A 72,089-nucleotide genomic window follows, 5' to 3' on the forward strand; every position below is an offset into this window, starting at 1 on the left:
TAAAATAATTTATGAATTTCAAATGAAGGGATCCATAAAAGAAAGGGAAAAAAATTCTTAGCCTAAAAATAATATTTAAATGAATTCAACAATAATTTTTTAATTAAGTTTGATGTTTATAATTAATTCAAAACTTAATGTGTAAAATTGATGGAAGCTTTAATTAATAGAAACCAAAAAGAGGGTTAAACACCAAAATTCAATCCGGTAATAATTGGAAATTAATTCCTTAAGCAGGGACAGAGATAGAGGGAGATCCGTCTGAACTATCCCTATTATGGATGGTTTCTGTCCTCTATTTCGATAAATTAAGGTTTGAGGTGGTTAATTAACTCGTTGAGTTTGTATTTAATTATAAAATCCAACTTGATTAATGTGTGATACACGATAAAATTCTTTATATTTATTCAAAACGATTCAGTTGTACTTTTGTAATCCAAATCTAGCGTAATGTTGGAAAAAATTGAAATGACATGTAAAAATTGGTTCTGTATCACTCATGTGATAATATGTATATATACGCAAAAAAAAAAAAAAAATTGAACGAGTTCAATTTAACAAATTTTTATTTTTTTTACGTACATACATGTAAAATTGACCTTCCAATGGACCAATCTTATATTTACCATTATTTTGAAGAGACTGTTTTTAACGTTGTTGGTTAAAACAACCATGTCATGGCATCTTAGGTGCCATAATTGAACAATTACGCTAGTGACACCGCCATAATGGGTATTGTGGATCCTAGAATTGCCGTTTTAGCACCTTAGGCACCGCAATGTAATGTTTTAACCAATGCTCCGTTTGTTTGGGAGAAAATATTGTGTTCTGGAAAATTTTATACAGAGAAAATATTATGTAAGAAAATAAAATATTTTTCTGTGTTTGACAATAACACTGGAAAATATTTTTCGGTGTTTGGCTACAATACTGGAAAATATTTTCCAACCACTAAAAACGTGAAAAAAAAACGTGAAAATTTGTTAAAATCACGAAAAGTAAAAAATATTAAAAACATGAAAAAAAGTGGAAAACACGAAAATGTGAAAAAAATTAATATTAAAAACACGAAAAACGTTTTTTCATATTTTTGTACGTTTTCTCATGTTATTAACGTTATTGTGTTTTTCTTCATTTTTTCGTGTTTTCACGTTTAGTTTTTCGGTTTTTCCCTTTTTCACGCTTTCTTTTTTTTCGCGTTTTTACTTTTTCGTGTTATTCACGTTTTCATATTTTTCGTATTTTTCATGTTTTTGTGTTTTTACGTTTTCGTGTTTTGTTTACATTTTTCGTTTTTTCATGTTTATCGCGTTTTCACTCATTGTCACGTTTTTGTGTTTTTCGTATTTTTTCACGTTTTTGTATAATTCGCGTTTTTTTACTTTTTCGTGTTGTTCATGTTTTGTGCTTTTTTAAGTGTTTTTTTTTTGCGTTTTTGTATTTTTCATGTTTGTTCACATTTTCATGTTTTTGCGGGTTTTTTTTTTCATATTCTCGTGTTTTGTAACGTTTTCATGTTATTCATGTTTTTTCGTGTTTCATATTTTTGTATTTTTACATTTTTTAACGTTTTCCCCATTTTTCTCCAAACACATATGTTTTGGGGAAAATGTTTTACCCTTTTGAAAATGGTAAAACATTTTCCCTTATTTCTTCCTTCATTTCCCATTGACTTGCCACTTATTTTCCTTTGACTTATTTTACTGCCCAAACAAACACTGGAAAATTGGGAAAATATTTTCCTGCAGAATATTTTCTCCCAAACAAACAGGATCCAAGTAATTAAAAAATAATCCATTTCAAGAAATTATTTCACAACTACTACCATGTCATGAATAATTAACTCTAAAGAGCCTTATTTTGGGATTTAACTCCTAAAAAGATAGGAGATCTTTTTTTTTTTTGAAACAAGATAGGAGATCTAATAGGAGAACAATTTTAGTTTCACGTTAAAATTTGTATTATTTTATAGGCATATTTTATATGATGTAAATGCTAGAAAAACAAGAGATGATTGTATTCATGTCTTGAAAAGAGAGAGAGCTAAATTTGTAAAATTAAAAATTAAATCTTTTTTTAACAGAAAAAAATAAGCGTTTTTTTAACTGAAAAAAAAATCTACCAACAACAATTAAAAATAAAGTAACCTCTGCTTGACAGTTTTGAGGTTCGATTCGCCACTCCATCAAAATTTAGCTCTCATTGGTAGGTGATCTGTAAATTCCACTGTAAACCCTCATCGAGGTCTGTGATTTGCTCTGATCTTGGGAGTAGGTAGACCTATCCTTACCTAAACTTTTCCTACAAAAAAAAAAAGTAACAGAAAATATAAGGGAGCTCCAAATATGGTTTTTTTTTTTTTGCTAAATTATACGTATAGCCACTGAATTTTATTTATTTTAATATTATGGCCACTGAACTTCAATTCTTAATGAAATAGCTACTGAATTTTACACTTTTTAATAACAGTGACCACTTAACTTTAACTAACTCCTCAAAATGACCGTTAACGACCTCAAAATGAAAATATTCAAGAATTAAAGTTGTTCAGAACGACATTTATTATGAAACCATATTTTTTATTTTTCAAAATCACATTTTTTGAACTTTCTCTCTCTAAAAATCCACTTTCCTAATCAAACAACAGCTAAATGACCTTAAAACAAAAAAACTCAAAATTAAAGTTTCTTAGAATATCATTAACTCTTCGATTTTTTATTTTGAGGCTGTCAACAGTCGTTTTGAGGTGTTGAGTAGCCACCGGTGTTAAAAACGGATAAAGTTGAGTGATCCAAGTTTTTTTTGGTTTGAAGAGATAATAGGAAAGTGAAGATGGTAAAAAATTAAGGCAAAGGAGAGGGGTGAAATTGAACAAGAAAAAAAGAAAGGCCTTTTGAAAAGCTGAAATATAAAACCCATTGGGCAATGTAACCCTTTTTCCACGGAAGGTAAATATCGCTATCCATTCTTTGAAAATGACTTTCACCACTCCTTCATTTTATCTTTTATTTTTTAACCTTTCGGTCACTTTCTCTTTACCATTTCTTCCTCTCTTCTGGTGTGAAAAGGGCTAAAATTGGTCTTTTTAATATTATTTATTTAGAGCAATAGGAATAGGGTAGTTGGTTGGTCGGGTCAGGCTTTTTGTTTTGGTTTTGGTTTGGGCCACTGGTTTAGTGAGTCAAAGTCAAAATAAGAGGTTAGTGTGTTAGCAGCTGTTTTACTGAGCTCACCTCTGATTACTTCATAACCTCTCCTTGTCAGCTTCTCCCATGGAATCCAATACTCCTACAGTTGTCTTTACTCGCCATCTATATGTTGACACGTGTCCTTTTGGTATTTATTCATATTCCTCGTTTTTAACCTTTGGGTATCTTCCTTCCGGTTCTTTAATCACTATATAGAGGTAAAAAAAAGGTTACTAAACCCAACCACAAATTTATACTTCTAGCACCGTGAATAGACCGAACTACCCTTTGCACTAAATTTGAAAAAATCCAAAACCTCTCAAGAACCCTATACGATTTTTGCTCAAATCCGGACAAATTAGTGAACCGAAAGGACATTTTCGTCCTTTCACGAGGCTATGGGTGAGAATTTGGGGCTGGGTTTAACAACACCCTTCATTTCATTTGCATTTATAAAACAATTTTTTAAAATATAAAATATATAATTTAAAATGTAGATAAAATGTATAACCCTCTTTTAACATCTAATTAATTTTGCAAATAATGATTGAATGTGATAAAAAAAATTAGAGTTTTGATATGTTGAAATAAAAGATTATGGGCTAAATCCATCAAAATTAGAATAATAAAGGACCTCAAAATGCTTTTAGCCTTAATAAATCCAACAAAAAGAAATTACAAATTTAGGACTTTTCTTTCAAAAAAAAAAAACACTTTTATTATTTAAATTTTAAGAGACAGTGTATGAAATACCCCTATCATTGTTAATTAAGAGCAATTTGATCATTAACATCACAATGGTATAATTGAGGGCATAACATTTGCCAAGATGAAACTCGCATGATATCACATGTATACATATTTTAATGAGGTGTTATTGATTAGTGATAACATAATGAACATGTGGAGTGAAAACAACAAGATTCATTATTGAAGAGAGACAGGGTCAGCTCTATGGGGAGTCGGTCTAGGCGTCTGCCTAGGTTAAGTAATAGAAAAGGCAAATGCTCAAGTTTTGCCAATCACATTCCATAGGTATTATATATGACATATAGTAAAGAAAATTTCCAAGAAAAATTAATGTTTCTTTTATGAAAACTATTATGCATTCTTTAAGACTTGCATATGGGATCCAAAATGTGAAGAATAATTTGATAGGAGACGGTTTGAAGAATTGAAAATAAATGAACAAATAGATAATGATGGTTTAGAAAAATGTACGAGGTGCGTAAAAAGTTGTTTCATGTATATGTCTAGAAGTATTTTTCACCAGGGACGTCAAGCAATCACAAATTCTTCAAGCATTCTTTTACAATTCTACACATCTCTATGGATTATCCGTCTTTCAAATTCTTCATGTAGGTAAGAATTGAAATTGCACTAGAAAATATAAAGATTGAAACTACACATGAACTACAATTTAACAAATCTTAGCAAATAAATCCCAACAAATATTGAAATAACTATTGCCATGTATCAATTTATTTATGCACCAAAAATATCAATTTACTAGTCAACCTTCACAACACTTGGACAAATCCAAACTATTGAGGGAAGTTAATTTTCTAACTCTACTAAGCTTTGTAATTTTTTTTTTTTTTTTTTTTATCGAACCAAGCTTTGTAATTTCAAATAATACATATCTTCACAAATACCTTAAACCCTCAACACTTCATTAATTAACTATAATCATCCTTATCGAAGAACACCAATATCATCCAAACCTAAATCTACAATTCTAAGTACATATCATCATCATAAACTCAATAAACACAACAGTAAATATCAAAGCGAATAAATCGAGATGATAAAAATAATATGGTATATTCTATAACAGGATCTGGAAACATAAAACAAAACAAAAAAATCATATAAGTACTTATCTTTATTCTCATCATCAACATAACACAATATCTACTATTAGGAGCTTGAATGAAATAAAAAAATCAAGTTCCCGGTCTAAATCAACTTTATAAACTCGATTATGAATCAGAAAAAAATAGAGTGAAAATCATATCGATTTCATTCTAATGGAATCAGAAATATTAACTTTCATGAATCATATTAATATTATTATGAGTGACACTCTAAAAATGTATACACCAGTTGTGAGCATCACTGGTACTTTTTTATGGAAATTAAAAATTTCTCAATAACTAGTACTTTTTTATGGAAGTAAATTTTTTATCAATTGTTATTTACAAATAAGATGACTACTTAGAGAATTATGAGCATAGTATAAAATGTCCCTTATGAAGGGTGTGGTTAATTATTAGAGAATTTGTTTGAAATGTAATTTTATTTCTAATAACTTCATTATGTTGGTTAATTCTGCTGTTTTTTTTTTGTTTTTTTACTGCTATTTTAGTTATTAAGTATTCATAAAAACTCCATTTGAGTATTTATTTACTGTTTAAGTTATTATTTGCCCTTCTTAAAAATATATTATATATTATTTTCCCTAATCTATAAAAGAATATTACATCTGCTTTCCATATATCATTTTGTAACATGCAACCTTTAACATATACAATCAATTACATTTATTTTTTCATCTATATCAATCAATCACATTTGGTGTACTTTAGATAAATATTAAAGTGCATTTAAAAAGACTCGTTAAATCTCGTGTGAGATAATTGTTAATAGGATAGAAACAATGTTCTCCAAAGTTGTAGAAGTCGAGAAACTAATTTTCGAATATAAAATATTATACGAAAATTGAAGCAACTAAACAAATTGACAAAATATTATAACAGTTACATTGCAATTAACAATAATCAAACATAAATATTTAACGGATCTTCTTATCTAGTCGTCTGAATTGGACTAAATATATTGGCTTAATACATATGCAGCCCCTTGAACTTGTCATTTTTTTCATTTTACCCCTTAAACTTAAAGGACAACCTATTGACCCCCTAAACTTCCAAAAAGCCACTCAATTTACCCCTCCTTTCCGACGTGGCGTTTGGATTATTGCAGCTTTGTATTTTGCCAAGTCAGCGCCACATCGGAGAAAAGGGGTAAATTGGGTGGTTTTTTGGAAGTTTAGCAGGTCAATAGGTTGTCCCTTAAGTTTAGGGGGTAATATGAAAAAAGGGACAAGTTCAGGGGGCTGCGTATGTATTAAGCCAAATATATTTAATTGATATACTTCAGAGAAGAGCAGTCATTTTCACTAATCAGTTACTGACCAAGTGAATTTCCTCAATCACTATTAGATTTAGGCTTATTAAAATCTTATGGTTGAAATTAAAATAATCGTAAGGCTAAGATTTACACCGTCTAAATCTAATTGTGATTAAGCAAATTCACTTGGTCAGTGATTGACCACGTAAAAAACTACTGTAGAGAATCAATGTAACAAAATAATAAGCAAGAGGAAAACAAACATTTTTTAAAACGTTGCAAATATTTTTTTACACTTTTTTTTTATATACACATTTAAATTATTTTTGACTGGTGGTAACCATTAGTTTTTTTAGGGTGTTGTTAAACCCAGCCCCAAATTCCCACCCCTAGCCCCGTGAAAGGACGAAAATGCCCTTTCATAGGTTTTGGGGAGGGAAATTCTAGTTTTTTTGCCAATCCGACACGTGGGCGTGTGGATATCACGCCTCACCGCGTGGTCGGACGTGATATACACACGCCTCATCGCGTGGTCGAACGTGATAGCCCCACGCCTCACCGCAAGGTCGGGCAGTTGGCTATCACGTCCGACCACGCGGTGAGGCGTGTGTATATCACGTCCGACCACACGGTGAGGAGTGATATCCACACGCCCGCGTGTCGGATTGGCAAAAAAACAGCTTTTTAACCCCCGTAAATAGTTCGTTAAACCCGTAAATAGGCCGTTAAACCCGTAAATAGACTGTGAAACCCGTAAATAGGCCGTTAAGCCCGTAACTACAGAATTGTACGTAACAAATAAACTTTAAAAACATAAAAATTAAAATAAACATAAATAAACATAAACATTTATAAACGTAAAAGAGTAAATATAATATATACAACAAAAAGTGTTAAAATGTATGAATTTCTACAACAAAAATTCAGCTCGCCCGACGCCACGCATCCATAAACTCATCCATCTCCCTCTTAATACGTGGAACATCCTCGTCAGATCGGTGGGTAGCCGATAGTTGGGTGACACGCCACAACCAACTAACCCACTGCAAAAAAAAAATTAATAAATAAATATTAACAATTAAACACATATAAACTAATACTAAATAATAATATTAAATAATAATAAACTTACAAATTCGCTGTTGGCGCGAGCATGCTGTACCGGTCCAGCCTGTGGTACATGAAGGAGATGGGGATGCGAATGTCGCTTATACCAGTCCATATAAGCAGGCTCACATGCAGTGAGATCGTATCCAACGGGTCGGCATCTCCTCCGATCAATGCCCCGAGCCAATGGAAATCTACGCCATGTATCCTCAACTGTGACTAAGAAATGCGTGAGCTTATACGCTATAGATCTCCATGGTCGTACTGCTTTATCAGGTCTAATACGCTCAGCTGGGATAGGCTGAGTATATCCGACCTGTCGCAGCGCTCGATCGGGCATATACGGCTCGACGATGTCTCTACACCGTATCCAACCGGCGTAGGATACTCGAAGCCGATCATCATCGGGGACAGGACCATAAGGCAACCACGTCACCTGGAAAAAAGTAATACTCAATAAAAAATAATAATATAATATAAATAATACTTAAATTAATTCTAAAATTTTATAAAATACCTCTGCCGCCGTCATACGGTCCAGCTGCCCGCGAAAGGTATCTAGTCGGGCGGTGGTCTTGCCTGGTACCCCGACCTCCCATCTCAGTGCACGGGCATGATCAGCTGGGATCAAGTGAGCTCCTCTATGCGGTCGGAACACCGGAAAATACTCGTATATCCATGCCTGCAGTAGGGTCAAACATCCGCATATACCTGAACAGTCTCCTCTGCTCGCTATCCCCAGCTGCCGGTACAACATGGCTAGTGTAGCAGACCCCATGATAGTCCATCTGCTACGCTGACACCGCTGTAAACCTCAGCAAGATGGGCCGGCCTAATCCTATCTCCACTCTTGTCAACAAACAGAGTGGATCCAAGCATAAGCCACATCCACGCTGTGGCCCGAGTAGCGTCATCCCTACCCTCGGTCAGAAGCCCCTGTACAGCCCCAACAAATACACCTCCACCACCCCATAAATGTCGGGTCGGCAACAGAAGCTCAGCCTGACTCACCCCAAACATCATCATGCACATGGCATGAAGCCCGTCAGTAGGGGGAGACTCGGACACCATCAGACCGTCGATCGGGATCCGAAGAATCTGCCATACATCATGCAGCTGGATAGTCATCTCCCCGAACGGCATGTGGAAGGAGTTCGTATCGGGCTGCCACCGCTCCATGAACGCAGTCAATAACGGAGTGTCGAGGTTCTTAAACATGGCCTGTGGAAGGTGAGACAAACTAGTCCTCTCGATCATCTCCCTCAGCTGTAAAATGACACATATACAATTTATACAATTACTAAATGTTTTTTATGTTTATAGTTAAAAATACACATTTCAATAAATGAAATTACACTATATTATGCTTACCTCGGGTGACGCACCAGAAAACCACTGACACAAATCTCGGCATGCTGTTGATCTGTTGTAGCATGTCAGAAACGACCGAATCTCTCCTCCCAACATCCGTGAGGCAACATGTCCTAGAAAACTAGGAATCACGGAACCATCAACGGGACCACCATCAACCGGTGCAGTAACTACCCAGCTCTCGTCCTCACTAGCTTTGGGACGTTTGCTTGTCCCTGAAAATTATAAAATTATATTAAAATATCCTAAAAAATACTAAATTATACTAAAAAATACTAAAATTATACTAAAATATACCTAAATTATACTAAAATTATACTAAAATTATACTAAAATATACCTAAATTATACTAAAATTATACTAAAATATACTAAATTATACTAAAATATACTAAAATTATACTAAAATATACTAAATTATACTAAAAAATACTAAAATTATACTAAAATATACCTAAAATATACCTAAAATATACTAAAATTATAATAAAATATATCTAAATTATACTAAAATATACTAAAATTATACTAAATTATACTAAAATATACTAAAATTATACTAAATTATACTAAAAAATACTAAAATTATACTAAAATTATACTAAATTATAAATATACTAAAATATACTAATATACTAAAATATACTAAAATTATACTAAAATGATAAAAAAATACCTGTACTCGCAAAACGACTTCCTACGCGTTGGGTCGGCTGTCTCCCCGAGGTCGGTTGCTCATCGCTCTCCTCAACCTCGCGATCATGTGCAACTGCAGACTGTCGCACTGCCCGGGCTGCCACATCCAGGTAGTCCTGAAAAAAATCGCTATCAGGCTGTCTGTCATCAAAATCAGTCGCCCCCTCTGATCCATGAATATCGGGCTGATCCACAATCGGCCCCCTACTCACCTGCTCTGTCGCAGCCCCTCTCAGCCTACGAGTAGATCCATCAATACCACGCAATCTCGTATGCCGTGGTGTATCATCCTCGTCGTCCATATCTAGACGACGAGCAGATGACGGGATGGATTTCCCACCCCTAGTAGGCCGCTCTGTCTACAAAAAAAATTACACTAAATTAATAAAATTGTAAATAATGTAAATTATACTAAATTTATACTAAATTATGCTAAAATACTACTAAATTAATACAATTGATAATAATAAATTACACTAAATTTATAAAATTATAATAAATTATACTAAAGTTATACTCAATTTATACTAAATTATACTAAATTTATACTAAATTATGCTAAAATACTACTAAATTAATACAATTGATAATAATAAATTACACTAAATTAATAAAATTATAATAAATTATACTAAAGTTATACTCAATTTATACTAAATTATACTAAATTTATAAAATTACCCTAAATTAATAAAATTGTAAAAATCATGCTAATACTATACTCAATTTATACTAAAATTAAACTAAAATTATAAAATTACACTAAATAACTAAAATTTTAAATAATATAAATTTTTATAAAAAAACAACGTGGGGCGTAAGGGAATCACGTCCGAACCACTGGGCGGGCGTATGAACATCACGCCATATCAGTGGTTCGGGCGTATGAGTATCACGCCCTACCACTGGTACGGGCAAGTGGCTATCACGCCCGCACCACTGGTCGGGTGTGATACTCATACGCCCGAACCGCAGATCGGGCGTGATTCTCATACGCCCGACTGCGATTCCGGCGATTTTTTTCAAACCACCAACAGATTCAATTCGAGCTACAAATCAACGAAATAAAGCGGTAAATCTTACCATTTTAGCTTTTCCTTTACGGTTTCTGTCACCATCCATAATTCGGTTCACTAATTTGTCTGGATTTGAGCAAAAATCGTATAGGGTTCTTGAGAGGTTTTGGGTTTTTTCAAATTTAGTGCAAAGGGTAGTTCCGTCTATTCACGGGACTAGAAATATAAATTTGTGGCTGGGTTTAGTAACCCACTAAAGTTATGTTAAAAGTTTATTTTCTCTTTTCCAAAAAAAAAAAAAAAAAAGTTTATTTTCTGATCATCAAAAGAAGACTTAAAAGATTAAAGTTTCAATCCAAATGATGAAGGCCCAAGACGTTCTTGATATTTTATTTTGTCATTTTTGACAATGCCAAAGAACACTAGTCATTTTTCATTTCATAAATTGATTTCAAAGCCTCGTCTTTGCTTTCATTTGGTTTCTTTGTAATTTTATGGCATAATGTCTATATCATGGGCTTAGCCATGGGTTATGGGTACAACCATAAATTTGAAAGGGTCAAATACATAAATATCATAATTAAGTATAAAATTTACAATTAAGTCATATTACCAAATTTAATTTTTAATATGTTATTATTCTTTATGTATTATGATTTTACACCATAATTTAAAAATTCTAAACTCCAATTCATAAATCATAAGCCCTAAAAAATATATTCTAGACTTCTAATTTATAAATTTTAATCCTTAAAATATATTAAAAGTACTGATTTTACTAGTTTAACATAATCCAAAATTATGACTTGACATAGTTGTAAATAATTTTTAAAAGATGAATTTCTGTGTAATTTTCCCAATTTGGGGAAAATCATATAGACCGAGTTAGCACTATATCTGTCCACGAGCCCGATATCCAATTAGTCCGCATTTAATGCCCTGAGTTTAGATAAGGAAAATTGATATCAAGTCCAATCTGGTTCACACCCACTAACATCTATCTATTTTTAGACTTATGTTTTTTTTGGTTAGAATCAATTTAGGCTCCATATATAAAATCGCATTAATATGAGTTTAATGTTTAAAAAATGTATCAATTTAAACCTCGATTGTGGAAAGTGACATGTCATTTATATTACTCTGTTAAGTTCTGTCATCAGAACTTAACGGAGTAATATGAATAACGATGGAGCTGAGGTGTCACTTCCTCATTTTTTACTGATAAAAAATATAATATAATATATTAATTTTAATTATATTATTATATTTATCTATAAAAAGATTATTTTATCCGTACTATATCTAAGAGTTCTACAGAATTTAAATTAATCCCTAAAATTTCTTTAATTCTCTGCATATCTATATATAATATAAAACAGTAACGATGGAGCTGAAGTGTCAGCTCCTTCTTTTTTACTGATAAAAAATATAGTATAATATATAATATATTAATTTTAATTATATTATTATATTTATCTATAAAAAGATTATTTAAAGTAAATGTGAAAATAAACTAACAAAATTTAATTGATATAGCACCTTTATATTATTAATTTTAATTATTAGATTATATTTTTGTTAATATTTATATATTAGGATGAATCCGTGTGTCAAAAGTAGGAGTCGTATAAATCTAACCAAATACTATACTTTTAAAAGTTTGGAGTGAAATGCTAAATATTGTTGGAAAAAGCTCAACAATCACCCATTCTTTACAACATCTAATTGCAGAACTTACCAAATTTCTATGGCATGGAATTCAGATATTGTATTGTCCTACATATGTGTTAGGGACATTACTGATATTAATTTCAGTTTATGCGGATTTTAAGTGAATTTAGATTACAAGTGTAAAAATGGATTTTCTCTATAAATTGTGTTATCAGGTTAGAAATTCACAGCTCTTTTAAATAAAATTTAATTCATGTAAAATAAAATTAAATAAATCAATGAAAAATTGAATTTCAAGTTTCCGAACAAGGAATTCCTGTGAAGATCTCATTAGCGTTGTAGGAATTTCAACCTGAGATCTAACAGGACTTAATAATCTACCACTGGAAACAGATAAAACATGGAGGTTTTGAAAGGTGCAATGCTTGTATTGATGTGTGCAGGGGCCATTATGCTACTGTCGCTACATTTCAATAAGCCCTATTATATTTGGATTAACAAGGTAATCTTACTCTTAATTACCACAATTTCTCAACAATTTTCTTCAGTTTCATTCTAATTTCATATATTACATTGCATATACAGAAATTTGTACCGGGTTATGCATATTCACCACCAAGGTATAATTATAATTTTCATCTTTGTTTTCTATTTCCTTTTACTCTTTCTAGTTATGCTTTGATGGCTTGCAATTCAAGGGAGAATGCCGATCAAGCAATCTAAATGGTATAAAATTTATCTCCTTCGATTTCCATATCTAGAAACTTTTTGGAATGATCCCACAAACTCAATTTCTACCTTTTCAATTGCATTCAGTATCGTATTATTTGTTAATTAATTATAGGTTGGTTATAATTTATGAAGGCCCGCCAATTTGACCGAATCCTTCAACCCAATTCTTCAACTGGTAGATTCTCTCTCTTCTTCTTCTTCTTTGCTGTTTCTACTAGAATTGCAATGTATGGAAAATGTTGTTGCTGTTGCTGTTGCGTTTGGTGAGAAGTAGTTGTTGCAGCTATGAATTTTGGTTTACAAAAATAGTGCTTGGAAAGTGTTCGAGCTAATGTCTTGCATTTCACTCATCTGCATTAACAAGTCCCCGTCATCTACTTGTAAACCTTCACTTTAAAATTTTGCTCCAATGTTCTTATCACTCAGCTTTCTTATTTTAGTGCCACCAAACCTGATGTTTCCAATTTCATCTAATGGGTTGGTAGGTCGGTTCAGGAGAGAGAGAGACAGACAGAAACATAGAGCTGCTTGGATAAAAATAAACTTAAGGCAGCCTTGTAAAGTTTCTTGTAGTTGCCGCTTGAATTCTTTTGTTTTTTTTTATTGTAGTTGTTGCTTTGGAAGTGACATTCTCTAATCTGGTGAATTCTTGGCAAGAATTCATTCTGGTATTAGTATATCTTTTGGTTTAATTTAAGCTTTCATTGAATGGAATAATGGGGAAGCAAGGATCCCAAAGAAGTCCTCGTCCCAAAGGGGCAAAAGATTACCATGTTAGAAGTTTGGAAAGTTTGTCAAGTAGTGATCCTTCCTTTGGGAGGAGATTTTCAGGGGGAGATAATAATTGGAAAACCAAAGTTGTATTGCTTGATGACTTGAAAAATGAGAATGGGAAACTTGGTTTTAAGGGGGTTTATGTGGGGAAAAGGAATACATGGTTTCGTAAGCATATTAAATCAATTGCTTTTATGTTTGCATTGTTGGGTTTCCTTTTTCTGCTTGATTCTGTCATGGTAACCATTTTTGATTCAATAAATGTTCAAAATGGTTCAACCTCAAGGAAATCGAGCAACGTTAAGGTATCGTTTTTCTTCTTTTGTAACTTGGGGTTTGAACCGTTCTAGTGTTGGATATCACAGGTCATTTAGCAGATTCAGATGCATATGTTTTTAGCTTTTGGAAGATAAATAGTTTCTGATTCTCTATATCAACAATATTTGTTTATGTCAACTAACTGCTATAATTGTCATTTCATGTGTAAGAATGGCGGAAGTGAGTACGGAAATATAGAAAAACCACCTGTCCAGATGTACAGTCGACTCCTCAACTTAGCATCCAATTCTCTGGCAGAGGTTTGCTTTAAAGTGCTACATTGATTTATATGTTTAGATAATTAAGCTCCTTGTGTTAAATGGCACACGTCTGAAACTTTATTCTGCTTTAGAAAGAGTTCAAGCAACAAAAATCAAGTTTCTGGGAGGAGCCATACCAGAAGACAGCAGTATGGAAACCTTGCGCAGATGAAAAGAAATCAGTCAGAATAGGTAGTCAAACTATTTTGGACTTCTAACTCATGAATATGTTCTCCGAGTTCTAGACACCATTATGTCTATTAACTGACTAATCATTAAATCATTTTGCTGAGACAGGAAAACATGGCAAAAGCAATGGCTATTTATTGGTTAGTGCGAATGGCGGTCTCAATCAACAAAGAGTCGCTGTAAGTATCGAAGCTCATCTCTTGTGTACTTCTTCAGAAGAGATGAATAAATGAAATAGACAAGGATCAGTTTGATTAGTGAAAGCAGTAAGCTAATTGATCAACGATCAGTTTGAAGTAGACAAGGATCGTTTTTTTCTGCAGATATGTAATGCTGTTGCCCTGGCATTTTTACTTAATGCAACTCTAGTTGTTCCGAAATTTCTGTACAGCAATGTATGGAAGGATCCAAGGTCTGAATCATCATTTTTATATTAGTGACTACTTGTATTGGACAAATATAGGCAGAGCAGAACATTGATCTTGATAATTTGTTGAATGCAGCCAGCTTGGGGATATTTACCAAGAGGAGTACTTTATGAAGATAATGAAGGATGAAGTAGATATAGTAAAGGAACTTCCTTCTCATCTGAAATCCTTAGATGTAGAAGCAATTGGCAGTCAAGTATGTTATCTTTTTGGTCTCTATGTCATTTTTCATATGAATATTTTAAGTTCCATTTACCTAGCTCGCCTTTATCAGATTACAGATGCTGATATTCCTAAGGAAGCAACGCCCAATGATTACCTTGAAAAAGTACTTCCTATCTTGTTGAAAAATGAAGTTGTTCACTTTCTTGGATTTGGAAATCGACTCGGCTTTGATCCAGTGCCTTCTGAACTTCAGGTAAAAAGCATCCTTGTATCAGAGTCATAGCTTATACAAGCCCCTCACTCTCTGACATCATGTTTTTTTTTGGGTGCAGAGATTAAGGTGCAAATGTAACTTCCATGCGTTGAAGTTTGTGCCGAAAATTCAACAAGCTGGTTCATTGTTAATCAGAAGAATAAGGAGATATGATTCTGCACATAGTATGCTAGACAAAGAGCTGCTTGGAGAGTTCATGCCTGGCAGTCCGTTAACGAATGATCCCTCAAGAGGACCATTTAAATATCTTGCCCTGCACTTGAGGTTTGAAGTGGACATGATTGCATATTCATTGTGTGAATTTGGAGGTGGAGAAGATGAGAAAAGGGAACTCAAATCCTATAGAGAAAGCCATTTCCCTCTGCTTATTGAGCGGGTGCAAAACTCCAAGTATGGGTTCACTTTTTGACGAGTTTCTCTGTTGCATAAGTTTACCTTGTAATCTATCAATGTATCTATCACAGGCCTATTTCTACATCAGAACTAAGAAAGCTAGGAAGATGTCCATTGACACCTGAAGAAGCCGCACTTGTTCTTGCTGGTCTCGGCTTTAAGCGCGGAACTTACATATATCTTGCAAGTTCTCACATTTATGGTGAAAAATCTAGAATGCATCCCTTCACTAGCCTCTATCCCAATTTGGTGACAAAGGAAACATTCCTCACACCGAAAGAACTTGCACCTTTTAGGAATTTCTCTTCACAGGTAAATTAGTATCCATTAACTCTTTGCAGGATGAAGCATCTTAGTGATAACTTTGTGGAGTTCTTTGTTTCAATTAATACAGATGGCTGCATTGGACTTTATTGCTTGTGCAACTTCTGATGTGTTTGCCATGACTGATTCTGGGAGCCAATTGTCTTCCCTGGTGTCTGGTTTTCGGACTTACTATGGAGGTGGACATGCTCCTACCTTGCGGCCTAACAAAAAGAGGCTAGCAGCAATTTTGTCCCAAAATAACACAATAGAATGGAACACTTTTGGAGATAGGGTGAGAAAGATGATCGACGAAGGTCAAAAGGTGAAGCTACGGAGTTTTGGTCGAAGCATTTATCGACAACCAAGGTGCCCAGAATGCATGTGCAAGTCCCAATAGCTTGTTCCTTTTTACATTCATTTGATTTGCCTGGTTTTGGTTGATCATTTGTACATATATATATATACACACACACAGCATCATTACTTATACGAGTTGTACAAAGTCAAAATCTTCCATTCAATAAAATTGTACCATTCTTTCTATTCTCTTTTCTTCTCAAACTGCTCCCTTTTTCTTTTTCAAGTTATCAATTTGTTTGATTCGATTCTAAAGGGTTTTCTCAAATTGATTGAAAAGAACAATGCTTTGATTGTAGATGTTGAATACCCAAGAGACATTGGTAAGTGACTTATCTCTCTTAGCTCCCAAAACATTTGTACTAGGAATATTATTGTACCAAATTCCGACATACCAATTTTTCTGAATATTCAGGTCAGGGGTGAAGAATCCCACAGCTCGAAGAACTTGCCAGCAGAGAAAGAGTTTGGGCATGTGAGAGAGATTAGGAAGCTGTCAAGATGTCTGCGGAGAAGGCAAATCTTGACTTGAGGTACGAGCAGAAAGGTAAGTGAAGAATGGTTCCTCTTTGTTATACAATTCATTGTTGGTGTTTTTGCCTGCTCTGTGTAATCTCATTTCTGGGTATTTGGGTTTTCTGTTCATTCGAAATACAATCGGGGATGAAGAGGGCAGAAGAAAGAATAACCATAATATATCAAATGATCCCAGATCGTAACTTTTTCCAAAGATCAATTTTAGCCATACTTTATTGAAAAAAGTAAGGCTAAAATTGATATTTCTTAAAAAAAAAAAAAGTTAGCATTAAATTTGCAACATTTTATATATTAGGACTAAATATATATTTCTTCAAAAATATTAGGGTTAAGTTTGATCGTTATATTTATTCAAAAAAAAAATTTGATCGCTATACCCTTATTTTATTTTGCCGATGCTATTGAGGAAATGTAAATTTATTTCTAACATGTAAAATTATAATATTTTATTCTAACTTTTTCAAAAAAGGATAAATTTTACCACAAAGTGATAGAAAATCAAAACAAACTAATTTGACCGTTGTTTGCTTGTAGCATACGTTCCAAATAAGTTTGTTAACGGTGTCGTACATTTTGTCAAGTCATTTATATCTCTGTTAATAACTTAATAAATATTTTATACAGTTTTTTTCTTTGTGATTATGACTTAATTTTTTCACGTTTTGTCAAGTTTTTTGTAATCGTAATTTAGACAAAATTAACGTTTAGAAGATCTGATTTGACAGCTAAATATCGAGTTAAATAACGATAAACCAATATATTCAAATTTTTTTTATAAGGTATAAATAAAATTAATCTTGCTTTTTAAACGTCCATTTTATAACAAATTTGCAATTTCTCAAAACTATGGACCAATTTTGGAATTTATTCTATTTTATTTTATTAGTATTTTTCTGGAAAAAAATAATACCTCCAAGGTTTTGAGGGTAAATTACACCCATGGCTACTGAACTTTACCTATTTTCACATTGTGGCCATTGAATTTCATTTCTTTCCCGTATGACAATTGAACTTTACACTTTATAACATCGGTGGACACGGTGACCAATGACCACCATTTGTAACCTATGACTCACTATTTTAACCGGTTACCTCTCCCCTCCCTTCTTTCTCAAATATTTTATACCAATTTTACCCTTCTCCCCTTTCTCTATCTTCATGGATCATTTCTCTCTCTAAAAAAGTACATCTCTCTAACTAGAGTGGTTGAGTTGGTAAAAATACATGTTTTTAACTAAGAAGTTATATTTTCAAACTCCACTAATATTATTTTATTTTGTAGAGTTTTTATTTATCTGAACTTTATTTTTCAAATAATGCGAGTTCACCACCAACGGTAGCGGCACCATCTGCTAAAACTTGTCCCTTTTTAATGCATTTACCCTGCTGAACTTGGGTTTTTTTAGTGCATACAAGTATTTTTGTTAGAACGTTCATACATAATTAATGGAATGCGTAAAATATTAATTACTTTTTTTCAAAAAAAAGTATTAATTACTTTTTATGGATTATTTATTTTAATAACACTTTTGAAATCACTTTTATTGTATCTTTTTTCATAAAAAAAATGAATTTCTTACTTTTAATACTCAAATAACTTATAACTAAAATTAAAAAAATGTTATTAGTTTTGAGAAATTAGCATTGAACTTCTAAAAAATTAAAGGCAAAAAGCATCCTGAGTCCTCTGATCTTTCATTGTTTGGTGTATTAAGCCCTCGATCTTTAATTTAGACACATTGAGTCCATGATCTTTCATTATTTGGTGCATTAAACCCTCGATCTTTCATTTAAACACATTGAGCCCTTGATCTTTCATATATGGATGTATTAGGCCCTTCCATAAATCAATTCACATATAAGTGTATTAAGGACCTGTTTGGTTCAACTAGGAGTGTTCAACGATAGGTTCGGTCTGAAAATCGAACCGAACCGAAATAACCAAATAACACCTAAAATAAAAACAAACCTAACCAAAATAAAATAGCTCCATATCTGGTACTAAAACTACTCCATCTTTCTTTATCACCAACACTGAAAAACTTCATCAGAATTCTATTTTGATATAGTTCCGATTGGAGGAGTCTTTGCAAATTTAGATTTCTATAATCCCCAATTAGAAAGAATCTCCAATCTAGAAGCCAACAGAACTGCAAAATCTAAACTAGTTTACATTCTGAAAGGGTAAAACATACAAGAGCCGAGTCATCACACCATTTGAACAGGTTGACATATATTACAAGAGCCGAATGTTCGTTTTTATTTTAGGTGTTATTCGGTATTCAGTTATTTCGGTTCGGTTCGGTCGAACTGAACCGATCATTGAACACTCCTAGTTGAACCAAACAGTCCCTTAATACATCCATATGTGAATTGATTTATGGAAGTGCCTAATATACCCATATATGAAAGATCAAGGGCTCAATGTATTTAAATGAAAGATCGAGGGCTTAATACACCAAACATTGAAAGATCAGGGACTTAATGTGTCTAAATGAAATATCAAGGGCTTAATACACCAAACAATGAAAGATCAGGGGTCTCAGGATGCTTTTTACCAAAATTAAATATGTCTATTATTTTCACGTTGAACATTTTTAATTTTTTAACCGACACACCAAAACGATAAAGTTTTAGGGTGTTGGAGGCTAAAAATTTTTCTAAACCTCTAACCTATTGCTTCTGATCTCTTATAACTGCAAGATTGCCTCTGTGGTATCTCTATTACAGAAATTGTCACGTCTGTGTCTAAATTTCTAGAATTTATATCTAGATATTAATATATATGATAATTATGGGGTATGTGATTTTTATTTGGTGTTATAGGAAAAATTTGGAGTTAATTCGATGGGTTTAGGTGTAAATTAAAAGTTTAGGGTAAGTATTAAAAGATTATATAAAGATGGAGGACCAAAAGGGATATTTGACAAATTTGGGATATAAATCCCAAATGTTCCAGACTCTCGACATCATCGTCTTTTCCTTCCTTTTCTTCTCTGTTTCTTTTTCTTTTAATCGTTCTTCGACCGTTTCTCCACCGTTTCTTTGATTTGCGGAGATTCGACCGTCCAAATCACTTGAAACTTAAACTATAGCATCCTTAGGCATAGATCTAAATCCTAACCGAAGAGTTTCTGAATTTCGGAAGTGTTTGGAGGGGAAACGTCTTAGACTGATTTAGCGGAGAATTGAACGGGTGTATTTTCTTCAATTCATAGCTAAGGTAAGTCACTATCAACTATATAGATATATATATATATATATAATCAAAGAATTCCCAGAACTTGATATTTTAGGGTTATGCTGGAATTTTGTAAAATTGAGGTTTTTCACAATCTTGCGAAATTATAGTTCAAATGAACTATTGACTATGTTTAAATATGAATTACAACTTTTACTAGGTTATATTGATTTGAGGTTTCGTTGGTTGATTAATTTTGGAATTTTATTTGATTAACGATTGATATTTTGGAGAATTGAACACTTGTGAACTTGATTATGATCAAGTGAAGTATATACATATATACATATATGTTTTTGGTTTCAATCTATATATATATGGAATTCAATGTTTGGTATCCATTGAGAGTAGTCCAGTATGGTGGATTTAATTTTAAAGACCATATTTAGTGAGAAATATGGCCTGTGTACACAGTCTGAAGACCTATTGGGTATGACAGTGAAGTGTTGGGTAAGACCATATGGGACAGGCAATGTTAAGAGACGTCTCGTACATGTTTTGAATTGTGATTTGAATTATCAGGGGATGAACTCAAGAATGGATACAAGATTATATACAACAACAACAAAGCCTTAGTCCCGAAATGATTCGGGGTCGGCTAACATGAACCATCATATAAAACCGTGAAAATCAAGTCGTGTCAGCGACACAGATTCGCTCCCTCCACTCCGTCCTATCCACTACCATATTTTCCTCAATTCCCAATAAACTCATATCACTCTCGATCACCCTCCTCCAAGTTTGCTTAGGTCTTCCCCTACCCCTCACCACTACATCCCTTTGCCACTCTTCGGTTCTCCTAACCGGCGCATCAAGCGCTCTACGTCTCACATGGCCAAACCACCTTAGTCGGTTTTCTCTCATTTTATTCTCAATAGATGTAACCCCTACTTTTGTCCTAATTATTTCATTACGCACCCGGTCCTTTCTCGTGTGACCACACATCCATCTCAACATACGCATCTCCGCCACCGACATCTTATGGATGTGGCAGTGTTTCACTGCCCAACACTCCGTACCATATAACAATGCTGGTCTAATTGCCGTCCGGTAGAATTTTCCCTTCAATCTATTAGGCATGCCGGGATCACAAAGGAAACCCGTAGCACTCTTCCACTTCGACCAACCAGCTTTAATCCTATGGGCAACATCTCCATCTACTTCTCCATCCGTTTGGATAATAGATCCTAAATACCGGAAGCAATCCGAGGCCTGAACAACTCTCCCATCTAGGGTGATTGTCCCTGCCTCCCTACTCCTACGGCCGCTAAACTTACACTCCAAATATTCTGTCTTACTTCGACTCAACTTAAAACCTCTAGATTCTAGAGTTTGCCTCCATAGTTCCAACTTCATCTCCACTCCTTCTTTCGTCTCATCAACCAACACAATATCATCTGCAAACAGCATGCACCATGGTATACCATCTTGAAGTGAACTTGTTAGTTCATCCATAACGATGGCAAAAAGAAATGGGCTTAGTGCGGAACCTTGATGCACTCCAATCGTAATAGGAAACTCTTCAGTTTTCCCAACACTAGTACGTACACTCGTGCATACTCCCTCATACATGTCCTTTATGATGTCAATATATTTCCGCGAAATGCCTTTCCTTATCAAGGCCCACCAAAGTACTTCCCTTGGTACCTTATCATATGCTTTCTCCAAGTCAATGAAAACCATATGCAAGTCTTTCTTCTTATTTCGATAGTGCTCCATTAATTGTCTCATTAGATGGATGGCTTCCATAGTTGATCTTCCCGGCATAATACATTGATCCTATTATATATTTTGGTTTAATACATTGATCCTATTATGAACTTTAGTTTTGAGTATATTTTACAAGGTTTTGATTAAATCATTTATAAATGTATATATAAGTAGTTATGTTAAGTAAAATTGATTTCTATAGCTGATAGTTTCTTATTGAGATTTTTGTCTTATGTTTTCCAAATGTTTTTAATGTTTTGTTTTAGGCGAAGAAGTGCAAGGTACCGAAAGGGGTACTCGATCCTAGGGCGAGGTTCGGTTACAGCTACGAGGTGCAAGTCGTCTCTAGGGTATTGCATCCATTTTGTTCATGTACATATATGTGGATAGTATACGGACACTTGAAGAACTTGTTTTTGGCAGTGTCCTTTTGTTTGGTTTGTACTGTCTACATGTAGATATATATATATAATTAGCTGAAGTTGAGAATTTGTGGAATACTGTGATATGGGTTATGAGTAAGTCATAACTTTTCTATATAGGTGATGCTGGAAAATCAGATTCGTACTTGAATCTTGTGATGCATTTTTCGACCAGATATAGGCCGAGTCTGTCATGGAGTCCTAAATGAAAGTTCTTTATTATTATCTTACGTTTCCAGGGGTTTTTGAATCGTCTTAATCGGACTCCGTATGAAAAAGTTATGCTGGAAATGACATATGTTTGTCATTTGAGCTTAACATTAGAATTTGGTTTTTGCTTGATTTTTCTCCTTATTTGAGAGATACTGCTACTGGTTTATATAATAAGTCAGTGGTAATGTCTTACCGTCTTATCTGATCTTATTTTAGGTCGGGTTTGACATTTTGGTATCAGAGCATAGGTTTAATCCATATCCATAAGTGGATATATAGGTAATCTAATATGATTCTTTGTATTTCTTGTGTTGCACACTTGACATTCATGCATCTCATATATCTACATATAATTATAATTGTGTCTTTATCATATAGATGCATCCGAGACGACCGCGTGGCCGACCGCCTCTAAATAGAGGTAGAGGTAGAGGTAGAGATGAGGAAAGAAGCGAGTTAGGATGGGGTCTTGAGGGCATAGGGGATAGTGAAGCTTCTGATGCTAGAGTTCCACCCATTAACCAACCTCAAAGACAACAACAACCATTGCCTCCACGTCGACCTGTTAATCTTCCAGCTGAACAACCTGCACCATATGTGGCTCCACAAGCTGCAATGCCACAAGTAGTACAACTTGAACCCCGAGCTTTAGTTGAAGCTTTTGTTACCATGATGGAAACACGGGAAGCACATAGAAGGCCCAGTGAACTGATTGAGGATGCCAAAAATTGTGGGGCATTTGATTTCAAAGGTACCATTGACTCTGAGGAAGCTGATAATTGGTTAAATGCTACAGAAAAAGCCTTTAGTACTATGCAGTTACGGGATGAGGATAAAGTCAGGGTTGTGTTTGGTTTATTACATGGACCAGCAGATGCATGGTTAACTCGAGTCAGGGGTTTGTATCCTGAAGGTTTGAATTGGGGAGTTTTCAAACGTGAATTCATGAGAGAATATCTGACTGAAACATTCCAGAAAGCGAAGAGAAATGAGTTCTTTAATTTGAAACAGGGGACTTTGGCTGTGAAAGAGTATGTGGACAAGTTCGATGATTTATACCGTTATGCTAGTCAGTGGTTTCCTACTGAGGAAGTGAAATGTGAGAGATTTAAGGATGGATTGAGTGCATTTTATCAGAATGAGCTGAGTTTATACGAGGGTGTACATTATCGTGGTTGGGTAGAGAAAGCATTACAGAAAGAAAAGTTAAAGGGGAAGTTAGAATCAGAGACTAGTCAAAAGCAGTCAGAGGAGGTTGGGAGATCAAAGTTTGCTAGAGGAGGACCATCTCAGTTTCGGGGTAGTCAGATACAAAGTCAGGCTTCAAGAGGAGCATTTGTGAATCGTAGTACTTTTCGAGCACCTGATACTTTTAGCCAAGCTTCACACAGTCCTTCAATTGCTAGTAGTGGTAATGTTTTAAAGTGTAGTCAGTGTGGGCAATTTCATTCAGGTGAATGCAGAAAGAGAACATTACAGTGTTTTCAGTGTGGCGGAAGTGGTCACTTAAGGAGGGATTGTCCTTCATGGAGGACAACTGAACCACAAAGACGAATTGTTTGTTATGAGTGTGGTGAGGAAGGACATGTACGTACTAGATGTCCTAAACTGAATAGAGCTGGAAGGGGTAGAGGATTACAGACTGACAGAGGAAGTAGAGGTAATTTGTTTGGGAGAGGAAATAATCGGGGTAATGGTAGAGGTAATAACATGGGAAGAGGAGCTGGTAATACTTCTCAAGGAGCTAGGAATCAGGGTAATCAGTCAGATAGAGCTGCAACTCAACCTCGAGCTTTTGCTATGACTCCACAAGAAGCTGTTGCATCTGCAGAAGTTATCACTGGTACGATTTCTTTATTTGGAAAAGATGCTTATCTGCTTATTGATCCTGGTGCTACACATTCTTTTGTGTCTCCATTATTTATGTCTGATATAATTTGGGAGTCAAAACTTATGCCAGAACATTTAACTGTTAGCATGCCTATGGGAGAATCTTTAGTATGTACACATGTATATCCTAATTGTGAGGTGAAGTTAGGGGAGTCTTTTATACATGTGAATTTGATACCTTTGATGGTGCAAACATTTGATGTCATCTTAGGCATGGATTCCTTATCTAAATATCAAGCAATGGTAGATTGTTCGAAAAAGAAAGTTAATCTAGTATTAGCTAGTGGAGAGGGATATGTGTTTCATGGTGAGAGAGGTGTACGTAGAAGTATAGTCACAGTTATGACAGCTATGAAAATGCTAAGGAAAGGATGTGACGCTTTCTTGGCATATGTGGTAGATAGTAATAAAGAATCTCCCAAATTGGAAGATGTGCCAATTGTGAATGAGTATCCAGATGTCTTTCCGGATGAAATACCAGGGTTACCACCAGTAAGAGAAGTAGAGTTTGCAATTGATTTGCAGCCTGGTACCGCTCCTATATCACTTGCACCATATAGAATGGCACCAGCAGAAATGAAAGAATTGAAAGTGCAGTTGCAGGAGTTATTAGATAAGGGGTATATTCGACCTAGTGTATCACCATAGGGAGCTCCAGTTTTGTTTGTAAAAAAGAAGGATGGTACAATGCGGTTATGCATTGATTATCGTCAACTGAACAAGGTTACTATTCGTAACAAGTATCCATTACCTAGAATTGACGATTTGTTTGATCAATTGCAAGGAGCAACCATATTTTCAAAAATTGACTTGAGAACTGGGTATCATCAATTGAAGGTCAGAGAAGAGGATGTTCAGAAAACAGCTTTTAGAACTCGATACGGGCATTATGAATTTTTGGTTATGCCATTTGGATTAACTAATGCACCTGCTGCTTTTATGGACCTTATGAATAGGATTTTTAAACCTTACTTAGATACATTTGTGATTGTGTTTATCGATGATATTCTTGTGTATTCTAAGGATAAGGAAAATCACAGTAAGCATTTGAGAACAGTTTTGCATATTCTAAGGGAGAAACAATTGTATGCAAAATTTAGCAAATGTGAGTTTTGGCTTGATGAAATGATGTTTTTAGGTCATGTGGTATCAGCTAGGGGAATTTTAGTTGATCCTAAGAAAGTTGAAGCTGTAGCTAAATGGGAAGCACCGTCGAATGTACATGAAGTACGTAGTTTCCTAGGATTAGCGGGTTATTGCAGAAGATTTGTGAAAGGATTCTCACTTATAGCTTGTCCGATGACACGATTACTGCGGAAGGGTGTTAAATTTGAGTGGACACCTGAATGTCAAGAAAGTTTTGATATATTAAAGACAAGACTTATCAGTGCTCCTGTGTTAGCACTACCTGTAGTGGGTGAAGGTTATACAGTGTACAGTGATGCATCAAAGCAAGGTCTCGGGATTGTATTGATGCAGAATGATAATGTTATTGCTTATGCGTCACGACAATTAAGGCCACACGAATTGAATTACCCGACACATGATCTTGAATTAGCTGCCGTGGTGTTTGCTTTAAAGATTTGGAGACATTATCTTTATGGTGAAAAGTGTCTAATATTCACTGACCATAAAAGTCTGAAATACATAATGACACAGAAGGAATTGAATTTGAGGCAAAGAAGATGGCTTGAGTTATTGAAAGACTATGACCTGACTATTGAATGCCATCCTGGTAAAGCTAATGTTGTAGCTGATGCTTTGAGTCGCAAGAACGTTGGAAGTTTGAGTTATAAACAATCAGTGAGAATGTCTTTATTGCTTGATATGAGAGCTTTGAATGTTGAACTGGTTTGTGGAGATGAGGCAGTATTATGTGCAATGTTGAAGGTGAGACCAATTCTTCGAGACAGAATTAAAGAAGCTCAAAATCAAGATGAATTTTTAGAATAAATCAGAAAAGACGTGAGCGAGGGGAAGAAGATTGAATATAAAGTAACAGAAGATGGCATGTTAATGTTTGGAGACAGAATGTGTGTTCCGAATGTTCACGATATCAAGAAGGAGATATTAGAAGAAGCTCATGATTCGTCATATGCAATGCACCCTGGGAGTACTAAAATGTACAGAAATCTTCGAGAGCATTTCTGGTGGAAAGGAATGAAAAGGGAAATAGCTGAATATGTGGGTAGATGTTTAAGTTGCCAACAAGTCAAAGCAGAACATCAACGACCTGCTGGTACTTTACAACCACTTCCTATTCCTGAATGGAAGTGGGAACATATTACAATGGATTTTGTCAGTGGATTACCTCGTACACAATATGGTAATGATTCTATATGGGTAATTGTGGATAGATTAACAAAATCATCCCACTTTCTTCCGATGAAAGTGACTTTTTCTTTAGAGAAGCTGGCACAGTTGTATATCAAGGAGATTGTTAGACTTCATGGTGTACCAGTTTCTATTGTTTCTGACAGGGATCCTCGCTTTACATCAAGGTTTTGGCCTAGTTTTCAGGATGCATTAGGCACAAGATTGAATTTCAGTACAGCTTTCCATCCACAGACTGACGGTCAGAGTGAGCGTACCATTCAAACTTTGGAAGATATGCTGAGAGCTAGCATTTTGAATTTTCAAAGTAGTTGGGATGTACATTTGCCTTTAATGGAGTTTGCATATAATAACAGTTATCAATCTAGTATTGATATGGCACCTTATGAAGCCTTATATGGAAGAAGATGTAGAACTCCATTATGTTGGTCTGAAGTAGGCGAGAGACAGTTATTAGGGCCTGAGATAGTGCAGTTGACAACAGAAAAGGTGCAAATCATACAACAGAAGTTAAAAGAAGCACAAGACAGACAAAAGAGCTATGCAGATCTGAAACGGAGACCAATTGAATATGATGTGGGAGACAGAGTATTTCTGAAAGTATCACCGTGGAAGGGTTTACTTCGATTTGGCAAGAAAGGGAAGTTGAGTCCTAGATTCATTGGTCCATATGAAGTTGTGGAAAGAGTTGGGCCAGTTGCATATCGATTACGATTGCCTCAGAATCTCTCTAATATACATGATGTATTCCATGTTTCAATGCTAAGGAGGTATAGGAGTGATCCGAATCACATTATTCAAGAGCAGCCAATTGAATTATCTGAAGACTTGTCCTATAAAGAAGAACTAGTAGCTATCTTAGCTAGAGAACAGAAAGTCCTCAGGAACAAAACCATACCACTTGTTAAAATTATGTGGCACAGACACTCTCGTGAGGAAGCAACCTGGGAAAGAGAGGAGGATATGAGACAACAATATCCCCATTTATTCACCTAGACGGGTAAGTACAATTTCGTGGACGAAATTTCTTAAGGTGGGGAGGACTGTCACGTCCGTGTCTAAATTTCTAGAATTTATATCTAGATATTAATATATATGATAATTATGGGGTATGTGATTTTTATTTGGTGTTATAGGAAAAATTTGGAGTTAATTCGATGAGTTTAGGTGTAAATTAAAAGTTTAGGGTAAGTATTAAAAGATTATATAAAGATGGAGGACCAAAAGAGATATTTGACAAATTTGGGATATAAATCCCAAATGTTCCAGACTCTCGACATCATCGTCTTTTCCTTCCTTTTCTTCTCTGTTTCTTTTTCTTTTAATCGTTCTTCGACCGTTTCTCTACCGTTTCTTTGATTTGCGGAGATTCGACCGTCCAAATCACTTGAAACTTAAACTATAGCATCCTTAGGCATAGATCTAAATCCTAACCGAAGAGTTTCTGAATTTCGGAAGTGTTTGGAGGGGAAACGTCTTAGACTGATTTAGCGGAGAATTGAACGGGTGTATTTTCTTCAATTCATAGCTAAGGTAAGTCACTATCAACTATATAGATATATATATATATATATATATATATATATATATATATATATATATATATATATATATATATATATATATATATATATATATATATATATAATCAAAGAATTCCCAGAACTTGATATTTTAGGGTTATGCTGGAATTTTGTAAAATTGAGGTTTTTCACAATCTTGCGAAATTATAGTTCAAATGAACTATTGACTATGTTTAAATATGAATTACAGCTTTTACTAGGTTATATTGATTTGAGGTTTCGTTGGTTGATTAATTTTGGAATTTTATTTGATTAACGATTGATATTTTGGAGAATTGAACACTTGTGAACTTGATTATGATCAAGTGAAGTATATACATATATACATATATGTTTTTGGTTTCAATCTATATATATATGGAATTCAATGTTTGGTATCCATTGAGAGTAGTCCGGTATGGTGGATTTAATTTTAAAGACCATATTTAGTGAGAAATATGGCCTGTGTACACAGTCTGAAGACCTATTGGGTATGGCAGTGAAGTGTTGGGTAAGACCATATGGGATAGGCAATGTTAAGAGACGTCTCATACATGTTTTGAATTGTGATTTGAATTATCAGGGGATGAACTCAAGAATGGATACAAGATTATATATTTTGGTTTAATACATTGATCCTATTATGAACTTTAGTTTTGAGTATATTTTACAAGGTTTTGATTAAATCCTTTATAAATGTATATATAAGTAGTTATGTTAAGTAAAGTTGATTTCTATAGCTAATAGTTTCTCATTGAGATTTTTGTCTCATGTTTTTCAAATGTTTTTAATGTTTTGTTTTAGGCGAAGAAGTGCAAGGTACCGAGAGGGGTACTCGATCCTAGGGCGAGGTTCGGTTACAGCTACGAGGTGCAAGTCGTCTCTAGGGTATTGCATCCATTTTGTTCATGTACATATATGTGGATAGTATACGGACACTTGAAGAACTTGTTTTTGGCAGTGTCCTTTTGTTTGGTTTGTACTGTCTACATGTAGATATATATATAATTAGCTGAAGTTGAGAATTTGTGGAATACTGTGATATGGGTTATGAGTAAGTCATAACTTGTCTATATAGGTGATGCTGGAAAATCAGATTCGTACTTGAATCTTGTGATGCATTTTTCGACCAGATATAGGCCGAGTCTGTCATGGAGTCCTAAATGAAAGTTCTTTATTATTATCTTACGTTTCCAGGGGTTTTTGAATCGTCTTAATCGGACTCCGTATGAAAAAGTTATGCTGGAAATGACATATGTTGGTCATTTGAGCTTAACATTAGAATTTGGTTTTTGCTTGATTTTTCTCCTTATTTGAGAGATACTGCTACTGGTTTATATAATATCTGATCTTATTTTAGGTCGGGTTTGACAGAAATTCTGTCCAACCTAAAAAACAAACTCAAAGTTGATAATTAAGATCAGAACTGGTCTCTTAAACAACCTTCTCTGTTTATTTTGAACCAGCCTCTTGATATTAATTATCTTGTTTCTGTGCTTAATAAAGTTGTGCAAACAAAGCGAGAAAATTTATAAAAGCTTAAAATTACCTGATAGTTCCATTCACCCTTTTGAACTAATATTATCTAGCAAGCGACCAACAAAAATCTCTAACTTTATAACTGTTATTCTACTTTTCACTACACTAGCATTTAGGGAAACACCAATTGCATAAACACAAATGCAAGGATATAGCAAAATAGAATAAACAAACATAATAACTAACGGATAATTCCAAATAGGTCCTCTAACTTTTGAATCTTTGTTTATATGCGATGAAGTGTTGAGTTTTGTGACTTAATGCACTGTTTTTTGTTTGAAAGTCATAGTATCTGATTTTCTATTTTGTAAGCAGATTTCTGTCATGTAGTTGTTTAGCCCTGAATAATATTATGAGCTTTCCCTTTTATATCTCATCTATGTTCCTCACTCTAATACTAGCTTCTCGTTACTAATATTGCTGAAAGCAGGAGATGATGAAATCAAATAAATTATAACCAACCCGAAATAGCGAGTCATTATAATACAAAAAACATTTCCCTCTTCCTCACTTCAGCTGCATTCACCATACCAATCCTTATATGGAAATGATGTTTTTCCTCTAACAACCTTTTCTCTGATAACAAAACCCCGTTCTTCATGACGGCGGGAAGAACCGATTAAGATTGAAAGGAAGAGTATAGAATTCTTCATTCCTACTGTCTCCCTTGAATGTCCTGAACTTAACCCACCATGGCATTCCTCTATCTCTAGCACTATCTTTGTATTCAAGTGTATTATCCAAGAACACAGCAACAATCAATGCAACAGTTGGTGATGAGAAGAATATGGTATTCAAGAAATCATTGAACTGCATATCAAAAACACCATAGAGATGATCAAATTAGTGCCAGATGATCAAAACAGCAACTGAAACAAGTAGTTTTTGAAAAAATTACCCATCCAGCTCTTGTATGTGCAGGACCATGAAAGGCCTTGGATGTGTATTCTCTGAAGTATTCAGGGATAGATAAGCCAAGAAACAAAGCTACACCAGTGATGAATAGGTTCCTCATTGAGTTCATATTTGTGAATTGCAAAAATGACAATCCCACAGAAGCTGTAAAAACCATAGCAAAATTAGTAATGAAAAACACAGATGAAGATAATAGAGGGCAACAACACTCACCAACAAGACCAAATAGAACACAATAAGCCGCGGCAAAAATAGGGAAAGGTATTGATGCAAATAAAGCTCCAAATTTTCCTGCAGAAAGTTCAGATGCAACAAACAAAGGTGAGATCTTTAAGAGAATAAATTGAAGAATTACACTATGTCATTGCATTATTGCATTCGCTCACCTAACATTGAGAAGAAAATCATAAAACCAGCTGAGATTTGGATAACCCTGCGGCTGCCAACACGAGTACTTCCAAGCAGGCCGATGTTTTCTCTGTTTAATTTCTCAATTATTAGTCCAAACTTCCGGAATATGAACCAACAATGAATAAATGTGAAGGATATTAATCTCAAATACTTACACAGAGACAGTTGAGCCACTTAATGTTCCAAAGAGTCCGTTGAGAAGGATCCCTATGCCCTGCCAGCCAATACCACGACTAAGAACATGCGCAGGAGGCGGAGTGGCACTTGCTAGACGCGAAGCAGCCTTATATGCTCCAGTTGACTACAAGTATGAATAAGCTTTAGTTTTACTTACTTGAATTAAGGATGAATAAGCTTAATAGATATCTACAAGTACCTCAATTAATGAGACTATAACAGCAGCCATCATTCCAAAACAATGACCAGCATCAAAAGTAGGAGCACCCCACTGAAGAGGATAAGGAATCTTTATCCTAAATGCAAAATGTATGTCAAGAGTTAGCCATTGACAAGATTGAATTCAATTTTAAATTCTGTCACAGTTTTCCTATATCTAAATGTTGAAGCAGATTGAGTTACAAACCATGGAGCGGATGAAATGAGATAGGCCTTGTCGGTTCGACAATTAACTTGGGTAAGCTCCGGTCGATGTTTGTAGGCACCACTGGCTGTCAAAAGGTGTGAATATGCCCATATCACTGTAATTGATATAATCAGAGCAAACCGTTCCAGTATTGGTAGTTGTTTCAGCTGAAAGTTCTTCAAGTACTATCAAAAAACAAAACCGAATTTGATCAGAATTAGAAAGATATGTTCTTTCTACATAAACTTATTGACCATTTTGATAAATGGAGAGCAACCAATTGAAAGAAGGGAATAATTGTAAAATACCTGGGAGAAGGCCACGAATAGGATAAGCATGGGAATGCCAATTTCCACACAATGTCCAACCTGACATTACATTCATGAATGAGAATTTAAAACCCTAGCTGGAATAACAGTCTTGAGAAATTGAGGCAAAGGAATAAAAAAGCAGTGAACTTTACTTACCACAGGGAAGCCTCTATCAAATAGACCAAAGCCCACTAATGAAATAACAGGAACCATTCCAAGTGGACTAAAAAACCTGAAAAGGGTTTATAAAAATAAGCTTTAATAAATAAGAATTTATAAGAAAAAGACATTTTTTCTGTAATATGAGACTAAAAAACACTAGTGAGACAGACAGCAGTACCTGGAGCAAATGGCCCACAACTGACTGTACCCCAAAATTATTTGTATGCTTGATGATACTATTAGAGCACCTTGCACTGCTCTCATGGTGCTAAGAAATCTCTGCATTATTATGAAACCCTTATTACTTACTCCAATTGGAAAAATACCAATGTTTAGGAATCGAAAATTTATAACACGAAAGCACGATTTACAAAACAAACAACCTACATGATTATCAATTTTATTGCATTTATACAAATGGCGCCCCACCATAACCTATTTTGAGACCCCCAAATATACATGTTAACACGAAACACGATTTACAAAGACAAACGAACGGACATGATTATCAATTTTATTACATTATACAAATGGCACCCCGCCAAAACCCATTTGAGACCCCTAAATATACATGTACAATGTTTCACTATTAAGTAGCAATGAAAAGTGATTAAGCATGTGGGACACACATACATTGACCATAAAAAGCTCTCGATTTTGTCACCAATGGAATACAACTTTACTGATGAAATAAAGCAAATGTAATGTGAATGGGAAGATGAAGATGAAGAAAAACAAAGCCCTAAGATAGGAGAGAAAAATTGAGACTAACCACGTGAGTGTCCTGTATGCTCAGCAATGAAGGGTCATGAATTATTGATATGATAGGGACCATAAATGCATAAGATCCACCAATCACTGTTGGCAACCGAGTTCCAAACAGTGTCTGAATCAATGTATTTATCCCTTCCACAAATAATAGAGTCTGTACTACTCTTATTTTGTCACCCTGTAATGTAATCATCCAACCAAACACAAGAACAAAAAAAAAAGGAGTTCTTTAACTTTTCATTATCAGCAATGTTTCCAAAATTAGGATAAAATTAGTAAATAGACTCACATGATCACCACCCATTAATGGAACAAGAAATGAAGGAATCATAACAGCAGTTCCTAATGCCAAAATGTAATGCTGGAAACCCAAAGCAATAGCTTCTCCTGCTCTCACATCACATAAGTTCAAAATTAGTACTATAAAGTTGAATACTTTACCAAAACCAGAAAATCAAATTGGAAAAATAGGCATACCCCAAGATGGATTAGAGTCAATACAGTATTCTAAACCTTGAAGTTGATCCATTGGGGGATGAGTTATCTCTTCCGGCTTTACAGCTTCCGCCATTGCTTACCTCTCTAAAAATCAAATGGATATCTACTAATGAATCAAATGAAATGAATGAATCCCCCCTATCAAGGTCTGTGCTTGATGAAATAAAGCAATGGGAATTTTTATCGAACCAATGAGAAAAGAAAGATAAAGGAAAAAGCTTTAAAGAGGGTAAGACAGAGTATGAATCGAGAGAGAAAGAAAGGGGTGAAAGAAATAGGCACTCGCAGCCCACTAAGGTCGCCTTTGTAGAGAGTTTTTATCTTTCTCTTTTTTTGATTTGGAAAAATATAGTATACTATATAGAGTTTCCGTTAACTTTTTTTATATTTCCTAAACTGCCCTTTAACGAGCTGCCAAACTGAATATTACCGTTGGTTTACTGCCTCCACTGTTTTTATAATAAATTCCGGTTCTTTATTTCTTTACCATTTCAGGGGAAATTGATTAAATAGACGAAGAAGAATATGTTTAAATTTTACGTTAAAAGAAGTAAATATGAGATCTCATTACCATTTACTTTGTTTACCGTTTCAGTCCAAAAAAAGCAAGTAGGGTTGTGGTTATTTGTAAGAATAAATGGTTGAATTTGCAATTTAATATCTATACTATACATTAATTTGGAATTGACCAATTCAACTTTTTTTTTTTTTATTACATTGGGAGAGTCCTGGGATACATCTTAGCATCCCGCCTTTATTTGGAAGGTGGTTTCACTTTCGCCATGCTATTGTCCGTTTTTTTTCGCTTATTTGTTGGAATAGTTTCATATTTACCCCTAAAAATTTAGTCAACTCAGTTGATAAATAGATTTATTAGTCAAATACATAAGTTTCATAAAAAAAACTTACGTTCAAAAGTTTTGTAACATCCCAAAAACTGTAATAGATGAATCTTCCCACATTTATATATGTTTTCATAATTGAATACATATATCATTGACATTGGAATTTTCATATACATAATGTGATTAATCGGCAATTAGTACGTCGTTAAGATGTAACGATTGGTTAATTGAGTTAAGACTTAAATGAATGAATGTATATGTCCTTAATTGATTAAATGACACATTTGAAGGGCTGAATTGAAGGTTTGTGAGCAAGCACCCCACTAAGCATGATGTGTTACCCAATAGTAAGACAAATTATATCTCTTCACTTTTAAAAGGATGTACACAACTCAATTCTTATTATTTCCAGCAAAAAATTCGACCATAGCTTCAGCAAACCTTCATCTTACATACCCTAAACCTCTTCAAAGAAAACACTTCCAATTTCTTCCATTTTCAAGCCAAACAAGTCAAGTTAGGAAGCATACTAGGTGATAGACATAAATTGAAGGTTAGTATGTTGTTTTAGCATCTTTTCTATGAGTTTAAGATTCTGAAATACCTAGGTATGATGATAGGATTTATTGAGTAGACATTTCACCTCTTGCCAACAGATTTTTACAGGTTAGGTGTAGTTCTTCTTGTTTAGGGTCGTAACGGCAGTGTCAGTGTTAGAATTATGGTTAGAACTTTGGTATTGCGATTGTAATATAATGATATTTGGATAAATTGGAGACTCCTAAGTATTGATTATGATCTTTCTATTTCACGCCTGATGCCGATTGAGGTCGTTTAGGGCCGGGTGTGACAGTCAGTCCATTCTCGCCTAGGTATTTTGGAGTATTTTGATGTACTTTTGTTTTGTAAATCCTCTATGTAGGATAATGACTTAAACATGTATTGTAAATTATAAACGCTTTCTCTTATGTATAATATGTAAAGTTTATATGAAATTGAAGTTTATATGATTGAGACTTGAAAGCATGTCTGTAACTGATGTTGTGTGAGATATTATGTGATCATAGTAAAGAGTTACAAGTTTAATACCAAATTATCATTTAAGAGAAATAGCTTAATTAAACATCATGGATAAACTGTGATAATTAAGGTTTCACAAACTCTTAGAATGTCTGAGATAAGATAGAAAAATGGTCAAAGAGTGTAGGAAACTGATAACCCGGCTTTGATGTCTAAATCAACGATAAGCATGGAAACTGAATAGTACCTAAACTTAGGTGAACAATATGAATGAATTGAATGTTGGATTAAAATCCACAATGTGGGCTTTAAATGTATAATATAGTAAATTGAAAATTGCACAGAAATTCATGTTTTAAAAACTATTTACAACTATATCAAGTTATAATTTTGGATTATGTCAAACTAGTAAAATTAGTACTTTTAATATATTTAAGGATTAAAATTTATAAATTAGAAGTCTAGAATATATTTTCTAGGGTTTGTGATTTATGAATTGGAGTGTAAAATTTTTAAATTATGGTTTAAAATCATAATATATAGAGAATAATGACATATTAAGAATTAAGTTTGGTGATATGACTTAGTTGTAATTTTGTATTTAATTATGGTATTCATGTATTTGACCCGTAAATGGAAAATTATGGGTTATCATATATTTGTTTGTTAAATGATTTAATTTAGTTTATGGACATAAGACATATATAATGTGTATGGACTTATTTCTGTATAGATATCCAGTTGTAATATAGTAATTCTATGATGGGCTGAGTAATAATTACAACTATTAGGTTTTCTTTATAAATAGAAGGTTATGGTTCCTCGAGCATTAGTATTCTAAATCTTCAGCCTCCCATCAAGTGTATATGTGCTAGTTGCTTTTAGCTCTAGAAGACCAATCAACCTAAGACGTCTCTAGGTCAGTTGCTCAGTTGCTCAGACATTTACAATGAAATTTAGTTCACAGATACTATGACTGAGTGCAATTGTGAATGTAATCTGGGTCGTCTGGAGAACCAGGAATGATTGTTTGTTTGAAAATGTTAATCTGAATATCCATGCCTCTCTTAGACTATTATGGAGACAGATCAGGCAAACGGATTGGGTGGGGAAAGGGTAGTGTTTGGAACTGTATCGTGGAAAGACAGATTCTCCAATCATTTGATCTTCAGCCTCGGCTACAGAAGGCTCCTCGTCTAATCTCTGTTCGTTGGCAACTGCCGCCCCGAGGTTGGGTTAAAGCAAACACCGACGCCTCGGTTGTCAGCTCGACCACTGGATGTGGTGGAATATTCAGAAATCATCAGGGAATCGTGGAAAGACAGATTCTCCAATCACTTGATCTTCAGCCTCGGCTACAGAAGGCTCCTCGTCTAATCTCTGTTCATTGGCAACTGCCGCCCCGAGGTTGGGTTAAAGCAAACATCGACGCCTCGGTTGTCAGCTCGACCACTAGATGTGGTGGAATATTCAGAAATCATCAGGGAAGAGGGCTTGGGGAGTTCGCTTTTCCTTCGAACTCGCTTTTCCCGCATATGGCTGAGCTCGAAGCAGCGATGGCAGCTATTAAACACGCAGACGCACGAGGATGGCACAGTCTTTGGTTGGAAAGTGATTCTGTGGACGTGGTAAATACATTGAAGTTGAAGACTCGCCTGGTCCCTTGGCATTTAAGAACGGAGTGGTCGATCTGCCTCCGGATCCTGCAGCATATGCAATTCACAGCTTCGCATATATATCGCGAGGGAAACCAAGTGGCGGACCATCTTGCCAACCACGGCCGCGTCAGCACTGATAACCATTGGTGGGATTCGCCTCCGAAATTCTGTCAGCTTTTAATTAGGGACAACGCTTGGGGACGAGCTTGTTTCCATTTTAATTAATTTCGTGCTTTTCTTTAGTTTACTCTTGTATGAACATTTTCTTTTTTTTCTTTAATAAAATGGGTTGGGATAAGAGTTTATAGGGGGTGCCAACATAGTTGGAATGTCCTATCTTTTATCCCCCCACACTTCCAATAAAAAAAAACCTAAGACGTCTCTGATTCTTTTCAATCCGTTGCGCTATGGATTCAGGTAAGCTTCCGTTTTAAATCTTGTGGTTTGTGGATCTAATTCCAATAAGTAATTCCAACAAGTAGTATCAGAGCTACTCATGATAGATTCATTGAGATTTTATTTTACTTCGATGAAAAAATTTTCTTTTGGTTTTCGCTAACTTTATTCCAAGGATTTAGAAATCAATATTAATTGATTAAGAGACATTAAGTTGAATATCAATATTCTTTTAAAGTTTGTTTTCTTATGTTTTAGTTTATTAATATTTTTAGTACATCGTGTTTTTTTTCTAAATATGGAAAAATCTTATGGTCTTGCTCTTGTATCAAGTTTTTTACTTATATTGTGGATTTAGAATTGTTTATGGTATTTATTTTTATTTTTGAGGTTTTAAACATTGATCTAGAGACTTTAATTTGATGAATTATTCAAACTTTTCAGTTGATTTGTTTTATTACAAATCAGAAGTTTAGATATTAATGTCTCTTGTATTTTTTTTAAATCACAAAAGTTTCATAGTTTTAGATTTTTTTGAAGTTTTTGTGTTTTAATATTTCGGTTAAATTAATATTTTGGTTACAATTTTTTTTTTTGTAAAAATTTCGTTATTTATTACCTTACATTAATATTTTGGTCATAAATTTTTGTAATAACTTTGGTATTTATTATCTTACATTAATGTTTTGGTTATAAATTTTTGTAATAAATTTGGTATTTATTAGCTTATATTAATGTTTTGGTTATAAATTTTTGTAATAACTTTGGTATTTATTTTCTTACACTAATGGTTTGGTTATAAATTTTAATAATAACTTCAGTATTTATTTCATGATCGTGTAGGACGTTGCGTTTATCGTTTTTCCTAATTCTTTGGCTTCATTTTATTCTTTATTCTTTTTGTATTATGACATTTATTTACTATTTTAATAAATTTGGTTCGGGGCTTTTTTGGGTCTGTTGTGGGGGTGCCAACATAGCTGGGATGTTCACCGCTTACCCTTCCTCGCTAACCAATCTTTAATAAAAAAAACTTCAGTATTTATTTCCTTACATTAAATTTGTCATTAAATATTCAAACAAAAATTTATACGAAGTTATTTTTTAAAATAATCTTTTTGTGTAAATTTAAATTATTTTAAAAACAAAAATTTATTATCATTATATGCAAATGATATATAATTAAGAAAATATTAAAATGTTAAATTTCTGTATAAAAATTTAATTGACATTGCGCGAGAACAGTACTAATTGTATATTAAACTTTGTACGTTACATGGACCCAATTGACACAACCATATTATACACGTGATAAATCCATGATTCACTATCAGAAAGTGTTTTGGATGCTTTTTTGGTGATCTATGTATGGTTCAATTGATATTTGTTTTTTTTGATACTTTTGCAGAATAAAAATATAAAACTTCGTATACAATTTTCATAAATTTTTTTTTGGGATTAATGGATACTCAAAACTTTCTTCCATAATTTTGAAATGAAAAAATTCCAATAATCAAAAGTCAATAACCAAAAAAATGTCAACTTGAAAATAAAAAGTGAATGTTTTTATATGAGTCGGGTACAATTTATTTATTCTATGAATTGTGATAATAATTTATTGAAATTTTTTCAAAAATAATTAGGACACATTTTCTTATACCGAAAATCACGATATACTAATTAAGGCTGGTTTGAATGGTTACAGATCTCAAGTCGTTTAAGTTAGAATTCGAGTTCAAGTCTCGACATACTTAGAAAGTTTTCATTAGAAAAGAATCCATCTAAAAATGTTTAACGAGTCTCGAACCGAAAAATTGAACAAACTATATAAAAAAATCATGACATATGAATAATTTTTTGAAATTTAAAAAATCCACTTCACCTCGAAATTTTTTTTTTTAATTTGAGTTACACTGTTGGGCAACTGTGAACAAACAAAAGAAAAGCGAAATAGCTGTGGGAAGGAAATCCCCAATTTTTAAAAAAATCCACTTCACCTCAATTACTTAATATACGTCGCGTTCACACACCATTATATTGATTGATTGTCTTTAAATATAGCACAATGTAATAGCATTTATCAAAGTTGAGATGGCCGAGTTGGTCTAAGGCGCCAGATTAAGGTTCTGGTCCGAAAGGGCGTGGGTTCAAATCCCACTCTCAACATTCTATTTTTATTTCCCCCCATAATACATACTTGTATAGCGCAATTACAGTTCTGTCCTTTTCTATTTTTATTTTTCCCCATACTTGTATAGCGCAGTTACAGTTCTGTCCTTTTCGTTTTTGTAATTGATAACACAAATTCCTAGCCACTTTTTCTTCTCCAATAACAAACTTAACTCCTCTTTTTGTCCTCTTTATCTTATTTCTTTCATCAACAATACAATCTACAATTTCTAAAAAGCAATATAGAAAATCACCCTTTCTTTTCCTTTCTTTTTTTCGTTAATTAATAATAATTTTACTTTATTTTTAGTTAGATTATGGATCATTTAGTTTACTTAAGTGACTCGAATTGATTGGATCACATGACGATGAAATAAATAAATAATATATTAATTATATATATTGTTAGTGATATTTAACAAATAACGCTAATTTCAATATTATCACGTGTGGGTTGGGTGTGAACGTGCCAGAGAGGTTAATTCTCAATTACTATGAACAGTTATGTTTATAAAAGATGCGCGTGAAAACTTAAAATCTAATTAAAGCGATTGACGAATGACACTGGGATTGAAAACGTCTCTCTTTAGGTTCCTAGCTTTGGTATAGAAGTTTTGCTAGATAATTTAGAGAAATTATCACGAGTGAAATAAATGGAATCAAAATGCAAAATTGACACGATGATTTTAGAAAAAATTGACACGATGATTTTAGAAAAAATTTGATTTTATTGATGAAAAATAGTTTGATTACAAACACTAAAATGAAAGCAAGAAATTACAATTGAAATTATTTCTATACAAAATATAGCTAAATCAATTGTAGAATTGAGTATAAACAAATTAACAATAGAGATGGAAATTAAAATGTAGAATTAAAATAACAATAACAAAATCGAAATTGAAATGAAAATAACAAACTTGAAGCAAAAAATTGGCTATTTTGACAAGACCTTGAGTTGCAATCCATTTCAGATTAACGAGCAAAATGAGAGACTTGAACAATTGGTAAAGAGCGGGGCTGACTTTGTCTTTTAGGTTTCGAGAATAATGACTAGAAATTGAACGAGTAAGGCATTGTTCTTTTTGACTTAATTTCAGCATAAGTAAAACTCTGTTCTTTATCGCTGAAAAAAACTGAACTGAATTGAATTGAACTGAACTGAACTGAATGCTACTGAATACTGAACTGAACTGAATTTAACTGAATGCTACTGAACTTAACTGAATGCTACCGAACCTAACCGAACTTAACAATAATGATGATATTAGACTTTAAAATAATTTTAATGATAATATTGGACATTAATAAACCTATAATAATAATAATAATAATGGTTCTAATAAATTTAATAATATCAATAATAAATAAATATATTATTAAAGATAAAACTAAATTGAATATCAAATAAAAGCTCGGGTTGATAAAATCTTGGCTCGATAAAAGCCTATAAAATTAAATAAAAATGAGTCTAATTTAAATTAAAAATACAAATTACATACAAACACAAATTTACATATAATTTAAAGCCTATGAAATTAAATACAAATTTTCATATGAATATAAACTCTTAACTTTTTATTCTAATTAAGGGTTAAAGTGCAAACATAACGTTTTGGGTCAGGAGTAATTTTACCCCTAACGTCTAAAATGGTGCAATTTTATCGCTAACATTGATAAATTCGGTAAATTTTAGAAATAATTCATAATATGGATGCAATTCCTAATTTTTAAATATGGATGCATACTTTATTTTTAATTTTTTTATTAAACGATATATACTTTAATAAACTATCATTTCTTGACTTTTATCTAATTTATAGATAATGATAAAGTATAAATAGTAATAATAATAATAAATAATGATAAATTATAGATAAATAATAATAATAATTATAATAATAATATAATAAATAATGATAAATTACTGAATGATGAAACTGAATGCTAAAACTGGATGCTGAAACTGAATACTGAACTGAACTGAACTGAATTGAACTGAACTGAATTGAATTGAACTGAAATGAATTGAACTAAGAACAGGGCCTAAGTTCAGTTCAGTTCAGTTCAGCATCATTCAGTTCAGTTAAGTTAAGTTAAGTTAAGTTCAATGAATTATTTGGTGTAGTTAAGTTAAGTTCAGTTCAGTTCAGTAGCATTCAGTTCAGTTAAGTTCAGTTAAGTTAAGTTAATTTAATTTAATTTAATTTCAGTAAAAAAGAACAGGGCCTAACTTAATTGGGAGATAGGGCACAACTAGATTTTTTGGTAAAAGAATGTGTTTTGGATTCGAAGAATGGCTCGTAAAATGAATTTTTGAAGCCGGATTGAAGTAAAACGAAAGCCTAAAATTAAAGTTGGATATACGAAATGAGAATAGAGCAAAGATTTCAGACAAAAACGAGCTTAAGTGAGTCCAAACGAGTAAAAGAAGATGGTTGGGTAGAATGTGAGAAATGGAATTGGGGTTCAAAAAATGGCTCGTAAAATGAGATTTCGGGCACAAAATGAGATAAAACGAAAGTCAAAAGTTAAATTGAGGATGTTAGGGACAAGTGTAAATAAGAATTTGAGACGGAAACAGATTGTAAGGGGTCGAAAAAGTTAAAACAAAATTGTTGGATAAAATGTTTAAAAGGGAGCATGAACTAACTTTAATGAACTTCTAGCACAACTTTCGGGTTCGGGATTGACAAACGAACAATTAGAACTACAAAACAGGTTGCTAATGAAGGATTAGAGGCTTGGAAGCACGAAATTTGGGGGTCAGAAGCTTAAGAAAATGGGACATGAAGTCAGGTTATTGTATTGTGTTGTTTGGATGTTTTTGTTGGGGGTTTGGAATAGACACTTTGGCTCATATTAATAGTTTTTCCAGGATGCGAAAGTTGTAACATCTTTCTGCTCTTCCTAATTTTACTCTCATCACCTTCCCAGTTCTTCCATTCACTACATTCTTCCTATTTTTACTCTCATCACATGTCATTTCTTCCACTCCTTCCTAAATTCATGGGTTCATAGGTAATAGGTGGCATTTGCACATGTTTAGAATCGAGAATGACCCGTTGGCTCGTCGTGATGTCCCACTCCCGTAACTTTCATTGCTCAACCAAAACCCATGATATCGAGCGTTAAAAACGTGACCATAGCGATTCTACTTTTAATTTCACACGGCGTGCGACTCTTTTCGACTCAGTGGGTTTACAACTTTCATGTTTCACACGGCGTGCGACTCTTTTCGACTCAGTGGGTTTACAACTTTCATGTTTCACACGGCGTGCGGCTCCTTTCGACTCAGTGTGTTTACAACTTTCATGTTTCACACGACATGTGGCTATATACGTCGTGTGAATTAAACTTTTTTGGATATAAACTTTTCTTCGACTTCACACCACACATGAATGCCCGACATGTCGTGTGGAGTCGTTTGAGCCATTGCATTAGTAATCCTTACAGTTCATATGATGTGTTGAGCCTAGACACACGACGTGTGAATTGAATTTTACGAATAAAAATTAATTTCTTCACATATTTTTTTTGGGAAGCTGAGGAAGGCACAAGGTCCAGGGAAACACACAAGGAAACAGAAAAAAGAAAAAGAACCAAACTACACTAAAGCTTTAAATCATCCTGACCGAAGTCCGACCTTGCCGATCTTCAAGGAGGATGCATTGGAGGCCTGCAGGAGGCACATCACACTCGTGATGACCCAGGGCTCTAGAGCCTGTGAAGTTCGCCATCCAATCTGCTGCTGTATTACCTTCTCGAAAAGTATGTTGCCATTTAATCTCCCAATCATTGTTCTTAAGTCTCTTGCATTCTCTAATTAACCAACCAAGCGGGTGGTGATCTCCCGAAGGGTGATTAATTAAAGATAGCACAGTTAACGAGTCAAGTTCGATAATGACTTGGCGCGCGCCCTCTTTCCAAGCCAGAATTAGACCGAAATACACCCCCCACAATTCTGCCAACACAGCCGAGCAAATTCCGAGATTAACCAGGAAACCCGAAATCCAATTGCCTGAGTTATCCCGGAGAAGTCGACATGCGGAAGCCATGCCCGGATCCCCTTTGCTGGCACCGTCAGTATTCAATTTTACCCATCCCGGCTCAGGCGGCATCCAACGAACCAGAATCTCCTCGCGGTGCCTGCGTATCTGACCCATGACAGTGCTGCTTCTAGCTAATAAACATTCCTTTGCACGGTGTTTGACCCATTCCGCCGAGAGATCAGTCACTCCATCTTCACCAAAAACTCGTTCGTTTCTCGTTTTCCATATCCACCAAATCCCGATTGCAAACAACACATTCCACTCGACTCCCTCCACATACTTGCAATTTTTCAGATTATGGTCAAGCCAATTCAATCTAGGCAAAGAAAAAAACCATACCTGAGTCGCCACATTAACAATCAGCTCCTTCCAAACTTTTTTCGCTGCAGAACAGTCCCGCCGAACGTGAGTAATAGACTCCTCCACACCGCATAAATCACAGTTTTTATCCATCGTCAAATTACGCCTGAACCTGATCTGATTGCAGAGAATCCAACCTCTATGAGCCAGCCAGACGAAACAGCGCACCCGTTCCGGTACGTCGAGGCTCCAAATTTTCTTCCACTCTTCGGTGTCCGCCGTCTCCCTTGGTGGATCGTGAATTAACAAGTGGCTCGATTTTACCGAGTAATTCCCGGACACTTCCCCACGCCAATACCACAAATCATCATCTTCATTATTCAGAAAGATCACCACGGAAGCCAACTCATACAGAGTAGAAAGTGGGAGACGCGGTTCAAGCTCGGACCAGTCCTAACATTTTCCATCAATCCAATAATCTTTAACGGTGCGTGCTAGTTCCTCGGTGCTAATGGGAATCCGCGCACGAGAGTGTAACAAAGAATCGCCACACCAAATCTCGGTCCAGAATTCTGTCTGACGACCTCCCTCAATTAATTTATTTGCACCTTTTTTCACCCCCACAGCTCCCGCAACGATTCCTTTCCAGATCAGCGACTGACAGTTAGCTTTCCGGAACATATCCAGTCCCAATCTCCTCCTATAGTACTTTTCATTGATAGCTTCCACCCAGAGCGACTTATTTCTTGTCAGAAGCTTCCAGCTGAGTTTCCCCAACATTGCTAGATTAAACTCATGTGTACGTCTTATTCCAAGACCTCCAATTCTTTTATCTTTACAAACATCATCCCACTTCACCAAATGCACTTTTCTGCTTACGGCTGAAGATCCCCAAATAAAATCCATGTTGCACGCATCTAACCGCTTACATATGCTTTTAGGTAGCAAAGCCGTTTGCATAACATAAGAGGGCAGCGCTGACGTTACGGACTTTACGAGGGTGATCCTACCCGCGATCGAGAGGGACTTGGCTTTCCAACTTGCTAAGCGATTATTCACTCTGTCTATCATATATTTGAAGGTATCCTTGTTCACTCGTGTATGTATCAATGACATGCCCAGATACTTTCCCAGATTGTCCGTTCTTTCAAACCCAAGCAAGTCACAAATACCTCTACTTACTACCTCAGAGACGTTGGGGGAGAAGAAAACCCTTGATTTCCCAAGATTCACTTTCTGACCAGAGCAATTGCAGAACTGATTCATGATGTTATTGATTGCAATTGCTTGACTCATTTCCGCCTTGGATAGAAGGACAGTGTCGTCAGCAAAAAACACATGAGTAAGAGCTGAACCCATTCGAGATAGTTTAACCGGTTTCCACACTTCACACTGAACTGCATCATTGATCATATGACTTAGGCGGTCCAGGCAAAGCACGAACAGGTAAGGAGAAAGAGGATCTCCTTGACGGAGTCCATGAGATGGAGTAAACTTCGACAATTTTCCCCATTCCAGAGAACTTGCATACTTGAAGCAGCCACGCATTGAAGAATTAGGTTAATCCAGAATTGATTTAACCCAGCAAGGGTTAGTGTGTCTCTTAGGAATTGCCAACTGATTCTGTCATAAGCTTTTTCAGGGTCTAATTTAAGTATCATGTCACCAACTCTTCCTTTCTTACGGTTTATTGAGTGAAGGGCTTCTTGCACCAGGATCACGTTATCCCCAATACTTCTACCCGGGATAAAACTGCTTTGATTCGGGCTTACCAGCTCTCCCATCACTTCCTTTAATCTATTAACAATGCACTTGGACACAATTTTATACAGCACGTTGCAGAGACTGATAGGACGGAATTGTGCTATGAACTCCGGACTCTAAACTTTGGGAATAACAGAAATCAACGTTTCAGACAGACAAGTCGGGATATTGCCAGAATTCAACACAGTTAGAACAAAGTTACAAGTTTGGCCGCCTACAACATCCCACAACCGCTGATAAAAAACTGCTTGAAAGCCATCCGGACCCGGCGCTTTATATGGGTTCATTTCAAAAAGAGCTCGTCTGACATCCGCCTCATCAAACTCTACGTGCAACTGCAGTAAAGTCGTTGCAGAGAGGGGAGGAAAACAGGTCAAAGTGAACATGTCAGCCCGAATGGGTTCCTCTTCAGTGTAAAGTTTTTGAAAGTAGTCAGTCACCATACCCCAAATACTGCTCTTATCCCAATTCCAGATACTATTGGCATCCCGAAGCCCATCCACTTTGTTCCGCCGACGACGAATTAGCATTGATAAGTGAAAAAAAGTAGTATTGCAATCTCCAAATTTGAGCCAATTAACTCTAGATTTCTGAAACCACACAATTTCTTCTTGTTCTAGAATGGCGTTTAACTCGGCCAGCAGCGTATTCTCAAGCCTTAGCATGCCGGACGTTACCCTTTCTGCTAGAGCTTTCTGAACCCCCGCAAGTCGCCTGTACACTCTATTCTTTCTGTTTTTTAGATTTCCAAACACTAATCTATCCCAATTCTACAGATTGTTCGTGATTTCCCACAGCCCTTCATCAATCTGAATAGAGTTATCCCAAGAATCAGAAATCATTTGCTTAAAGTCACTGTGTTGAAACCACGCCGCCTGGAACCGAAAGGGTCTAGGAGAGATACCGGAATCCTGTCCCCAAATCCTCAACAAAATAGGCGTGTGATCAGATCAATTATGGGGAAGGTGGCGAACAATAGCCTCAGGAAAATATGCACGCCAAGCGGGGTTGCACAGCGCACGGTCAAGCTGACATGCCACCCTCGTTCGAACCGAGTTACCGTGATACTAAGTAAAGAGGGGTCCTTGACAGCCCAAATCAATAAGACCCATTCTGTTAATCCAGTTCGCAAAGAAATTGCAACGATCTAGAGTGCGCATCGAACCCCCTTGCTTTTCATCAGGAGATTTAATGCAATTAAAATCCCCGATGATAACCCACAACCCTGAAACTGAAGATTTTAGATCAGACATTTCCTCCATGAACTTCCTTTTTAGAGCCATTTGGGGACGAACGTAGACAAAAGTAGCTTCAAAGGAGATGTGGTGCTGCTGGCTATCAAGATGCTGGATATGGGTATGAAGATATTGATTATTTCTTTTAACAGGTTGAATGGTGACCTGTAGCTCATGCTAGAAGATCCAGATTCCTCCACTGAACCCCTCTATTTCAATAATTTTAACATTTGAGAATTTCCATTTTTTCTGAAGATCCACTGCACGAGTCCCCGGAAGTCTAGGCTCAATGAGAACGAAGATATCCGGATCCTGCATGACAAGAAGATGTTTAGTAGCTCTAAAGAACGTGTTGCCCCCTGCACCAAAACAATTCCAAGAAATGACTTTCATTAAAAAAAAGTAGAAAGAAGTAACAATGCCCAAACAAGGCCTTCAAAGAGTCCGCTGGACTCCGGATAAGCTACCCGAGGAAACCATGTGTTCTGCTCAGTTTGTCACGTCAGCAAACACTAATCTTTGCTCACTTAACTCTTTTCCCAGGTCTTTCTTCCCTGCATTTTCCGCAATTACCGTCAACATTGTCAACTCACGTGTTACCTCAAGTCTGCTTCTTTTGCCCCGGGTTTGTATCAAGCCTGCTTCTTCCACTAACCCCTCCAACGATCCAGGGCTGTACTGCAGGATATCAAAGGGATTGCTGACTGTCATAGGTTTTGTTGCACTGGTGTTCGGGGTTCTCTGGTTGAACCGGTTCAGATTCTCTTTCCCTTTTGAAGCCGAGAAGATTTGAGGAGCGGTGCTTCCTGCTTTCTCAGGAAGGACTTGTGTTGCTTTGCTCATGTTTTGAGCCAATTCATTGCCCGTCATAGGGCTCTTCCCTCTAGCGATTGCCTTTCGTCTTGCTGTTGGTGTGCCCTGGTTCATAGGCATTGGTTCTTATAAAATGTATTTGTGTCACATTAATAAAGGTATTAATCTAGTTCATTTATATCTTGTGCTATAATATGAATAGAGAATTCATTGATTGACAATCATAAAACCATATCCCAAGTCTATTCTATCACGGGAATGATTAGGACCACAGACTTGTATATTCGATGACTGTATGGTAGTAATTGATACTAGCCATATCACTTGATAAGTCAGTTGTGAATATGGGTACATGTTGTATACATGTGACTGGATCGATCCGCCCGAAAAAACTACATGGTGGTTGTGTCATTAGTTTTCTTAAGTAGGTCTCTAACTGTGTTCAGACCAGATTTCATTATAATATCAATGTGGGATCCGGTTCACTTTGACATACGCCTAACAGGTCTGTAACAGGATGCCAAATACGGGTATGATTGGGTGAACAGGTGAACACATTGGCATTGATAGTGAAGTGATGGAATTACCGCTCACATAATAATGAGATGATATCACAGGTCACTTGATAAGTGAGATTGATAAGCGTGTGGCCACACCCTGATAAGTAGTTTACTTATCGGATTCATTAATCTACTTAAGATCAAGAAATATCATAAACAACAAAGAGGATGACAGCCGCCACGCCTCTAGTTTATAATATCGATATCAAATGGTAAAAGAAGTTAAGAGATAACTACAGGGTCTCTGCATCTTTAGACTGCTGAAACTCTGTCTTGGTTAGGGGTAGTAATGGTTTGCTAGAACCCACTTACTGTCTGTGGGCCGTGAGCCCACTGCTAGCTAAGGACAGTCCCATAGGATCGTGCACATTGAACATCTGAGTTAGAACTTATAGAATGGTACACTGGAGGGATGTGATTAATTAATTGGTTGACAGTAAAATGTCAAGGTAATTAATTAGTGGTTAATTAATTGATTAATTGATACTTTGTATCAATGTAATTGATTAATAAATTTAGGCGTTGAGTATTTAATTGGTTAATTAGTTTACGGGATGTAATTAATTAATTTGTAAATTAATGAAATCGCATTCGTAAATAATTAATCAAACTAATACGTCAATTTAATAATTAGTGTTGTTTATTTAATTGGGGTAATTAAATTTAATCTAATTATAACTAATTGCATAGAATAAATACTATTGGTATTTATTTAAGTGATTATGTTAGGATTAGATTAGTTTTGTAATTAACCAATTAACCATAAACCAATTAGGTTTAGGAATAACTACACTATATATAATAAAAGCCTAAAACCTAAAACAATCTAATTTGACCACTATTCATATTCGGCGGCATAGAAGAAAATCAATTATTGATTTTCGACAGAACTACAATTTGAAGATAGTGGAATAGTTGGCAAATTTCATTATCTCTCCAGTTCTTCATCTGTTCTTCGGCTAGCACCGGTTCTAGCTCAATAGCTGTTCGTGCACCTGACTACGGAGATCTTACTATCCTGTGGATTCTTCAGCCGTCTCTAGAAGAGACAGTCTGGGTATGTTTATATCCCTAAACGGATTAAAAGGTTTTATTCAATCAATGGTTAACGGACAAAGATCAAACTAAAGGGATTAGAAATAAATTTTGAACCGCAATTCCGCTGCGCTACAATTGATTAATTGGCAATAATCCCTAACAGTGGTATCAGAGCCATGCCTCTAGTTTATAATATCGATATCAAATGGTAAAAGAAGTTAAGAGATAACTACAGGGTCTCTGCATCTTTAGACTGCTGAAACTCTGTCTTGGTTAGGGGTAGTAATGGTTTGCTAGAACCCACTTACTGTCTGTGGGCCGTGAGCCCACTGCTAGCTAAGGACAGTCCCATAGGATCGTGCACATTGAACATCTGAGTTAGAACTTATAGAATGGTACACTGGAGGGATGTGATTAATTAATTGGTTGACAGTAAAATGTCAAGGTAATTAATTGGTGATTAATTAATTGATTAATTGATACTTTGTATCAATGTAATTGATTAATAAATTTAGGCGTTGAGTATTTAATTGGTTAATTAGTTTACGAGATGTAATTAATTAATTTGTAAATTAATGAAATCGCATTCGTAAATAATTAATCAAACTAATACGTCAATTTATTAATTAGTGTTGTTTATTTAATTGGGGTAATTAAATTTAATCTAATTATAACTAATTGCATAGAATAAATACTATTGGTATTTATTTAAGTGATTATGGTAGGATTAGATTAGTTTTATAATTAACCAATTAACCCTAAACCAATTAGATTTAGGAATAACTACACTATGGCCATGTTTGGGAATTAGCTGTTAGCTGATTACATTAGCTGATTTGACTAGCTGATTTAATTAGCTGTTTGTGTAGACCTGTTTGGTAAAAATTAGCTGATTGATAATAGCGGTTTGTGCAAAAAGACGAATAAGGGCATTAATTTTGGCGCAGGAAAAGATGGAGTCTATCTATTAGGGTTAAAGAAGTCCATTAATTTTAATATTGCAAAACGCTAATTGAAAAAGCTCCTTTTAATAGCTTTTTCTAAATTAGCGTTTTCATCTCAAAACTCTCTCCCAAACCTCTCTCCACCAAACACTCCAATTAGCGGTTTCAGTGGTCAAACCTCTAAAGTTGGTCAAAACCGCTCTTTTTATCCCAAAACGCTCTTTACCAAACAGGGCCTATATATAATAAAAGTCTAAAACCTAAAACAGTCTAATTTGACCACTATTCATATTCGGCGGCATAGAAGAAAATCAATTATTGATTTTCGACAGAACTACAATTTGAAGATAGTGGAATAGTTGGCAAATTTCATTATCTCTCCAGTTCTTCATCTGTTCTTCGGCTAGCACCGGTTCTAGCTCAATAGCTGTTCGTGCACCTGACTATGGAGATCTTACTATCCTGTGGATTCTTCAGCCGTCTCTAGAAGAGACAGTCTGGGTATGTTTATATCCCTAAACGGATTAAAAGGTTTTATTCAATCAATGGTTAACGGACAAAGATCAAACTAAAGGGATTAGAAATAAATTTTGAACCGCAATTCCGCTGCGCTACAATTGATTAATTGGCAATAATCCCTAACAGTGGTATCAGAGCCATGCCTCTAGTTTATAATATCGATATCAAATGGTAAAAGAAGTTAAGAGATAACTACAGGGTCTCTGCATCTTTAGACTGCTGAAACTCTGTCTTGGTTAGGGGTAGTAATGGTTTGCTAGAACCCACTTACTGTCTGTGGGCCGTGAGCCCACTGCTAGCTAAGGACAGTCCCATAGGATCGTGCACATTGAACATCTGAGTTAGAACTTATAGAATGGTACACTGGAGGGATGTGATTAATTAATTGGTTGACAGTAAAATGTCAAGGTAATTAATTGGTGATTAATTAATTGATTAATTGATACTTTGTATCAATGTAATTGATTAATAAATTTAGGCGTTGAGTATTTAATTGGTTAATTAGTTTACGAGATGTAATTAATTAATTTGTAAATTAATGAAATCGCATTCGTAAATAATTAATCAAACTAATACGTCAATTTATTAATTAGTGTTGTTTATTTAATTGGGGTAATTAAATTTAATCTAATTATAACTAATTGCATAGAATAAATACTATTGGTATTTATTTAAGTGATTATGGTAGGATTAGATTAGTTTTATAATTAACCAATTAACCCTAAACCAATTAGATTTAGGAATAACTACACTATGGCCATGTTTGGGAATTAGCTGTTAGCTGATTACATTAGCTGATTTGACTAGCTGATTTAATTAGCTGTTTGTGTAGACCTGTTTGGTAAAAATTAGCTGATTGATAATAGCGGTTTGTGCAAAAAGACGAATAAGGGCATTAATTTTGGCGCAGGAAAAGATGGAGTCTATCTATTAGGGTTAAAGAAGTCCATTAATTTTAATATTGCAAAACGCTAATTGAAAAAGCTCCTTTTAATAGCTTTTTCTAAATTAGCGTTTTCATCTCAAAACTCTCTCCCAAACCTCTCTCCACCAAACACTCCAATTAGCGGTTTCAGTGGTCAAACCTCTAAAGTTGGTCAAAACCGCTCTTTTTATCCCAAAACGCTCTTTACCAAACAGGGCCTATATATAATAAAAGTCTAAAACCTAAAACAGTCTAATTTGACCACTATTCATATTCGGCGGCATAGAAGAAAATCAATTATTGATTTTCGACAGAACTACAATTTGAAGATAGTGGAATAGTTGGCAAATTTCATTATCTCTCCAGTTCTTCATCCGTACTTCGGCTTGCACCGGTTCTAGCTCAATAGCTGTTCGTGCACCTGACTACGGAGATCTTACTACCTTGTGGATTCTTCAGCCGTCTCTAGAAGAGACAGTCTAGGTATGTTTATATCCCTAAACGGATCAAAAGGTTTTATTCAATCAATGGTTAACGGACAAAGATCAAACTAAAGAGATTAGAAATAAATTTTGAACCGCAATTCCGCTGCGCTACAATTGATTAACTGACAATAATCCCTAACACTTGCAACCATCCGCCAAGGGCCATAGTCTTCTGAAACTTCTCTACTACTGCTTGCTTGTGCATCCACCGACTTCTCAACATGTTCTCCTGCGGTATTCGGGGGTCGTTCCTGGTCTGATCTAGAGGAATTGGTCTTGTTTGATTGGCTAAGTATGCTTGGTGCCGCGCAGTTCACTTTGTTATGCCCATATTTACCACAATTGTTGCAAGCAATATGGAGCCCCTCGTATTCGATTCTATATGCCAGCCCATTCACTTCAAATTCCGCAATTAACGGTTTGGAAAGATCAATTTCAATGCACACTCGAGCAAATCTCCCCCGTGAGGATTTGATCGTATTCCTGTCTACCTTCACTGCCTTTCCCAGCGAATTCGCCACTGTACGGATAAAATCTTCATTATAGAATTGGACCGGTAAATCAGGGAAGCGCGTCCAAACCATTGTGGATGCGATTGTAGCAGAGGAAGCAACAAAATCATCAGACCATGTCCTCACCCGTCAGGTAGTGGCCTTGGATTATCCATGGACCTTCTTGAATCACTCGTGCCCTATCTTCCATGTCGTCAAATTGAGCGAGATGAAAACCATGCCCGATATCCATTAGGTCCACTTTCCCTTTTGGTTTCCAAATCTCCATTGCTCTCTTCTGCAAAGCTATGAATCCGATACTCCTACCCAAAATCTTCACGATTAACGCATCTTTCCATGGAGTACTCCACTCATTCAGCAGCTCCGGGCCGACCGTGAAGCTTGGCTTCAGAGGGTTCGAACGGGATACAGTGACAAGTCCTTCAGCTTCGAGATCGATCGGTTCTCTAATCGGCCATGTTGTTGTGTTGCCTACAACGGAATCACGGTAAGACTTAGCCTCAGCGGTGTCCATATCCTCATGTGGTTCTCCGCCGTCCGGCGGCGTGGCGTCGGCGTGGAGCATTTAGGGTTCAGGTTGGCTTAGGGTTCACATGTTTGATTATTACAAACCTTATACTATTTTTATCATATGCTTTTATTTGGTATTTTATGTACTAGCATATATATATATAACTATTTTAAAATTATTTTTATAAATTATATATTTATAACTATAAACAAATGAAATTAATTAAAAAAAAACAGAATTAATATTTAAAATAAGATTATCATCAAATAAAACTATAAAATCACTTTACTTAAAAAAAAAAAAACTATAAAATCACAATAAAATATCTAAAACAATTAAATTATAGTTAACAAACATCTAATACTAAATTAAAAATCTAGAAATAAAATAAGAAAAACATTTTAATACAACAAAAATATTGTTCAACATAAATAATTCATTAAATTAAAATCTAGAACATAGACCAAGTCCAAATATTGCTTAGAAACCACAGTTAATTATTTCTCTCATAGTTCAAACCAATCATCTTCATCATTCTCTTTTCTTTCAATATCTTCATTACTTTAATCAAATTGATTAAATATTACATTCATCTCCTTTTTAGAATTAGGTCTTTTTTTTTTAATTCAATTCAATAACTTTTTTATGTTTTCTTAATATTGCTCGAAAATATTTTCTTTATTAATTTTTTGAAAATAAAATACCAGTGTCACCCTGATTTCCGGTTGACTTTGATTTTTGTTGAGTTACTGTATTTTAAAAAATCCAATATAATTTAGACGGGAGAACTATTCGATTCAACCGGTCAATACAAGTTTAACAACATTGATAAAAAAAATAAGGCCGCCTGAACAGATAAAACCAAATAATAAAGCGTCTTTTATTTTTTTTCTTACATATATCGTAATATCGAATCACCACGCCTTAAGACCTGTAAAACAGTAATTGGACCCTTTTGGGGATCCTAAATGAGCCAGCCTAAAAAGTAAATTATGGGCTTTCTGGAAGCCCATCCGATATTATTTACCATATCAGGGAGTATCCATTTTAAAATTTTAATTAGAAAAGTACATTTTTGTTTAATTTTTAGTTAATATGATATACCTATCTTACACTTTTTTTCCAACTAAAATAACTAAAGTAGCAAGACCTATGTCAAAATTCTTTAGAATAAAAGTTGTATTTATCTCTCTACATGGCATGTCCTAAAGATTCCATTCAATTCATAAAAAAATGGGTTTATAGTATCAAAACAAACTAGCTCAAACATGTATAGTTGCTCAAAAATTCCATTTGCAAAAAGCAGTATCATCCCATGTTTTTCAATCAATTCTTCACTTTAACATCCATAATATTGAAACAAAGAAAGTCTAGCATAAAGATATGCCAGTATGCAACGTAAAGTCGACTCATACTCATTGTGAGAAAACAAAGCTGCTTGAACCGTCTAGACTCTCGAAATTGAAAATCTGTCCCGATTTTCTTCGATTAGCTATCTGGACATTTTTTTTATCCATTGACGAGTTTTAGCCGCCTGGACTCCACTTGGACGCAGTCTATGCGCCGATGAACAAACTCGTTTTTTTTGCTTTATTATAATTCATTTTGGAACATTGTCACATGCTTATTCGTGAATTGTGTTTATTATTTTCAGATATTTTAGTTTAATTGCGTTTTCTATTTGTTTTCATCATATGGTTTAAGATTTTAAGTACATGATTTTATAGCTTTTGGTGAATTATATTACTTGTGAACATTATAATTTTTTGTTGAAACATTAATGTGTGCACATTTTTAAAAATATAGGTTACAAATATTTGTGTTTGTCTATATTGAATAATTTTATATTATTATTTTTAAATAGTATAACACATATTTTAATTGAATTTATATAACAATTTATTCATTAACAAATAAAAAATACAAAAATATAAATCTGATTAGTTCTCAACTAATCCTCGATGGCCATATCTGCCCGACTAGCGCCTAACGTCTTTTACAACCTTGCTCATGCTTTTTAGCAATTTATTGATTATGATTAACAGAAGTTACTTCTTTGATAAGGGCATGAATAAGGAGAATGAGATTAAATAGGATCCACACGGCGTGTCGAACAACAACACGTCGTGTGGATCCAAGAGTAGTCGCGAAGGAACAAGGGAAAGACACTCACATCTTAATGAAACATGGCCCACATGACATGCGAATAGAAACACATTTCGTGGATCCAAGATCAGTCGTGAAAGACCAAGGAAAAGGCATTCATATGGAGTGTGAGTTAACCACGTGACATGTGGCAAAAAAAAAGTGGAGGCTTCTTTTTATTTAATTCACACGACATGTCACTTTTCCTACATAGCGCATGTCATAAACTTGACCAGCAAGTTCTTTCATTTATTTTTTATCCTAATTACGAATTTGCCACTATCTATTTACAATTATGCCTAACTCTATTTACTAGTTTGACATTGATTTATTTTGTAATCATTTTACCCCTAGTTGCTTAGATTATGTTAGTTTTGCCTTAATGGCTTCTATTTCTTTCCAAACCTAGGGTTTATAAGGTATATAAACCTTTTTTTTATAATATATTCATTTTTTATCAATTGCAATAAAAAACACTCATTGAGAGTTAGGTTTACCCAATTTGAGATTATTTCCTACATGTTTTAGCTTGAGAAGAGCTTGATTCTTTATTAGTTTACCACTAAAACTACCATTTCGTGTTCGATCTGTATCAGATGGTATCAGAGCCAACCATTTCCTAACTAGAGACTTCTTTTGGCATGGTTCAACCAAAGAATGCCGCAAGAAACATTGGAGGCTTATGACAAGAAGATATATGAGTTGAGGCTTGAAGTGAGGGATCAACTAAGGATTGCAAGAAACAGTGGAGGCTTATGACAAGAAGATATATGAGTTGAGGCTTGAAGTGAGGGATCAACTAAAGATTGCAAATGAGAAATGAAGAAACTCAGATGAGCAAATGAGAGCTACCATGGAGCAAATGAAGATTGATTTTCAAGGCATACTCCAACAAGCCTTGGGAGGGCATCCAAGAAGAAATGAGAGAGATCCTAATTCGCAACAACTACTGCCACAACCACCATTACCTCCACCTAGGAGGAATCATCTTCCACCAAATCTGAATCCGAGAGGTCCGAGGCCACAACCACTACACCATAGATGGTCTATTGCAACACTATAAATGGGTTGCAATAGTACCCTGAAAATGTAACAATAGGCCAAAAAATGGGAGTAGGCAAGACATTATGCCATCTTTAAAGATAAACTAATTATTTGCTAGTTGATGAGCATGCTAGAGATAAAGATGAGTATGAGTTTGATGATGAACATTATGGTCATAATGATGATAGAAATGTAGGGTTTATTGGGGGAAACCCAATTGGTGGTACTGAGCATGTTAGAAATCCATTTATAGCTAACTTTGATAGAGATTATGCATTTAAGTTGAAAGTGGATTTGCCCGCCTTTGGGTGCGAGTTGGATATAGAAGGCTTTCATGATTGGATATCGGAGGTTGAGAGATTCTTTGAATATACGGGAATTATGACCAACAGAAAGTGATATTGGTTGTCTATAGGTTGAAAGGCAGTGCATCAGTATGGTGGGATCACGTCGGGGAAGAATGAAAAAAAGGAGGTCAGAAACCGATTCAGACTTGCTTACAGATGAAGGTGATGTTGAGGGAAATATTCTTACCACCGGACTATGAACAATACCTTTATAGTTCATATAAACATTATGCACAAGGTAGTCGAAGTGTGCATGAATACACATCAGAGTTCTTGAGGCTATCACCGAGGGCTTAATTGTTAGAATTCGAGAGCCAAAAAACTTCAAGGTACCTAGATGGGTTGGCACAAAACATATAAGACAATATTAGGACTCAAATGGTAATTCGGGTCTAAGATGCAATGAATTTAGCATTGAAGGTGGAGTCATAATAGAGTATATGGAGTCGGGAGATTATCGATGGATAAGGGGTGGAGATTCATTTACGAGTCGAGAACCACTGAGGCTTTTGGATAAAGGAAAGAAAGTGGCGAGTTCAAGTGGGGTTAAGGCTCCTAATATTTTAAGAGAACCAACAACTTTAGCCAAACGTTAGGTGAAATTTGGATGGGACATAAGTTAAACTCCTTCAAGATACCAACAATGATTGATGACAATGCAAACCTCATACCCCAATTCACCAACAAAACAAAGAGGTCTAAGAGACCATCCAAACTAAAATCAACACGATGCTCACAAGAAGGCAATGAAATCTTCATCCTCCGAAGTTTAGGATATTTCTCACCCTAACCCAAGTTTTCTTACTCATTCATGATGGAAGGTTGGTACCAGACTTTTGGGTTAATTTGCTCTTGGAAAATTAGAGAGGTTTTTTTTAGAAAGAGGTATCTTAAGAGCTATATTTTAGAAATTGATGCTGAATGTTGAGCGATTTCCGCAAGTGCACGGTATACGCTTGTAGTAATAAAAGATATCGATCCCACATGGAACGTTTTTTCAACAAAAACTTATTCTGAATCGGTTAAATTTACTTTTAAGGTTTATAATATGGAAAATCGTTTAATCGGTTTTGGTTTTGAAATTGCTAGAATAAGAATTAGATTAGAGTATGAAGATGTTAGAAAATATCTGATTTAAGAATGAATTTGCAAATCAGGAACGTTTTAGTACTTTAGAAAAGTAAACAAGTATATTCGTTTGCATTAAGCAAAGAAAATAACTTTAAACTTTGTACGAATTATAAAGATGAAATAAATGACGGAACCTCTAATTAATTGGCTTTGAACGCGACAAAACCCTTATCCGGGATAATTGCCCTTAACCAAATTAAAACTCTACCGAGATAATAATTTGCCTAAGTGTTCAACAAAGTTTCCTTGTAAAGATTTTGAATTAAACTACGTTTTAATGAAAACACCAGCAGTCACTTTAGTGGATTGGTTACCATAAGTGCTGCATAAAAATCTATCGAATAGAACGGACTTTATTAGATGAAATATAAATTGATACAAGTTTACAGAGAACATGGAGCATGGAAACATTCGACGGCTTGCAAGTGAACGGGTTGATCAATCATTTCCTTGGGTTTCGTTAGAGTTTGTCAGGCTCAGGGGCGGATTCTCTACTCAATCTTCTCGTTGAATCTTCGTAATAGAGACTGGGTCGGTCTACTACCAAAACAAAAACTAAACTGGAACAATGTCTAAACGCTACTAAACTTGTTATTATTGAATAAACAATGTGTGTATATCATATTGCTTTTTACAGAATCGAAATCTAATCTCTGACTCATTTCTGAGTCAGAGTTTCTGCATAAACTCTGCACTAATCTAACTCTCTCGATAATCATTGTTTCAACTCTCAATCAATTCTTTATTTATAGATGTTGAAGAGTCGTGAATGAAGTGTCATGTCCGTTGTGAAGAGTCGTGTCCGTTGTGAAAGGACGTCTTTATCCACCCGAACGAACGCGTTTCTTGGATTTTAACATGTGTTCATTGTACTTGGCAGAATTTCTGCTCTTACCGAGAATGGAAATTCTGCCGAGAATGAGGAAGTGATTTTTCAGCTTTCGGACGAAAGGGTGTGTCGCGACCGAGAATTTGAGATTCCCTGTCGCGGCCCCAAATTCTCTACCGAGAATTTTGGATTCTTTGCCGAGAATTTGCATTTTTCTCTGTTTCTGACTTCGTCTTTGTCCTCGTTTTTGTGTAATTGATCTTTGTTGTTTTTGACTCCTTTTGTAAGGGTTTTCTTCTGTTTTTAAGCTCTTTTCGTTCCTATTTGGATTTTACCAGATATTTATGTACATTGCATGAAAGAAACATATTCGAGAGTAAAAGCTTTCTAAACAGTTATAAATAGCATAAATTTGTAGCAATATTGATGTAATTATTGATGATATTTTAGGTATATTTTGGGCTTAACAAATCTCCACACTTAATCTTTTGCTAGTCCCGAGCAAAATTTCTCTGAATTTATTCTTTAACTAATCTCGTTATGAAAATAAAACATATATCTTGGTATTTATCTTTTAAATTAGTTAAGCCGAAAAGACTAACTTCGCATGGCAAATTTATACGCAAAATATCAAACTAACTTAGTATAAATATGATATATCATTCGTCTTGTATTTCCAAATTTTTGTATTTGAAGCATTCGGGACGAAATATGCACGCATGCTATTGAATCTTTCATCTCAAAGCATTTCAAAGCACTAAAATTTTCTTTCCCAAACCTAAACTAATATACGAGATATATTAGTATGAATAAGTACTTGATTTTAATTTTTTTGCTTGGTTACGCCCGAAATAAGGGTGGTTTCAACCGTAACCTTATACGTATTTTTACTTTGCTTAGTGTTTGCTTAAGAGGTACCGACCATGCCATGGGTGGACGCAATCATTACTTTAAACTTAAACACGCTTATATTTTTTTTTAAACGTTCCTTTCATACCTCGATTGTGATAAGGGTGGTCGCAATCGTGGCCAAAAGTAAACGGTACTTAATTTTCTTCCCTTTCATATCTCGATTGTGATAAGGTTGGTCTCAATCGTGGCCAAAAGTTAAGAATTCAACTAATTGATTAATTAATATGAATTATAAAATTAAAATTGTAACTTGGGAAAAAGAAAGATAGCACATTCATCCTATATTGACTTTAAAATTCAACATGTATTATGGCTGAAGTTTCCTTAAAAACTTCAATTGGTTTTAATGTAAAACGAAATCAAACCGAGCTAAAATTGTTAGTTCAATTTAATGCCTATAAACCTAATTGAAAATTTAAAATAAGATTTATTGTATCATGAATTGCATGATATAAAATAGAGATTGAAATAAAGAATTTTTTTACTTTAATACATTTACTCGAGACAATTTTACTTAAAATCGTATCGGAGATTTGTGAAAAATTTGAAAAATATTACCCGTATACGTATAGAAATATTCTTTCTAACGATAATAATAACCTAAAAACAATCATAAGTTAAAAATATTTTAAACATATAAAAAAAATGTAACGTTATGAAAAATAATGTTTAATAAATTGTGTTGCAATATATGTTGCATTTGCATAAAACAAGTGTTGCATTTATAAATATTGCTTAAAAATTATTCGTTGCATTTATTCGTACTAAAACCAAAATGATATATGCAATATCTCCTCCCACACTTAAATTGGACCATGTCCTCATTGGTGCAAAAATTGATAAAACACGAAAAATTTGTACAAAATAAAGCAAGAAAAATAAAGAAATATGAAATGGATTATATCCAACATAAATAGAATTTAAAATTGGACCAAACGTAAGCAAAAATAACATAAGAGACAAATGAGTGGAGAAAAGATAAGATAAAACCTATTCTTGTGAAGATGAACCCGGTGGAGATGGTGTGGTCATAACGCCTCGACGACAGAAAAATGAGAACAACCGGCGTCATGGTGATGTGTGCTCGCTTCTCAAAGTATGGATAATTGGCAGCCACCGCGTTTAATCATGAACTCTTCTCTTGAATATTCTCCATAATAGCATTTAACCGCAAATTCATTTGGTTCAAACTTTGTTGAAAATTAACTTGATCATTAACATTGTGCTCATCATCAACAACCCTTGGCGCTTGTGTTTAGGCATCAACATGCTCATCTTTCTCACCTTCTTCTTCATCATCATAATGCATATCGTCATCCTCACAAAAATGTGTCTTTGCATTACTATCCTCTTAAATACTATTACCATGTGAACTTGATGTACCAACATCGAATTCCATAATACTCGTAGATTCCAAAACAAAACCCGTTATCAAAGTACTTATAGTAATTTGCTTATTTGTGGAGAATGGAAACATGGTTAGAAATTATCAAAAAGTAGTCCAATTTAATTTACATGAAATCCTTGAAGATGTAATCCAAAATGAATAAATAAATCCTGACTTGAAATCCTTTACCAGATTGTTGTGAAAATTGATGGGCTTAACAATAAATTGTGTTGTAAGATATCCAAACCAAATACTCATCTCGTCATCCCCAATCTTCATAAAATTAACCGAAACCATAAATGTAATCCTCACATTCTCTGGAGCATAGGAAAGAGCAACCAATACAATAATGTCTGTTTCACTATGCACGATGTCCATAATAGTGCTTGTACCACGTGCCTAACCCTATCTGAAATAAGGCTGAATAGAGGTAGAGGAAACCTGATGAGGAACCTTTTTATGTGTAGGCATGGTGTGGAAAAAGGATTAGGATATGGAGGTGGGGTTTGGGAAAGATGAATTTTGGGTAGGTAAGAATTTGGTAAAAGGTAAAGGTGATATGGTGTGGAATTAATTGTACTGGGAAGAGTTTGGATTGTGTTATTTGGGAAAAATAGGAGGTGATGTAAAGTTTGTGTAAGGGATAGGTAAATAGAGGTATGAATATAGGTGTGAGGAAGTAGTGTAGGAATAGGAAAAGGTTGCAAAATTGGATAAATTTGTGCCTATACTCGACCTACAGGGCGCGGGTCGCGACCGAGAATGCTTAGCCGCGGTCGCGGCATGCGAATTTCAGAGAACAAATTGCTCTAAATTCGGCCTGTTTTTGCTGTACTTGCCGAGAATTTTTAATTCTCGATAGAGAATTGGTAAAAAATGCCTGATTTTGTGCATTTGGACTTGGTTTGTGCAATTTTGTTGATTAATTGTGTCCTGAACGTAATATAAACTGTACCTGCACTCAAAAACTAAAATAAATAACTTTAAATGCAAGGAAAACCAAGGGTTTATCCTTATTAAATTTTTAGTAATGAGACATTAAATTCCTAATTAGAGTTCTTGTAGAACCAATGTTCATTAATTCACATAAGTTGAATGAACAATCATTTGAATGGAAATTAATCTTTTAAAAGGGAATAAATAAAAGTGAATGTATATCAACTCTTAAATACGAGTAATCTTTTAATCATAGTAAAGTTTAGGTATTGGCAATGTATGTGAAATAATCAAATTAACACAGAAGTATTTAAACATGATAAACAGATTCATTGAAAAGATATACTGTTTCATTTTGATAAGTGCTTACGGATATATGTTAAATAATTATCATGATTAACATAAATGAATCAACAAATAAAAAGTAAACTTGATGATTTAAAAAAATGAAAATTCACTATTATGTTCAATAGTTAATAATGATTATAACTTATTAGCTTTTAAGATATATGGATAGATTTATTTGCTAATAGTCTATAAATTGTAACAGACATAAACCAGAATAGAAGATTAAAGTATGAAATGAAATGAATTCTTATTGCAGGAACTCATATGTACATAAATCAAACAAGAACATATATACAAGAAAGAAGAGAAAAGAAAAAAAAAATAAAAAACGATCCTATATACAAAAACAAACAAATGAACAATTAAACAAATCAAATTTATTAATCACTTATGCATATTAATTCTGAAGCATTGAAACTGATACAGAGTAAAATTATTGGCAGATTCATGTTATTATTATAGACAAAATCATGGTGAAGGTTATATTGTTCCATATCAACATATATATAGATTTAGTCAAATAATTTGCATAGTTAACATATACTAATAAAAATAACCAAAGAATCAAAAGTGGATATGTTTATCAAAATTGAAAAACATATGTGCAGAACAAGACTCAGATTTATCATATAAAATGAATGTTCATGAACTTGTTCAATAGTTATGAATGATTATACCGTATTAGTATGTAAAATATATGAAAAGTCAGATGTTCAGAAACATTTCTGAAATGAATACAGATTTATGAAAAATAATTATAGATTCTTGGACAAGGTTCAATTGTTTTAAGCAAAAAGAATTAAAGAATCAAACTTGACAGTTTTATTAAAATTAGAAGAACATATATACAAAGAACAGAAAGAACAAACTCAAATCAAACCTATATACAAACTATATACAACAAATAGTTTTATAATATCTTAGTTCTTCAGTATGTATGTAAATGGGAAATGGTGCATCATAGCATTCTGAAAAATCAGGACGCTTGTTGCGTGCAGCAGTAATCTTCTTGGAAGATTTATGCTTGGAAATCATGCTTTTGAGAAAAGGAAAAAGTCTCTGGAACTTTTTGAAAGGTTTGAATAATTGGAGAAGAATATCAGATTTTGTCTGAAAGAGATGAAAAAGTATGGAAATCTGATCTTCTCTATTTATTTATAATGATGTTAGGATGAAATAAAGAGAAATCAGATTCTGTCTGATAGAGATGAATAAAAAAAATGTAAGAACAGAAGTCTGAACTTTGTCAATTACTTTATAATCAATCCAGGACAATTCAAGGTGTCTGTTGGGATTAAAAAGGTGTAATTCACACCATTTGAACATGAAGAAGCTTAATTTTTCGAAATGGTGCATGAACTGAAGAAGAAAGAAAAGATAAAGGTCTGATAGACGCCCGTGTCGCGACCGTGAATGGCGATTCACGGTCGCGACAAAGTTTTTTTTTTAATCTTTAAATCTCGCTGAAGTTACCGAGAATTTTAAATTCTCGGCAGAGAATTTCGATTCTCGGTAAGTTCAGAAAAAAAAATTTCTTCCTTTCCCTTGAAATTTTGAAAATCCTGAATTCTCTACTGAGAATTCACATTCTCAGTAAGTTCAGAAATTTTCAAACATCAAACAAAAGTCACAGTAGAAATTTCAATGAACTCTATATAAATAGAAACTTAAATTTTGTGTAACTTTTAAAATATAAACTAAACAAAAACGAAATGTAGCAAATTAAAATAAAAAAAAAACTAAAAATGTGATAATCCTTAAGAATTCCCAAGGAGAATCTAAATCATGGACAGAATCAATTACTTAGACCGGTTTTAAATAATGGTCCTGTCCATGTAACTTACCTGGAAGAATAATTTTTTATTTTTTTACTAGCGTTTTCTCAGTTTAAGGATCTAGTGATTTCGATTGAATGTCCGAACTTCTGGTTCATGCCTCGAACAAAAACTACGCACATGAACCGAAACTTTCAAATCTATATTAAAAGTATACAATTCCTTCATGGTGAATAAGATAATTTCATCCTACTTCTGATATATCTGACTGAGAAGAGTTGATCGGCTATTTCTTAGAGAGATAAATGTAGGTGTTTTAAGGAAATGATAAAAAGGAAATTATTTGGGTTTAGTGTAGGAATTGAATAAATTCTTAACAAAGAGATATGATATTTTGGTGAAGGGTTAAGTTTATAGAAAATAGGTAAAGGTGTTTGAGAAGAGGTAAATTTGGGTGGAAAAAGTCATCTGTCACGTCTGACATCCTGTTTCAAAAATTTGCTTTCCCTCCTGATGTAACTGCATGCTTAATTTCTTTTCTGTAGACTCCTTCTGTGAATTTCATTGATAATCAAATCTCCAAGTTATCTTTGAAAAAACTTGAATTTTTTATCTGCAAACATCTAATTGCAAACGTTAAATAACAACGAGGATTTAGTCCTAGTGACCATCCTCAAAATAAAAAACTATAAAAATAAATAAATACATATATTATAAACCAAGGTGCGAAATAAAACACGAAAAACATAAATTTTTGTTAAAAATTTGGCGTTCCCCGGCAACGGCGCCGAAAACTTGTTGAGAGATTTTCGCAAGTGCACGGTATACGCTTGTAGTAATAAAAGATATGGATCCCACAGGGAACGTTTTTTCAACAAAAACTTATTCTGAATCGGTTAAATTTACTTTTAAGGTTTATAATATGGAAAATCGTTGAATCGGTTTTGGTTTTGAAATTGCTAGAATAAGAATTAGATTAGAGTATGAAGATGTTAGAAAATATCTGATTTAAGAATGAATTTGCAAATCAGGAACGTTTTAGTACTTTAGAAAAGTAAACAAGTATATTCGTTTGCATTAAGCAAAGAAAACAACTTTAAACTTTGTACGAATTATAAAGATGAAATAAATGACGGAACCTCTAATTAATTGGCTTTGAACGCGACAAAACCCTTATCCGGGATAATTGCCCTTAACCAAATTAAAACTCTACCGAGATAATAATTTGCCTAAGTGTTCAACAAAGTTTCCTTGTAAAGATTTTGAATTAAACTACGTTTTAATGAAAACACCAGCAGTCACTTTAGTGGATTGGTTACCATAAGTGCTGCATAAAAATCTATCGAATAGAACGGACTTTATTAGATGAAATATAAATTGATACAAGTTTACAGAAAACATGGAGCATGGAAACATTCGACGGCTTGCAAGTGAACGGGTTGATAAATCCTTTCCTTGGGTTTCGTTAGAGTTTGTCAGGCTCAGGGGCAGATCCTCTACTCAATCTTCTCGTTGAATCTTTGTAATAGAGACTGGGTCGGTCTACTACCAAAATGAAAACTAAACTGGAACAATGTCTAAACGCTACTAAACTTGTTATTATTGAATAAACAATGTGTGTACATCATATTGCTTTTTACAGAATCGAAATCTAATCTCTGACTCATTTCTGAGTCAGAGTTTCTGCATAAACTCTGCACTAATCTAACTCTCTCGATAATCATTGTTTCAACTCTCAATCAATTCTTTATTTATAGATGTTGAAGAGTCGTGAATGAAGTGTCGTGTCCGTTGTGAAGAGTCGTGTCCGTTGTGAAAGGACGTCTTTATCCACCCGAACGAACGCGTTTCTTGGATTTTAACATGTGTTCATTGTACTTGGCAGAATTTCTGGTCTTACCGAGAATGGAAATTCTACCGAGAATGAGGAAGTGATTTTTCAGCTTTCGGACGAAAGGGCGTGTCGCGACCGAGAATTTGAGATTCCCTGTCGCGGCCCCAAATTCTCTACCGAGAATTTTGGATTCTCTCCTCTGAGAATTTGCATTTTTCTCTGTTTCTGACTTCGTCTTTGTCCTCGTTTTTGTGTAATTGATCTTTGTTGTTTTTGACTCCTTTTGTAAGGTTTTTCTTCTGTTTTTAAGCTCTTTTCGTTCCTATTTGGATTTTACCAAATATTTATGTACCTTGCATGAAAGAAACATATTCGAGAGTAAAAGCTTCCTAAACAGTTATAAATAGCATAAATTCGTAGCAATATTGATGTAATTATTGATGATATTTTAGGTATTTTTTGGGCTTAACACTGAAGGAAGGGGATTTTTTCTTAAAATAATGCCAAAATTCGAAATAATATCGGGTGAAATGTGTGGTTTAAAATAAAGACCCCTGTAATGCTTCCGTTTTTTTGACATGGTTAGCTGAAACCGGTGAACGAATCACCGGTTTCAAAATAACAAAGACCCCGGTAAATGATTTACCGGGGTCACTGCCATGTCTGCTTTTAGCAGACATGGCAGTGAGGAGACCAGTTAATGATTCCGGTCTCTAGACACCGGTGAATGAATCACCGGTGTCATAGGCATGCGAATAAATATTCGCACGCCAACTCTGCTTCCATAGACGAAGCAGAGTTGATTTCGAAAATATTGAAGGGGCAAAATGTTGTTTTGCCCCTTCAATTCCGGAATATTTTAAAAAATACCCACTTGATCTATATGTTTTAAATATCAAGCTTTCTCTTTATATTCTTCACTTTCCTCACACTTAACTCCTCCCTTCTTCACTTTCCTTACACTTAACTTTTCTCTTCCTCACACTTAACTCTTCTCTTCGTTACACTTAACTCCTATCTTCTTCATACTTCTCTTCTTCAAACTTAAGGATCCCAAAAGTATTGATTAATCTTCATCAATTACCTACATACTTTTAATTCTACAAGGTAATTAATATTGTATACTTTACTTTGTAATTAATTATTTTGTTAATACTTGCATGATAATGTTAATACTTGTATAATTTATAGTTCTAAGTAATGAAAATATTTTATTAGATAATAAATTGTTATATTTGTTAGTAAATATATTTTTAGTTAGTAAATTAGTGTTTTTAGCTAATTAAATATGTTTTAGTTAGTGAAAGAGTGTATATTGTAGTAATGAAAATGTTTACATTATATAGTAAATATATTTTTAGTTAGTAAATTAGTGTTTTTAGTTAACTAAATATCCTTTAGTTAGTAAAATAGTGTATATCTTTTAGTTAGTGTATATAAATGAGTGTAAATTAAATTAGTGGATGTAATTAGTTTGTTAATTATATAGTAAATATATTTTTTTGTTAGTAAATTAGTGTTTTTAGTTAACTAAATATCATTTAGTTAGTAAAATAGTGTATATCTTTTAGTTAGTGTATATAAATTAGTGTAAATTAAATTAGTTGATATAATTAGATTGTTAATTATATAGTAAATATATTTTTAGTCAGTAAATTAGTGTTTTTAGTTAACTAAATATCCTTTAGTTACCATCACCACAACACTTTTCACCATTCCACTATACATCACCACATCAATTTGAAGGAACTGATATAGGAGAACAGTCAAGTATGTTCTACACTCCGCAACAAAATATTGTTCCTTCTTTTGAAAATCCAAATTATGGTATGAGTCAGTGGAGTGCACAAGACAATTTGGTGGAAAATTCAACAATGGACTCTACCCAATGGTTATTTGGTGGCAGTGCTTCTGTTGCAGGTAATATGATGTGTCAACCACCTATACCGTATAATTCCCACATAGGCCTGGACCTAAACATGCCAAGTTATGATCATTTTTCACTCACTCAACAAGATGTAGGATCATGGGTCCAAGCTGTGGATGCAACTCAATATGTGGGGGGGGGGGGGGGGGGTCTAGTAATCCTGAAATGGCAACTGTGGATGAAAACCAAGATGTGGTTGGTGTTGAAACACCTTTCCACATAATTTTGATTTGACAAAATTGTTTAAGTATAATTAAAAACATATTCTAAACACACTAAGTTTAAATGCTTTGATTTATTCTACTAATGTGTTTGTTCAATGTTGAGTTAAATTGTTTATAAGACATAAGGATTAAAAGTGATAATAAGCAGAGAAATTTTGATCAACTTCCGTCCCTGTGGGGGCGTTGTTGGGTTCGACGGGGGAAAGCTCCGATGCCAAAGTCAGTAAGGTGAATCAAGGGAACAAACTGAATTGACAAAGGATGTGAGAATGTGTACCTTGATAGCCTAGGGATGTAGGCTATATATAGCTAGGAAGTCGTAACCTTCAGCAACTAGAAAGTCTCCATTAATGCTCCATTAATGGCGGTTACAGGTTATCTTTAACCTGGCGGTTAGCTAATTGATAGCTCTTTAATGGTCTTTATGGCCGAGTCGGCGTTCAGCCGTTACAGTGGCGAATCAGTTGAATGAGGAGATTCGCCTCATAGGTTCGCCAGCGGATCTCTCTGAGTAGGACCGTGGAGATCCGCCAGCCGGCTCTCCTTTGGGGATTAATACGCGGCGTTCCCAAGGTGAATATCCCTTTTGGTCCTCGGGATAATATCTCTATGTTATCAGAAGCCCCCCCAAAATTCCCTTAAAGTCCTTTAGGGCTTTTGAGCTTCCGCGCGCCGTCATGAACATCTGCATTAATGAGCACTCTGTTCGATGTCAATCGAGGAGTGACACGTGTAACGGACGCACTGTCCCAGGAAAGAGAAGACATCCTTCTTCCTCCCTCGCTTTCTCTTTCTTCTCCATTTTCTCCTTTACTGTTCGAAGCTTTTCCTAGGAATTTCAGAGTTTCATTCCAAGCTTTCGATTTCACATGTAAGTTCATCTTCTTCTGTTTAACTTTTCTCTGAATGTTTAGGAGTTCGTCGTCGTCCTCTAGATCAACCCCTGAACTTTTTAATTTGGCTCCTTCCCCTGAAATCATAGTTGATTTTAGTTGGACCACTTCATCATCGGAGAACTCATCTTCCTCCGAGGACACGGTTAGCTCCGATTTAGCTGGGTTTAGTAACTCGGCGTGTAATCGCTACCAAACTCGTTCCACTAGGAATCCAGTTCTTTTTACTTCTGTCTCCGGTACCGCTCCGGCCGTTAGGTCTAGGTGTTTTCCGGGGACAATGGCATCTTCTTCAATCCAACCTAAGAAAAAGAACCCTCGAACGGAGTCTACTCCGTCGCGTATGAGTGCCGCAGATCTAATGGATCTGGCGAATCGCTTCCCTTGGATCAATAATTATGAGACTCAGTTAGCCGCAGCCCATCAACGACCCTCCTGTTCGCCTAGCGGTTTTCTAACAGTATATTGCAGTCATGTGGAGAGAGGGTTCCGGCTTCCTCTCCCAAAGATGATGGCGGACATCCTCTCCTACTTTGATATTACGGCCAGCCAGCTGCACCCCAACGGTTGGTTGGATATTGCTTTAGACTGCTACCTCGCCTCAAATTTAGGAGTGGTATATACGGGTCATGTCTTTAGAGCTTTCCATAAACCCTCGAAACGGAAGTCCGAATCCTATCTCACTTTCGCCAAATTCGGAGTATATTCGCCATTCAGTGACAAAATGTCCAATGTCCATTGCTGGGATGAGAAATTCTTCTATGTGAAGATGAAAGAGGGCGAATCACTGGGTTTTCCCTCGTTTTGGAATCCCAAGCCTTTACACATGACGGGCGATATGCGAATATTGACCGATAGTGATGAAGTGGTGGCGGAGCTCATGAAGAAGATCAAGGCGGATGCATGGACATACGCAGACGCTTTAGCCTTCATGATGAGCGATATTCCGTTGATTCGCCGAGAGGGGGAGCAATTCATTTACTCCAAGATTGCGCAATTTAACCAAGGTAACCCTTATTTTGTCTTGAACCTTGATTACTTTATTGTTTTCTTTGGCAGGGGTTTATCTAAGGCCAATCACACTATTACAGAGAAGCGTAGGAAGTTTTTGGAAGCTGAGGCACGTAGGAAAGATCAAGCAGCGAATCCTCAAAAGGATACTGGAAAACGTCCTATGGAAACAGTGGTTGAGCCGCCACTAAAAAGGAGGAAACCTATAGCCACTGGTGGTCCTAAGCTTATGGCGGATGCCATGAGGTCCGCCATGCCTATAGGGGAGATGGAACAGGTAATTTGCCTTTTATTTTTATCTGTTCATCAAGTTTTGGACTTGAGTTTTGACCCTTGAATGTTGGTGCAGATGGCGAAGCCTGATATGGGCGGATACTGGTCCGCTAAGTATGGCGCTCAAGGATCTTTTGAGAATGAATCCATCATAAACGACTTGGATGAAGCCCTGGGTCAGGTGGGTGAAGTGCAAAGGAATCAGAACCAAATTCCTGGTTCCATTCATGCGCAAAAGGGGAAAACGGAGCTCCTTATGGTGAGTCCCCTAGAAAGGATTTCTTTTTGTAGAGAAAGTTGTTCCTTTGCTCTTTTCTTTTAACGAAACTGTTTGTTTTTGACAGATGTATACCCGCATATGTGCTATGGAGGCCGAACTCCTTCAAGGTGTGGCGGATAAGGCAACCATTGAAAAATTGGAGAAAGAGGTAGCGGATGCCAATGCGCACATTGCTTCTGCTAATGCGAACCTTGCCTCTGCCACAGCCGCCTTAGTCCTTAGAGACGCGGAGATCAAGAAGCTAAAGGAAAAGATTGTGACAGACGCCAAGAACCATGAGGACGCCCTAGGAGAAGCTGAATATACGGCGGGTGAGCAAGCCTTCTATTATGGCAAACTGCTCATAGCGTACTTTTCCCTGGCGCATCCCGAGATTGATTTTATAGATCCGCAGTTCGCCATCCCCGAACCAGAGGACGTAGCCAAATATGACAAAATGTCAGACGTTAAGGAATACCTCCACGAATATGTTCGGAGATGGATGAAGGGACCCATGGAAGAAAGCAAGCCTTCCACTAATGTCACGCTAGTGGAGCTTGAGGAAGTGCCCCCCAAGGCGGGTGAAGAACCGATCACTGATAATGCCCTTCCTCTTGGTCCCACATCTTCCGTGGAGGAGGAGGTACCTTTGGCTGGCGTATCCGAGGCTTTGGAGAAGGAGGTTTCCCAGGCAAGTGTCGTAAACAAAGATAGTGTAAAGGAGGATGCTCCCATTATTACTTAGTTGTTTACTTTTTGTAAAAAATCCTTTAAGTACAATTTGTTTAATCCTTTATAGCAGCTATTTATTTTACTATTACGTTTGCGTAAGTAAATATATAGGCATGTAGGATTTATTTTGGAGTAGGTGGCCAGCCATACTCCATTGCATGGACCTTTGTGAAGGTTAGAAGCTGTTTTATTCCATTGAAGGAAGTAAAGCTACCTAGGGGATCAATTTGCTACCTGTCTTTGAGGTGAAGTGATCCGCCCGTAGGACTTGTGAATCCTTTTTTGGGAAGGATATGTAAGAGAGTGTAAAGACCTTGCGTCCAAGGATCGTTTTAACTCTATCGGAGATTTTGATCCTCTCAGAGATGGATCCGCCCATAAGATAGATTCTCTTATGTCTAAGGAGAAAAAGTAGCTATGAGATAGCGATACTTTGTTAATGCGGAGAGCGTTGGATGCCCCCCTTCTTTTTAAGACTGGAATATTGATATTGCTGCAATAAACTTTAAAAAGAACACAGATAATAGAACAAATGATGTTTATTAATGGGAGAAATGCTTTATTACAGCAAGCAGGTCTTATAGGTGAGCCTCGTTAAAACCTTTAGTAAGAAAAACCACATGGGAAAAAGCTTACTAAAGGAAAAAGAGTACTCAAGACCGTGTGTACACCTCATTTTCTGACAAAATATTTGCGGAGATTTTGGAGGTTCCATGTGCGCGGCAATGTGTTGCCCTCCATGTCCTGAATTTTAAATATGGCGGATCCAATCTTGTCCACTATCTGATACAGACCCGTCCAGTTGAGCCCTAACTTGCCCTTGCCTTCTCGAGACTGGATTTTGTCGACCTTTCAGAGCA

General features: G+C 34.9%; 3 protein-coding genes and 1 non-coding gene across 6 annotated transcripts; 3 read left to right on the plus strand and 1 right to left on the minus strand.

The window, feature by feature from the left end:
- Window positions 1–12,544: 12,544 nt before the first annotated feature.
- LOC136234022 (O-fucosyltransferase 8) lies at window positions 12,545–22,517 on the plus strand. 3 transcript variants are annotated; one of them, XM_066023777.1, is made up of 14 exons: window positions 12,545–12,683; window positions 12,767–12,907; window positions 13,046–13,088; window positions 14,176–14,265; window positions 14,358–14,457; window positions 14,563–14,633; window positions 14,778–14,866; window positions 14,958–15,078; window positions 15,157–15,300; window positions 15,380–15,711; window positions 15,786–16,026; window positions 16,109–16,700; window positions 16,793–16,924; window positions 22,132–22,517. In XM_066023777.1, the coding sequence occupies exons 2-12, from the start codon at window positions 12,885–12,887 to the stop codon at window positions 16,415–16,417; spliced, it is 1,563 nt and encodes a 520-aa protein (XP_065879849.1). In that variant the 5' UTR covers window positions 12,545–12,683; window positions 12,767–12,884; the 3' UTR covers window positions 16,418–16,700; window positions 16,793–16,924; window positions 22,132–22,517. The 3 variants fall into 3 exon arrangements, with proteins under 3 accessions (XP_065879849.1, XP_065879850.1, XP_065879848.1); XM_066023778.1 differs by lacking the exons at window positions 12,545–12,683; window positions 12,767–12,907; window positions 13,046–13,088 and adding an exon at window positions 13,277–13,293; XM_066023776.1 differs by lacking the exons at window positions 12,545–12,683; window positions 12,767–12,907; window positions 13,046–13,088 and adding an exon at window positions 13,317–13,992.
- Window positions 22,518–22,878: 361 nt separating this feature from the next.
- On the plus strand, window positions 22,879–29,369 carry LOC136233705 (uncharacterized). Its single transcript, XM_066023415.1, has 2 exons — window positions 22,879–24,343; window positions 29,091–29,369. Exons 1-2 carry the CDS (start codon window positions 22,879–22,881, stop codon window positions 29,129–29,131), a joined length of 1,506 nt encoding a protein of 501 aa, XP_065879487.1. The 3' UTR covers window positions 29,132–29,369.
- Window positions 29,370–30,259: 890 nt separating this feature from the next.
- Window positions 30,260–33,791, minus strand: LOC136234007 (nucleobase-ascorbate transporter 2). Its single transcript, XM_066023754.1, has 13 exons — window positions 33,456–33,791; window positions 33,268–33,365; window positions 32,980–33,156; window positions 32,386–32,486; window positions 32,202–32,277; window positions 32,043–32,102; window positions 31,735–31,919; window positions 31,528–31,624; window positions 31,307–31,452; window positions 31,127–31,218; window positions 30,954–31,031; window positions 30,724–30,884; window positions 30,260–30,635 (listed from the first exon to the last, which is right to left on the minus strand). The coding sequence occupies exons 1-13, from the start codon at window positions 33,547–33,549 to the stop codon at window positions 30,423–30,425; spliced, it is 1,578 nt and encodes a 525-aa protein (XP_065879826.1). The 5' UTR covers window positions 33,550–33,791; the 3' UTR covers window positions 30,260–30,422.
- Window positions 33,792–39,480: 5,689 nt separating this feature from the next.
- TRNAL-AAG (transfer RNA leucine (anticodon AAG)) lies at window positions 39,481–39,561 on the plus strand. Its single transcript has one exon. It is a non-coding gene; the product is annotated as a tRNA-Leu (tRNA).
- The last annotated feature ends 32,528 nt before the right edge of the window (window positions 39,562–72,089 follow it).

Source organism: Euphorbia lathyris, chromosome 6 (assembly GCF_963576675.1).
Source record: "Euphorbia lathyris chromosome 6, ddEupLath1.1, whole genome shotgun sequence".
Lineage (NCBI taxonomy): Eukaryota > Viridiplantae > Streptophyta > Magnoliopsida > Malpighiales > Euphorbiaceae > Euphorbia > Euphorbia lathyris.

Coding starts and splice junctions, on each gene's coding strand:
- LOC136234022 (XM_066023776.1), top strand. CDS start 13,630: ATGGGGAAGCAAGGATCCCAAAGAAGTCCTCGTCCCAAAGGGGCAAAA. Junction 15,079..15,156: donor TAGAAGCAATTGGCAGTCAA/GTATGTTATCTT, acceptor CGCCTTTATCAG/ATTACAGATGCTGATATTCC. Junction 15,301..15,379: donor CAGTGCCTTCTGAACTTCAG/GTAAAAAGCATC, acceptor TTTTGGGTGCAG/AGATTAAGGTGCAAATGTAA.
- LOC136233705 (XM_066023415.1), top strand. CDS start 22,879: ATGCATCCGAGACGACCGCGTGGCCGACCGCCTCTAAATAGAGGTAGA. Junction 24,344..29,090: donor ATCTGCAGAAGTTATCACTG/GTACGATTTCTT, acceptor GTTTTGTTTTAG/GCGAAGAAGTGCAAGGTACC.
- LOC136234007 (XM_066023754.1), bottom strand. CDS start 33,549: ATGGCGGAAGCTGTAAAGCCGGAAGAGATAACTCATCCCCCAATGGAT. Junction 33,157..33,267: donor CATTAATGGGTGGTGATCAT/GTGAGTCTATTT, acceptor ATTACATTACAG/GGTGACAAAATAAGAGTAGT. Junction 31,032..31,126: donor GATTTTCTTCTCAATGTTAG/GTGAGCGAATGC, acceptor AACTTTCTGCAG/GAAAATTTGGAGCTTTATTT.